General features: G+C 47.7%; 2 protein-coding genes across 8 annotated transcripts; one reads left to right on the top strand and one right to left on the bottom strand.

Annotated features, from left to right (window-relative positions):
- Nucleotides 1-29151: 29151 nt before the first annotated feature.
- On the bottom strand, nt 29152-32601 carry FOXI3 (forkhead box I3). The gene is made up of 2 exons (XM_048304695.1): nt 31817-32601; nt 29152-30667 (listed from the first exon to the last, which is right to left on the bottom strand). The coding sequence occupies exons 1-2, from the start codon at nt 32520-32522 to the stop codon at nt 30078-30080; spliced, it is 1296 nt and encodes a 431-aa protein (XP_048160652.1). The 5' UTR covers nt 32523-32601; the 3' UTR covers nt 29152-30077.
- LOC125326441 lies at nt 32118-58449 on the top strand. 7 transcript variants are annotated; one of them, XM_048304697.1, is made up of 10 exons: nt 32118-32213; nt 35017-35101; nt 49356-49484; nt 50187-50233; nt 51317-51409; nt 53973-54144; nt 55476-55613; nt 56697-56826; nt 57645-57806; nt 58286-58449. In XM_048304697.1, exons 3-9 carry the CDS (start codon nt 49475-49477, stop codon nt 57784-57786), a joined length of 732 nt encoding a protein of 243 aa, XP_048160654.1. In that variant the 5' UTR covers nt 32118-32213; nt 35017-35101; nt 49356-49474; the 3' UTR covers nt 57787-57806; nt 58286-58449. The 7 variants fall into 7 exon arrangements, with proteins under 7 accessions (XP_048160654.1, XP_048160655.1, XP_048160659.1 ...); XM_048304698.1 differs by having other exon boundaries at nt 58254-58449; XM_048304702.1 differs by lacking the exon at nt 49356-49484 and adding an exon at nt 35805-35923.
- Nucleotides 58450-70466: the final 12017 nt, after the last annotated feature.

Raw genomic sequence — 70466 nt, 5'->3', positions numbered from 1 at the left:
GAACCTTTTTTCCCTAAAACATCAGATAAAGTTTGGCTTTCACCCAGCATCAACCCCATGGGTACTGCACTCAGCAGTGAATTTCCCAAGGACAACCTGACCACCCAATGTGTAAATTCTGGGGTCCCTTCTGTTGGTCCAGAAAGTGCAGAAATACCCTGAGATGTCTTCCCAGGGTGCCCCAGACTCTTCCTTATGCCAGTACCTGACACACAGGCACAAATCTTGCAAGCCTGGCTGCTCTTGGGTAGTGATGTGACTTCCCAGAGCAGATATACAACTTACCTGCTTCATGCCAGGAAGGGCACAAATGGGTTTTTGCTTTCTGGGAGTGTTGACTGACGCTTTGAGGCAGCAGCATCCTTCTTCCACACTGACATCTTACCTCAGAGCTCCCCATGCACCTGGGTAACCCAGCAGCCATTCCTTATCCATCCCCTTATTTCCTCCCTTCAGATACCTGGGCTCTCCATGCAAATATGACCATGGACCAAAAAACCAAATTCCTATTTGCTCTGTCCTCCATCTCATGTGTCTCACCCCCCTCCCCCCACCTGGGGATGAATGAGATGCTCATTGTGGCTGCAATATATCATTCTTACTATTTGTTATGAGGTTTTAATGAGTGCGGAAGATTAGGATGTTTGCAACAGCGTAACAATAAAATACATATCTCGCTCATTCCTTGCCAAAAAGTACTTACAAATAATAAAAGTGAGGCTAGCTGAATGCATAAATCTCCTTTCACAAGCCCCCACCCACTGTGCAATAATTAGTACAAAGTGCAGTGCTAATAGATCATCTTACTTGTGTGGGAAACTTGACATTATGCTTTGTTTATATTATCCCTTTGGCAAGAATCTGCATGGCAAATCCTGGCAGCCAGCAAACAAGAGGCTCTCAAGGAAGGTTTCCAGACTGTCGTGCAGAAAAGCAAGCCACAGGATTGCGTGCTGGTCAGGATGCTGAAACCAGCTGGGGAGCTGAAGCGTTAGATCCAGCTTTTATGGAGTTGAGCTACCAAGTTTCCAGCTGACTAGGAGCAACATCCTGCTAGTGATTTGCAAAGGGCTGTTCCCACCCCAGCCACAACAAATCAGTGTGAACCTTGGCTTCAGGATGGTGCCCTTTGCTTAATTATATATTCAGGGCCCAATTTACTGCCTGGGCCTCCTAATGGGAACAGACGGGGTCGCCCAGACTTGAGACAGGCACCGAATATGGCCCCTGCAGTCTCTGGCTCTGTAAGTAGAGGGTTTTCAGCCAGTGCCCAAATAGCTCCAGCTCCCAAGACCTTTCTCCTCCACTCAGCCCCTACAGAGACCTTGGCTGATGTGGGAATTACCTCTGCTGGGACATCTGGCTCTGTCCCATGGTCCTGGGTTGCTGCAGTATGACTTGTCCAGCACATGATGGTGTCTCAAAATGCTGTCAGTAGGCACAAGGGCTGTCTTCAGCTCTCTGCTGACTGAAATGAGCTGTGGGTCAATGTGTTGGGTGGAAAGCCAGTCCTCATCCCCCCATGCCTCTGACTCTTCACCCCACAGCCCTTTTCTCTCTTCCTGGGCTCAAGTCCCTTCCTTTACTTGTTTCTCTATCCCAGGGAACAATGCAAAAACCAGAGTCCAGTTCTTGGATGTAGAGATGCATTCCTGCCTGGTGAATCACAAACCATTAGCACCACAGGTCCTGGTATATTCACAGGAGGGCACGTTCTAGAGAGTTTCTTGCCAGCTGGGAAAATGGGGAGGGGAAGCTTTGCTTTCTTCCCTCGAGAAATCTGGGAGTCACCTGCAAGCTGGCCATTTCAGCAGTTCAGAGGAGTGCCACCACACAGGGTCTTGTCCTAAGGACATACCCCAACAGAAGCAGCTTGTCTTTGCAAAGGCCTTACTGACCTCCGCCTAGCACCTTCGCCTGCTGACAGTCTCCCCAGATTTCTCCCAGGAGAATTTTTCCTGTGTGCTGGGGGTCTGAGCAATAACAAAAAGCCAACAATGCCAAGCTACATGTTTCCATGTAGGATTGTCCTCTGCTGCTTCGTGAAGTGCCCGCAGAGTGTGCTCCACCAGGTCCCTGTGTGCTGCCATGTGTGGTCCCCGAGTTTCTCCCCCTGGCTCAGGCTGGTGTTGGGGTGTGCAGAGCATGGTCCTCAGCACCTTCCCTCCGCTTTCTGCTGAAGGGCTTTGGAAGGACTATCCTGTGGGATGAGCCAATCTGCTGGACAAGCCCCAGCAGCTTCCCAGCAGCAGATGTGGCTCAGACTCCACCTTTGAGCAGGCATCAGCCTTGCATGTCCAGATTCACTCCTGCTCCAGCAAAGTTTCCGCATGTGTTTCATTCCCCTCTTCCCTGGGGGACCCTTCCTCATTGCATCCCACCCACTGGTCTTGCTCAAGGCTGGCCTTTCAAAAGCACTCAGGTTGTCCTGCTTTGTGGCTGGGGAACGAAGACAAGGTGTCTTATCCAGATGGAGAAGTGACTCATCCTTCTGAGAAACACACAGCAGAACTGCCTAGTGCAGGCCCCCCTAAGGTCTTCTCCTCCATCTTTGTGATGAGATCACCAGGAAAGAGAGAAAATTTTCACTCATGGGCCCAGTGGACATACTCACTTGGAAATTTTGACCCTGCTTTTTTTTTTTTTTTTAACTTGGGTGGGTACTCTTCGATGGGATCACAGCAGTGTCCTCTGCAGCTGGAAGAAACCTGGTATCAACTCCCTGACTTTGACTGGTTCTTAAAGCTTTAAAAAAAGAGTTGGCAGCTCTGGCCCCACATGGGCCTGAAAAGGAGCTTGCTTCATAAGGTGTTGTCCAGCTGGGAAGAGGATTTCAAGCACATCTTCTCCTATGCCAGACCCAGCTGCTAAGAACCACTGCAGAGATATTTCTTCCCTTTATACCGTCGGGCTCAGGGAATCCCGGTAACGTGCGAGTAGTTCTGAACAAAGTGTGCAGTGCTGAAGCAGCACTGCCATGCTGATGAGGCTGGTTCAGGCAGGGGGAACTGGGCAGAGCCCTGACATTTCGGTGACTGGTGAGGTTATTTGAGGGGAAAACGCTGGGAGCCCGGCGTCCAGCAGCCAGTGCCGGCAGCAGCTTCTCCCGCTACCCGCGTTGACTCCGCTGGCTCAGGACAATGGCAAATGGGCTGAAACATTGACAGTTTCCTCACAGACTCTTCCCAGAGTTACTAAAATTAACCTTTTTATTCCCCCCCACTGGAGAAATATAAAGCTTTTACTTCCCTTAACCTCTCTTTCCCACCCAGTGGGCAAAGAGTTTGTCAGTTCTACAGTTAAAATAATATGTTAAGGATTTCCAATGGTGCAAGTCAAACTTCACATTTCCTAATGATTCTAGATGCCTTTTTTGTCCTCAGACATTTCAAGTTAAACCTCTATGAAACTGACCTTTTGGCTTGTCATCCTCTGTAAGGACCCCAGAGATGAAACACTTCTTTCAGTCTGTCACTACTGTCCGTAGACCGCCCCCCCCTTTTCCCCTCTCCTCTATTTTATCAGCAAGAACCCATAATTGAGCCCCTTGACAATAGCAGGACTGTGCATTTCTTTGTCAACAACAATGGGCCGTCCAAGTTCATTACTGGAGATTGTTTAAAAATTGATTCATGGGCCAGTAGTAGTAGCTTATTATACAGCATAAGTGACAGTGTGATCTGGATGGAGGCCGAGTCATTCTTGACCAGTCATGTCCAATTAGAAAGAACATTGCACACATTCCTGTTGGAGCCACATTAATGAATTAGTCCTACCACAAACTGAGAGAAGCTTGCAGGACCCTAATACCTTTTGTTCCTAAGGATAATTCAGTAATTTATAAAGAGAACAGCGAGAAGCACATTAGCAAAAGAACAGTAATCGCGAGACTCAGGCAGTCCTTACACTTGTCCTTCATGTCAGGTTTCTGGGAAGCTCCGTTCCCTCCGAGCTCTGTGCTTCCCTGGAGAGCACTGAGAGACCTCTGACAGCCCTCCCAGGGCTGTGGTGGCAGTGCTGGTAGTGACCAGGGCTCCACAGGCCTGTGTGCACCTGAACTTGGGCCAGCATCTGGCGTCCAGGCTCTGCTTCCCAGGATAACAGGACAGCCCAGGTGCATGGAATGTCATCATCCTGCAAAAGTCACATCGAGGGCATTATTTTATCCTGGTGCTTCCTCTTTGCTCTGCAAAAGGCACTGGTGTGTCTGACCCACACCTTGGGAAATAGGAGAGAGGAGCAGTCAAGGCACAGTTTTCAAGTTTAGAAGTCTGGAATTGGTGTTTAGGGTCTTAAATTGCGCAGCCAATTCTGAGGCATTCCAAGATCAATTTAACTTGTACGGAGCAACTCCCAGGGACTGGGAGGCTTCAGGGTATTTAGGACTTCAGACTTGCAGCACTGAGGACTGTCTGTGTGTGCAGAGTCCTTGCAAAGGCTGTGTTAGGGGGAAAGATGAGAAAAAAGTGAGTGTGTCCAGCTTTCCAGGTGCTGACCAAGTCCATGAGAGGAAGCAAGGAATGCTGTCAGCTGACATCTGAAGGATGCTGAGGAATCTGTGGTGTAGGTACGAGTGAATGCAATTCGTGGATTGAATTATTTCAGCAGAAAGCACTTGTACTTTGGCATGGGAATTGCAGGAAGAGGGAACTGGAAATAGTATAAATCCCCAAGCAAGCCAAAGTTAGCAATGTTCTCCATTACAAAGCTGACTCCCAAGAGGAATCCCCCTCCCCAGGAATGTTTACAAGTTAACTGTACAAAGCTCAGTGTAGTGTTACCTACTCAGGGGATATGACCACAAGCAGTTACTGCTGCCACTGTTGTGTAATATATAACAGTTTTTGACGTGGAGCAAATTCTGCCTATTGCTCAGGAAATGTCCTTTATTAAGGACCACAGAAACCCCTTGTTGGATGGCCCACATGTCCTCAGCATTAGTGATAACAAATGTAATAGCAGTACAGCAATGTCAGCTTCCTAATGACATAATAATATTTGGACTTCTAAAATCTACCTGTGCACATGAAAAAGAAGTAACTCACAGACAGCGATACCAAGCTACCACTCTTTTAATAAAAAATTATCATCAAGTGTGTGTTGTGGTTGTAAATGTTCATACACTGTCACTCAGCAGCCTGTGACATTTTAATGTTACAACTTCAAAAGACCTGTGATATTTTTGTAGCTAATGATCATTGATAGCCACGCTTCCTGTCTATGCAGGGTTTTAAAAATAATGCAGTTCACCATATATGCCACATCATACCTGAATAGGTCATGCAATTTTAACTTTGTGTAATCAGAAATGTGGTGAATGTAGACATGTAAATGATTTATTACGTTTGCCAGTATCTCAAAAACCAGAAGAAATAGTGATTTGTCTCTAATCTTAACATGGTCTCAACTGAAGATGTGTATAGTTAAAAATTCAGGGATGAGTTTTGCTACTAAAATGTGTTTACACACCTGTTCTGAATGGAACCTCCATCATCATGAGGATGGCTAAATAAACTTTTGCTTTTGAATGAGAACAAATATTTTTTGGAAAACAGGGATTCCACTCTGTATTCATTATTACACCATTACCATCAGTAAAATAACTCTGAAAATTAGAGTGCAAAAACACACATATATTCATATCTCAGTACATACCAAGTGCACACACATGCTGAAGGCGTGCTGAACTACATGATTGCTTTCTTGCTCACTAGTTTGAGAAGACAAGGACCTAATGGAGGGCTTTGGCTCCTCTTCAGATTCAGTAACTTTTGGGTTTCTGTCATGATTTATGAATTTTGTCTTTTATATCCTGGTGTGGCAAACTGTGATGCACAGGTAACCCTACTGCTGATATATTTTTTTCTCCTCTGATTAAAATTGTCACTCCAGGGGCATGAATTCTGCCATCTTCCATCTAAAAATTATAGGGAAAAATTATGCGGAGATATTAGAAATCCATTTATCTAACCAGTGCCTCAGTTTTTGGCGTCATAACTGGTCTGCAAGGGATTTAAAAAGCTCTATCTCCGCACCTGAACCATGTGTTCCATGAATTGGGTAGACTTTCTGAAGGTGTCCAGTACTGCAGGCATCTCAGTCTGCTCAGCAAAACCACCTCACTGCCTCCTGCCCTTGCTGTTGGAAATGTTTCCTGATGGTTAAAATCAATTCAGACACCATTACGGTTTGTGCTGCTCCATGGACACGGAGAACAGACCATTCCCTTCTTTTCCACTGCAGCTTTTTATATATTCAAGGGCCAATAGCCTATTTCCAGTCTGTCTTCTCCTCCTGATGCAAAGCAATCACATCTTGTTTTATCTTTCCTTGTAGGTTATGATTGATACGGACATTTTTTTATTACTAACTGCTCATTCCTCTGTGCATGAACTCAGACTTGTAATTAGAGCTTCCACCAGCAGACAGGAAAAGCACATAGGTGAGTCTCTTCAGATTCCACCTCTTAGAGCTGAGATTTACTACTCTGTTATTTGTAAAAGCTGAAAAAAAACCCAGCAGAGGACCTGAAGTGGGATTAGCTGAAGAGGGGAATAATCAGTTATTGAATAATGTGGTGTCTGCAAGTCCTTAGACAGTGATCATCATGGCTCTTCATCCACAGCTGATTGTTACCTGCATTTAGATTCTCCTTTGCCCTCCCTGTTCATTTTCATTGTACTCTGCATGCACATTTTGTACCGAATCATTAACAATATCGTGAGGAATAGGATGGGTTGAGTAACTCAACATATGTCAAGTTGCATGTGAGATAGTATCTACAGTGTTTAATAAAATTATAGTCTGAGTCCATTTACTGTCTCAGAGAAGTTCTGAGGAAGGGAAGTTTTTGTTTCTCAAGGTGAGCCGCTGATGGTCTTTTGTGTGTATTGAATATACGTGAGATCCTGTCTTGTACAGAAAAAACCTCCTCTTCCATGTGTAGGGGCTTTCACACTCTAGATCATCACCATGGCTGTCCCCTTGTCCCTTCCTTGTGCCCAGCACTGAATGTGTCTTTTCATTTTTAGCAATCCAATATATTTTAATAATCAACAAATTAAACAGAAGTATGTTTCTGGGCTGGTCAGAAGATCTGTCTCACTGCAGAAGCAGCAAGTGTAGGATGTCACCCCACAAAAATAGAATGCTGATGGGCCTTCAGACTTTGTCTTAGGGAATACTTAATTTTTATCTTCATGTTGTAGAGGATCTCACCTGCTGGGCTGTGAGGGCTGGTGCAGAAGGAGGGAAAAAGCACAGTAGTGGCCACAGGGGCTGACCAAATTCAGAGTCCTCCTCTCAATTACTCTACAACCACAGACCATCCTGACAGAGATCTTCTGGGATAAGCCCAAAAGACAATCAATAGAGTAAGAAAATATGAATATGTTTATCTTCTAGATGGGCAGCTGGCTCATGGGTATGTAGGTATCTATTCCAAAGCCACAACTTAATTTTCTGCTTATTAGCCCAGTGCTCTGACCACAGAACTGCTCTGGGTGTGAAAGTTCCCATAATGGAGAACCATCTGAAAAACAGGGTCAAACCCTCATTTTTCTGATAAAAAGAATTGGTTGCAGGTTGGGAAGGCAGCAGTGGGGCTTGGAGAGCTGCTTTTGCAGTAAAAGATGTCAAACAATCTAGTCACTCACAGTTGACATGCACATTTTTCATCACGTCCTCCCCATTTTTCCTGTAGCCATCCCTCTCAATGCCAGCTTCAGTGACAGCTGTCATTTTGTAGGATCACTCCCCTTAAAAAGACTAAGGGATAATGTGGCAGGGATGATCAGTCTGAATGCAGAAGTCCATACTGATGGCAAGACAAATATCTTGCACATCTAAATGTGAAAAAAGATGTCAGAAATCCTGTTCTCCACCATGATGGATTAGATGATTCTGTGGTTCACCTAAAAAATGTAGGATGCTGCAAGCTATTCAAGTGTGACACCATCACAACCACTTGAGTTAATTTTATAGGGCCAGCTGTGAAAAATGACCATGGGCTTCCCCCGGAAGTGAATGACAGAGCGCTGGAGCTGTGTGAAGATCACCAAACTCCTGAGCAATGTTGGCTGTGGGCTCACATTTACTGGGCACATTTCAGAGTCTCTTCTCTAGTTTGTCATGTTCTGCATACTGAATTATCACTTGGAAGATGATGAGTATGAACAAAAAATATATTAAAGGTATCTAGTCTATTTTTTGCACATTTTTAAATTAAAATTACAGGAAACCACGCAAAAGCAATTACCTTTAAATACATGACTCCCATCTTGCTGTCTGATCAAGAATCTGCTGAAGGCACCCTGCTTCATCTACACACCACAAGGCTTTTGCTGGGCATGTGCTACATCCCATTCTGGGATGGACAGCCAAATGAAATCGTGCTTGGAAAAGGAGGGGAAGAAAACTGAAGTGATCTGGATCTAGGCAATTCTGAACACCCTAATTTCTTCATGAGTAGATTTCCATATTTAATCTACAGAGGAATTTTCCTCCAGCAACAGCCGAACACAGTGGGGGACAGATACCTGTGTGAGAAGAAACTTAGGTGGCTACACACATTCTGAAACACCTTAGGGTTCCACTGTCTGAAACAGCAGAGAATTTGGTGATTGCCATAGGTGTGGAATCCAGCTCAGCTGCTTTTGCACCGGGTGTCAGGACTGCACTTGGTCCATATTGCCTAATTACAAGTACATCATCTGCAAGCTTTCCCAAATAAATTGGATGAAGGAAACATTTTAAAGAGTGGGAATTACAGTGCAATTCCCTGGGCAGGAAGGGACGCAACGCAGAGCTGGAGGCAGGAGGCTCTTTATCCAGACAGGTGAATCCAGGAGAGCTGTTCCCAGCCTCGGAGCAGAGGGTGAATCTCAGGCAAGATCAGGAGCAATGTTATCTAAAGTACTTTGCTGCCAATACCTCCTTTCCCTCTCTGCTCTGAGAATTCCCTCCATTCCCTCTGCACTGGGCACTGTGAGCACTTACACACTCTCAATGCTGAATTTCCCTTGAGCTGACTGAGGCTTTGCCAAATGGGATTTTGTTCCCTTTTGGCGAGTTTTCTGTTAGCTTTACAGCAAGGGTGTCACATCATTTCTTTGGCTGGGTGTGTTACATTTGATTGCATTAAGGTGTATCTGATGGCACTAACACAGAGTAAGATTCAAAGTCTTGCAACATGTTCCGGCACAGACAGCATTACGAATTTACACACAGCACTGTTTAGATCTCATATCGAATATCCTCTGGCATCAGATCTGAAATTAATTCTATGTGGCAACCAAAGAAACGCTCTATCTGTCTGAATAACAAAAAATGAAGAGAGAAAGAGCTTCGTTGTATCACCAGCTCCAATCTGGACAAATGGCAAACGCCCCAGCAGACAGGCAGCCCCATTGCTGCAAGCCCTGTGCTGTTCCCACAGCCCCCTCCCTCTCCCCACAGCTTCTTTTTCTCTCTCCTGCCTGGGCTCCCTTTTTGCCATAAAGAGCTTTCCAGTCATCCTAACACTGGAGCATCTCTCCACCTTCTTGCAGATGAACAATGGTCTTGTCCAACACCTTCCGCTGGTTTGGATGGTGATGGGATGTCTCTGCCTGCCCTTTACTCAACAGGGCTACAGTGAGAGCATTAGCTTAGGCACAGGCAGCAAATTTGGTAAATCCAAAATCATCTGTGCGTCCACAGTGTGTGAAATTATATTGTCCCCCATTAAAAATTTTCCAGCCTTGGAGGAGACCAGGATTATACTTCACTGAACTGCTGTGTGCCTGTATGGACATTTTACATAATGCCATTAAGCCCTCAGAGCCCCCTGAACTCACTCCAGACCTTCCCAATGGGATTCTCTGGTGTGGAAGGTGACGTGTAGATGTAAAACATCATTGTTGGCCTGTCTGTAACGGTACAATGGAGCATTAAAATTTTCTGTTATAGTTTCTGAACACGATTTCAGACAGCGTGTTAAAGGAGCTGGGTCATTGCTTTGATAGCTCTGACTGTGAATTGCTCGGGTCTGCTCAAGCATGCGACCCCTCTGTGAGCCACTCTGTGTCTGACAGTGTCAGAAACCACCAGTCCCACACCACAGCTCCTCCAGCTACACCTCTCACCATGGAGGGCTCCATGAGGCCACCCTTCCCATGGAGGAGACCAAGCTGCCCAACGTTTGCTGAGACCTTGTGTCCCTCTGATTCTCCTGCCAGGGTCCCAGCTGTCTGGGAGGGCTGCTGATCCCCCGTTCAACCCAGGAAACCCTGCAACTTCAGGACCAACTGAAGCCAGCTGAGCATTTGAGTGTTTATTGGCATCCAGCTCCAGCTGAGTGGGGATCATTTCTCCCTCCACCCTCGCACAGAGCTGTGCAGAGGCCAAAAGGGGAGATGAATGCACAGCCAGAACTTTCTGGCAGCCTCTTTTAGTGCAGATAAACTCAGTGCTTACTCCCTTGCTAACTCCAAGCACCTTGGACCTCCATGCTGCCCAAAGAGGCTTCCCCTTTTCCTGGTGCTCTATTTGGAGATGCTCCCCACATCCTCATGGCCCCGCTGAGGGAGGAATTACAGCCTTGGGTCAGGCTGTGCCAGCACCTCGACCAAGCCTGTCCAGGCATCGCTGAGGGCAGTGCTGTGTGTCAGAGAGCTGGATAAACCAGAAAGTTTGGAGAACCCCAAGAGGAGGTAAAAGAAAGCCCTGTTAAATCATTGCTTTTCAAAGAACCTACCCTGGAGCTAGCTAACTGATCCTGTCAGATCTTTCCTAAGTCAGATAAGAAAAATAATCTGGCAGGAGTCATCAAAGGCAGAACGATGCATTCAAAAGTCCATTGTGAGGAATCAAAGGTAGAGGGTTTGCAGGCAAGACTGGTGGGACCCACAAGCACCAGCCCCATGGAAATTTCCACTCCCTTCCTGGCTGTAGGAAGCAGGTTTGCCCTGCCGCCTTTGACTGAGAGTTGCTCTTCCCATTGACAGCAGACACCTCCTGCCTCCCCTGTCTCACATAGTGACTCATTTCCAGGGAAACAGGAATAAAGAAAGGAAAGGCAATTAAGGCAATAGTCAATCCTTTGCTATTATTTCAGATTAGTGGGAAACAAGTGAAGTCTATGTAAAGGTAAAGAAAGGGTCTTGATTTACCCTGATAACCCTCTCCCAAACTCCTGCTCTTGGTCCTGTTGGAGACAGATGACTGGGCCAGGCAGTGGGGTGATCTAAGCCAGACTGGCTCTTATGTTCTGACTTTTCATGACAATAGGAAAAATAACCAACAGCTACCTGGTGCTTTAAACCACTAACTTGCCCTCACACTCTGTTTTGAGGTAGGTAAACGGGATATCACTGCCTTCGTTTACAGTCTGTTAAAATGGAATAAAAACGTTTTCCCTGAGATGCTTTATCCCTTGAAGCTGTGTGGCTCTCACCTGTGCCTGTGTCTAAGCAATGCCTAGGTCAGAACTGGCCAAGGCAGGTTGGGGCCCTGTCACTGAAGGCCTGAATATGAGGTGAAAGAAAAGCCAGGACAGAGCAGCAGAAATGGGAGCCGTGCAAGCACGAGGCATTGCCACAGGATGCACCTCATGTCTTGCCAGAACGCCCATAAGCCAGAGATCTTGTCTCGTGTTGCCATATGTCACACGCTGTACATAAATCAGTTTGGTTTTGGCTGCCTGCTACTCCTCTTATAATCTCTTGTGTATCTTTCCATGTATAATTATGAGTCAAGCCCTTGGAGGAGAGGGAAAGTCATTAAATGTCCTGCTGGCATTTCCTTTGAGAAGAAACTGCATCTGCCACTGGAGATGCTGGAAGAAGACGTGGAAAAAGGAGAAATACAAAGAGGCAGAGAAGTTACACCTCCAGGTTAAAATCCAAAGATAAGAAAGCAGCTTTTGATTCCATTCACTACCTGTTTGGAACTCAGCTCCAAACAAAACAAACCACATGTCACGAAATACCACCACCAGTGAGGAGGAGAGAGGTTACAAATAATTGTCCATTCCCTCCTTCCCTCTGACACGTTGGTGTTATCTTGGCTGCCAAACAATCTAAGATGATCAGAACACTTCATTCCTGCTTTGCAGTTGTGTCAGAATGTCAGAGTTTCCCATTCCCAGACTAAGGACAGGGTTTGTGGACGTCACCTCTGGAGTGATACTGGACCTTCTGGGCCAGGCTGTGAGGGGTCCCTGCTGTTTCACAACAGTGTGATGTGAAAGTGGGGATGAGTAATTCAGGGTACATACATCAAAGCCATGAAAATATTTGTTAGGTGGCCCTATAGAATTTAGCTGGACTTATATACACACTGTACTTCCTACATCTGTGCTATTACAGGGTTTGAGTCCTCACTTCAGTTCCACGCTGAAAGGGAAAAAGGATGAGGAAAGGCAGCTCATGGTGCTGATGTCCTAGATGTGAAAATGTGTAAATATTATGGGCAGTGCCTGAGGAGCTCTCCTGCTCCTGGACTGGTTGTCAGGTGTTCCAGTGGTTTTCCAAGGGAAAGGAAGAGGAATAGCCAAATCAGTTGTGGATAGATAGTCAGGACTCACCTCGCCTAATTGCAGCTGTCTGTATGGAAGATGTCTGCTCCTGAGCTGCCAAGTAGGGCTTGTTTCATCAGTCAGATGCAGATGTTGAATTAAAGAGGCTCTGAGAAATCCAGTTTCTCTCCCCTGATGAGAAGAGGAGCCTGGGGCTGGCTCAGATGGATCAAGGGGCTGGGCAGACACCTGCCTGTGACCAGATGAGCCTCACCTATTTGGCCCCTGAGCAGGATGCACCGTGGTAGGTACTCCAGGAGCAGAAATAATTTTCAGTAAAAAACGAGTCTCCAGGTGTAGCAGGGATGGCTCAAGAAGCCTTGCTGGCAATGTTGCACTGGTGTCCACACCAGCCCACACAGCACCAGCACAATTTCACAGTGCCTGGAGCTGGCAAAGTCCCACCTGCAGGAGAGACTGGAGGGACAGAAGCTGCAGAGGCTGCCAAGGGCCATTGGCATTAGCAACTGCTCTCAGCCAGAGGAGGGGATTGCTTTTAAATGCCAGATCCTGGAAACAGAAACTTTTCTTCAGACAGGGTTCATGTTTACATTTTTCCACAAATATTTAAGTCTCTTGAAAAGTTGGTTTGGTCTTATCTCGCTGTTTTCTCACCACAAAATTGTCGTGAGTAGTTATTAGTTTAAAAAGCATTTTTAATTTTTTCTCTAAGGCGAAAAAATACCACAATCAAACATTTTGGCTTGAAGTACCATTTTGTGCATTAAAACACTGAGATTTTGGAGAAATATATTGAAAATATGCCCGCATGCTGGCACTTTCAATTTATGAACACTTTGCAGGTTGTAATTTCCAGGAAAACTGTGGTATTTTGGCTTTTTATTCAAGGTTTAGGAATAAGTAATTGAAATGAGAGAATATCCTGCAAGTGGGAAATTCTGGTTTCTAAAGAGGTGTATTCATGATTAAACCAACTATTGTGCAGAAAGCCATAGTCTGATTTGTGTAATGACCCTCACAAATACTATTGAGAGATTTAGTGCATATCTACATAATTATAATCAAATAGTGACTACTCTCCATCATTTATAACGTCTTTCATTATGCTCTCAAAAGGGCTTGTAGCATTTGTTAAACTAAAGTGCTCTCACCCTCTGCTCCTTTTAAATATTTGAAGCTATTTTAAACTCCTGAGGGAAGGGATTTAAATTGTCAAAAGAAAAAAAGAATGATTTTCAAATAAAACAATTATTCCAACAGCTGCTGTTCATATTAATCAAGAATAGTTTCTTAGCTGAGTTTTTGTTTACCAAACTCACTTTTCCTTGCTCCATGCTAATTATGAGGATTGCAAGATTACGTATTTGGAGGTTTTGTTTGATTGTTTGTTTCCAAACAAGGTTAAAGTATCTCTGAGAACACTTGATAATGAAAAATTACCTCCTCACCTTCTTACCTGGATCCCTGACACCTCTTTGCAACATGCCTTGCTTTCTTACTCTTTTCCACTTACCATGGCCCAGAGATAAGACTAGAGACCAACCAAAGAGCATTTAGCCAATGCTTTTTATAGCATTTCATCTTTAAAGACTCCAAAACCCAGCCTGAAGATACTAAAACGTGAGAGTTTTAGAGGTTTATTGTGCAATTACTTTTGCTCCGTACTCAGGGTATAGTTATATCAACATTATTTTAAATGAGCACATGTGGAAAATCATTCTGGAAGTGTCTTAATACTTACAAGAGGAACATTTTCTTTGCCATCATGATATGCAATGAATCAGGGAAAACTTCAAACTTGGTAAGAGTCAGGTGGAGATTTGCCTTAATCTGGTTTTATATTATGTGATGCTTAGCAGGGCATTTCTAGATCTCCCCTTAGGAGCATTAATTAGAACAAATTCAATTAGTCTATGGCATCCTTATTAAGGCATAATTCTTACATTAATCAGTAGAAGTTTTGCTGAATTAAAGGATTGTCCCAGGTCTTGCCATAAGACAATCCTGCGTTGGCACAGAAGCCAGAAAGGATTTAGAGGACAGAGCCAGGAAAATCTGCTGAACCACAGGAGGCATGAACAGAAACTTGAAGTTTTAGTACCATCTTTATCCTGGGACGGATCTTGTGTGCCATTGTTGACTTCAGATGGTTTCAAGGGAGTTTGTCATAGAGCTTATCTGCTCGTGGAGGGCTCATCTGTACCAGCCAACAGGATGAGCTGAAAATTCCCACACAGGTGGGATTGTGACCTTCCGGGAGCTCCAAAGAGAAGGATTTCTGGCCAGATATCAGGGCTCTGTGTGCAAAAGTTGAGCATTGTGCTCTTTCCTGCACAATTCCCAGGGTGCTGCAGGAAAATGCCTGGTGAATGCTCCCACTTTGCCTTTTGAGCTTGCCCTGAGACCTGGTCAGGGTTCACTACAGGCTGTCAGGGGGTCACACTCGCTGTAAATCTATTTTCCTTAGCCCTGCCACCCAATCACAGACAGGAGAGCAGGTACTAAGACTGTAGAGAGATATGCTGGCACACTGCTCTGTCCCATCTTCCCCTGCAGAGCAGCAGATCCAAGGTTGCCCGAGTCTCATGTATCTCACAAGAATGCATGAGGACACAGCTCTGCCTATCACAGCATCACCTGGGTTGGTGGGGAACACAGGACAATTCTGGTCCAGCCTCCTGCTCCAGCCAGGCTTAGAATTCAGACAATCTTATCCAGCAGTAGTGTAACCAACAGGGCTGCAAGAAAATGGGGCAAGTACCCTGCAGTTGGGATGCAGTTCAGCTTTCCCTGAGAGCACACCTCTCTCTCTTCCTGCCTTCCAGGCAGATACATTTTTTATTAAGGAGGTGGCCTGACTCCAGCAGTGTGATCCCTGTGATAGGCACTTGCCCTGAGGGTGCCAGGATTGCCCTGAACAAAACTTTTGGGAGTGGAGGCTGAGCTTGCACTGCTTTCCTGCTCTTCCAGCACAGACAGCTCTTCTCTGAAACTTCCCTTGGGACTCAGGAAAGAGCAGGAAGAAATGCATCAAACTGATGGTTCCATCCACCTTAGAAAAGCCAATGCATGGAAAAAGTTAGGTGAGAAAGACTGGTTTTACTCCTGGGGTAATGTTCTTGGGATCCACTTGAGGGAGTAAGAAAAGCAACTTTGTGTGTGTAAATCCTACAGTGAAGCATCTCGTTCCCCAAAAGGGTTAATGCAACCTCTCTTTTTCCCCAATAGCTTCATGGTCCTAACAACTTTCATTGTGAAATGGGTGCAGGTGTGGGCTATGCTTTGTTGATCACAATCCCTTTTGCAGAGGAAGCTTTGAATATGTTTGACATAATCAGCTCACAGCCTTTGCCCGCACTCTTTCATAAACAGGCCATTTTCACATCCTTTTCATGGGATCCGACAAGCGGAAAAATAATTAATGTTACCTCAGCCTAACAGTGACCCAGCTTTGATTCAAAAAGACGGCATGTTGCATAAACTAACCATTTAATTGAGTGATAGAAAAAGCCCACATGTATCAATTCTGCCTCCACGTATTATGATTACTGGGGCTTTGCAAGGATTGTGCTCCCTCGGTCATAAAGCAGAGCTTAAATTCAAGCCCATGAAGTGGTTTCAGAAGGACTGATTGAGCATGAGCTGGGGATTATCTGTGTTTATGGTGGTAGGACATGGGAGCAGGGGAAGATGTGGGTACCCAGCCATCATGGTGCATGTTCAGGTTATGTCCAGGTTATGTCACATGTTCTTGTGGGAATTGACAGTGGCCAGATGTTATTCAGCCACAGGACATTTGGGATGCTGATGGCACCACACTGCCACCTTGCCATGACCTCAGAGCCACAGCTAACTGGGATATTCCAGTTAGGGCTATGCCTGATATGGATAGGACAGAGTCACCCTTGAGGTAACGCACCAAAAAGAAATGTCCAAGATGAATTTCAGTTAAATTGAGATAGGGTCTAGAGGTAGCAGTGACTCCTCTAGTATCTTGTGAAAGGCAGGTCCTGCTTGAATAACCTGATGTCCTTCTCTGACAAGGTGACACATTCAGTGGGTGAGGAAAAGGCTGTGAATGTTGCCTACCTGGACTTTAGGAAAGCCTTTGACACCATTTCCCCAAGTGTTCTCCTGGAGAAATTGGTTGTTTATGGCTTGGATGGGGTTCCCCAGGGGAACAGTTTTGGGGCCAGTTCTGTTTAATCTCTTTATTGATGATCTATATGAGGGGATGAAGGCATCCTCAGTCTGTTTGCAGATGACACCAAATCGGGTGGGAGTGTCGATCTGCTGGAGGGCAGGAAGACTCTGCAGGGGATCTGGACACGCTGGATGGATGGACCAAGGCCAGTGGTCTGAGGTTCATCAAGGCCAAGTGCCAGGTTTGGCACTTTGGCCGCAACAACCCCCTGCAGAACTCCAGGCCATGGGCTGAATGTCTGGACAAGGGCCCAGTGGAAAAGGACCTGGGGGTGCTGGTCAACAGTGGCCAACCTGTCCCAAGAAGGCCAACAGCCCCATGCCTGTATCAGCAATAGTGTGGCTGCAGGACCGGGGCAGGGATTGTCCCTCTGTGCTGGGCACTGGTGAAGCCAAGCTCTGAGTGTCCAGCTCTGGGCCCCTCAATTCAGGAAGGAGATTGAGGTGCTGGAGCAACTCCAGTCGATGAGCACACAGCCCGACATGGTCCCTGCCAGTAATTTCAATGCAGGTCCTTCGTGCTTCCACAAGCATTCACCCCTTTAATGTAGAGGGGAAATATTGTCCTTCCCCATAGTCTGAAGAGCCCTGATAAAACCAGAAAAGCACTTAGTGAGACAAATGGATCAATAATCACGAAGCACATTACTGGGCTTTACCAGTCATCCCAGTTTGCTGGGGTAAGGACTCCTATGCTCAGTGTGGGTGCAGCAGAGGAGAGTGATACAGCCACAGACCCTCAGAAAGCTGCTGGAGACACACGACAGGCTGTTTGTCATTGAGGTGATGTCAGATACCAAATGATTAGGAGAGGTGGGAGCAGGTACAGAAGCCACTCTCCCTCAGAAACCTTCAGTGTTCTCCCAGAAGGCCATTCTGTGTCTCTAGAAAATATTGTCTTCAAAATTATCACTAATAGTGGAGATGGAGGAGCTGGGGAGTAACCATTCTACTTCTGCTGATTGTATTTAGTTTAATAGCTACTAAGACAATCCTCTGTATTTCATCCCTGTCCTTTGACCCTTCACACCTCTAGGTATTGGTCATGTTTCTGGCTTGTCTGCCATGCTATTCACACTGAATCACTCTCTATGTGTCTCACTCCCTGGTCTTTTTTAATGGTTTTCGATGATTTTTTTTCACAGCTGTCTATGTCTTTTCCATGTCCAAGTACCCCAGTCCAACCTGCTGGTGAAGGAGGGCCTGAAGAAGCACTGATCTCTGGGTGTTCACCAATGGTGGTGGTGATACCTGTCATCACAGGAGCCAAGATCTGGTTCCTCCACTGGCCAATGAACAGCCCATGAGACACCACAGAGGAGGCCTCCACTGGGAACCTATTCAAAGGAAAGCTAGAAGGCACTACAGGGACCAGACCTAGGGCTGGTTGCTCCAGCTACCACACATGGTCAGATGGGGCTGGGTGACCTCTTCATGCCTTGGGAACAGACATGACCTTTCCTGCCTTCCCTGCTATGGATACTGCCCATAAAGTCACCCTGCACAGGCAGGAGCTTTTGCTTCTCTTCCGCACAAAATCTGAAATTCTTTACTGTGGGTGTGGTGAGACACACTGGGAATGGGTTGCCCAGAGAAGCTGTGGCTGCCCCATCCCTGGAAGTGTTCCAGGACAGGTTGGATGGGGCTCTGATCAACCAGGTCTAGTGGAAATTGTCCCTGTCTGTGGCAGGGGCTGGACCTGGATGATCTTAAAGGTCCCTTCCAACTCAAACCATTCTGTGATTCCATGACTTGTCCCCAGCATGGACATGCCACGTAAAGAGCATTCCAAGGTTTGCTGCTCCCAGCCTTTCCTCCTTTGAGCTGCTGTCTCCTCCATCATGGGGCAAGTGCCCAGAAGTGCTGTGGGAGACCTGATTGCAAGAGATTTGTGCTTTCCCTGGAGATGTCTGCAACAGGGCAGCTTGCCTGGCTGGGCTGGAGTGTCCCCGTGAGCTCCTGGAGATGAGAACTGAGCTAATAAAATGACCAGGCACAGAGATGGGCAGCAGAAAATCAGTCTGAAGTGCTGTTTCCATGTAGTGACATTCAAAACGTTTTGTGATGAAACTATTCAGTGTTTGTAACACAAAAGCTCTACAGTGACACAGAGGAAGGACTTGCTTAGATCCCCGTGAGTGCATCAGTGACAATCCTGCAGCCTGCCTGCCAGCCCAGGGAGTGCATGCTCCTCTCACCTGAGTCATCTTCATCAGTCCCTAACACACACCGAGTGCCTCTCTGCTTTATTTAATCAGTCACTGCCATTCATTTGCATTTGGGAAGACAAAAGGCTGCAGATTAAGGTGCTCTTTAGTGCCTAATTCTGCCCTCATAGGAATAGAGACAGCACAGGCAGTTCCAAGATACTCCTTAGAGGGAGTATCCTGTGTATTTTTTACACAGGCAAAATCCTGGCTCTGGTGAGGTTTCATCCTCAGCTGGAACCCGAATATGCTTAGAGGCATGAACTGTCTAAAGGCAGTGCCATCACGTTCACCTTTATTTTGGAGGAGGCTACAGATTTCATGCCCTGTGGGGATGGCAGCCTGCTCAAGGACTGATCCTGCCAGCCCTACTCACAACAGGTATTACCTTACCCTGCCTGTTGGTTCCTGCAGAGCACTGACAGAGTAGGATGCTCTTCAAGGTGAAAGTGTGCGTGGGGGGATCAGCCCTCGGTGGAAGAGTTTTAATGTGAAAAAGATCAAACATCACTGCCACACCTCTACCTCCAGCAGTTTCAGCGTGCACAAGAAAGGGGAACATGCAGAGGAGCAGAGTCCAGGTACTGGTGTAACTTCTGTAAGGGATTAGAGAGAAAAGAGATGGAAAGGGAAGGGAAGGGAAGGGAAGGGAAGGGAAGGGAAGGGAAGGGAAGGGAAGGGAAGGGAAGGGAAGGGAAGGGAAGGGAAGGGAAGGAAAGGAATACAAGTAAGAAAGAAGAAAAAGATGAAGAAAAAAGAAAAACTACCGAAAAGTAAAAAAAAAAAAAAAAAAGAAAAGAAGGAAAATAATTAAAATATAAAAACAAAAGAATGAAAAAGAAAAGAAAAAAGAAAAGGAAAAATAAACATAGAAATAAGGAAAATGATATCTGGAGCTGAAAATTAAATTTGGCTCTCCAATAACGCCTTTGGACCTAACTGGATTTATCGCCTGAGTGCAGGAAAACTTGAAAAAGATTATGGAAAAAGAAAAGAATTTGAAATTAACACATACAGTACATTTCAATACAGGTGTCAGGACAACTAGAAATGCAGTTAAGATTTGGAAAAATATTTGAAAACCCAGATAGGATTCAAGTCCAAGCGTGATTTGGTGTGCCCAGTCCTGTTTTTTCTACCCCAGGCAGGTTTTAAGATCATAAAGTGAAAAGATAGTTTGGGAGGGTCTTCCTCCCCTTGATGGAAAACCTTGAGGAGAGCAGAGGAAAACACAGTTCCCCCACTGGACCCTGACAAGGAAGAAGGGAGATTTTGCCTTCACTTCTTTGGTCTGATGTTGATGGACTCCAAGCAGTAATGCTGGTGGAAAACTTGCATTGGGCAGCTTTGCCTGCATCGTTTTAGTCAAAGACAACTGGAGCAACTCACTGGTTAGGAGGGTCCATGTGGGCTGTTCCTCTTCACTGCTTGAGCAGCATTTCACAATCGGAGCCATTGATTTCCATTTCTCGGTGTCAGTGAGTCACCCTGTGCCCAGCGTGGCTCCTGGGCTGCTTTCAGAGAAAATGAAGTTGTCCATACTGTGAATGGCAGGATGCATCCAAGGGAATTTGCATCAGAAGAGGGACTTGGCCTCATTCCTTCAACAATTAGAGAAACACAGTGGCTCCTGTAGGTATTGGAGCAAAAGAAAAAAAAGACCTCTTCCACAGGCAGTGAGATGAATGAATGGCTCCTGATGAGTTTGTCTTATCCTGCTTAATCCCTTCTTCCCTCCACATCTCCCAGCTTGCAGCAGCGTGGTCTGAAGGCCAGGCCTGGTGAAGTACAACTGTTTCCCTGCCCTTCATGTCCTTGGTGACTTTAATCATACTTATTACACTGTGGAGAGGGAACTGGAACAACGAAAGCAAATCTCTCCATTGGCAGCAGAGATCTAGGGACCAAGTAATCCATTCCTGAGAAAAACCTAAAAAAAAAAAATTAAAAAAAAAAAATAAAAGCAGGTGCGTCACCCCAATTTCTCTATCAGTTCAAAGGGTGATTAGCTCAGATGTAGACATCTGACATTCTGTGCTGGAAACACCTGAAGCTGGTGAAACCAATCCCACTGTTAGAAAGAGTTGGGGAGTTTTGGTGAGGATCTGAGAGCCAGGCATGTAGGTGGGCAGGGAGGGCAGGATGCAGCTTGCAGGTAGGACACTGGATCACACGTGTCTGCAGGTGGGTGTCTGTACGTGGGCAAGGTGGCCAGGTCCTGTCAGCAGCAGGGGAAATAGGCTGTGCACAGCCAGAGGAGCTCGGGGCATGAGTCACACCTGCATGTCCGACATGAAGTGAGCTGGGGCAGTTCCTCTGCTGCAAATTGAAATATTCTCCTAGACTTATTGAACCAACACCACCTGGCAGCTGAGGATCCAGTCATGGTGACTTGGCCAGGAAAAGAGATCTGTTCGAAGGCATCCCTCCAACTGCTTCCAGCACTCTCCTTACAGAGACTCTAGGCATCGTTTTACTTCTAGTGGAAACAGATTGCTAGGGGCAAGGAGGAATGCAGCATTCCTACATCCAAAGCATTTCACCAGAGTCCAGGAGCTCATGTGTCCAACAAACACTGGGGGAAAAATATCCCTCCACCCACAGGAACAGGAAGAATGGATGCTCTCAGTGCATTGCAGCAGCTACACAGAGCTGCACGAGTGCAAGCAAGGCTGCTGCTGGGAGAGAGCTCCGACTGGCTGGAATCAGATTCGTATCACTCCTGGATGCAAAGATGTTTGCACTGGGGGTAGAAAAGGGACCTGAACTGCTGTAATTAGATTATCAGATCTCCAGAGCAGGAGTCAGCTCATAAGGCATTTTAACCCTTTCTTCTAATATTGTGGCATGCCAACTAAACATTCCCACTGCAAAACCTGGGCAGATTTGTAATGCATGGAAAGGGACCACAAGTTCCTGGTCACTGCAGCTCTGAGCTGCTGATGTTATTTATGGCAGGTTTAGCACATTTCCAGTTGTCCTGTGGTTAAGAGCAGGCCTTACACACTATGAAAATTCCTTGGGAGAGAACCAGACCGTGGACGTGCAGGTCACTTGTGGGGTTTGGAGGGAGGAAGATTAAATGCAGCAGGATTTCCTAGGCAGGGCCAATGCTCCCCCAGCAGCACCCATGCCTCTCTGTAAAGCCACTACAGATAAGATTTAGGCAAGAAATGTTGGGATTCATTGTGCTTTCCTGTAACAGCACGAAGGAAGGACGAGTTTGGAGCTATGCCAGAGTGTTTCAGGCTGACTCAGCAGGGACAATTTAGTGATGGAGGCACTGCAAAGCATGGATTTGACACCTAACTCTGCCATAGCACTGTGTGACCTTTAACAAATCACTTTCCCATGATGTTCCTTGACCCCTTGCAGTAAAACGGGGCCTGTAACACTTCCTCAGTCATACTTGTCTCTTCAGATTGTCACCTTTTCAGGGCAGGGAATGAGGTTTCACACTGTGACAAGCAGCTGCTGTCTGGAATGAAACAGCATTCAGAGTTATGCTAAATGACCTTAACATTCATGACATGCTCATTGCTGTAGTTTTCCCACTGCTCACATATTCCCTGCCTGGGACAGTGAAAATAAATACCATCCGTTGTTTCATTATAATAAATGCATTCCCTGATTCCTTGAAGGGTCTCCTTGGTTTCTTGTCAGGTCTGCTTCCCTGCCATGCTACCAAGGATAAGTGGCAAATGTTGGAGAGGAGGAAGACACTGATTTTTTTCTCCACCAAAGTATGACAACTCTTATTATCTTTTGACAACCTATATCCACATTTAGTCACACACTGCCTCAGCTATAGAGCCCAGCTGCTCCCCATCAGCTCACATGGGTTTATGTGCAAGAAGGGACGAATTCCCCCTTACCTTTCCCATGAGCTGAGAGCTCATGGTTTATTTTCACTTTGCTTGTGAAAGCCACAAACTCATGTTGCCTTAACCAGCATGTAAATCTGTTTCCCTGAACTTGAAGATGAGCTCTGGTCCAAGGAAGGGCCCTAATGAAGCTTCAGCAGTGCAAGGCCAGGGCATCTCACCACAGCTCTCTCAGGAGTGTTGCTCTCCTGCTGCCCAGCAAAGGTTGTCCAGCCTTCTGCTACTGAGACATCTGATGGTTTTGATGCTACAGACCAAATAATGATTGAGCTCAGTTTCAAAACTGCTGCTCCGGGTGCTGGGGACAATGGAGCTGCAAATCTCAGTGCACCACAACTCTCACCTCCTGCCATCTGCAGCCAGGCTGCCCCTCACTAACAACTTGTTCTAGGAGAACAGGAGACTAGGCTGGATAAATAAGAAACAGTATTTCCCTGAAAACAATCACAGAATCAATTCGGTTGGAAAAGACCTCTGAGATCATCAAGTCCATCCTATGACTGAACACCACCATGGCAATCCAGACCATGGCACTCAGTGCCACATCTGATCTTTCCTTAAACACCTCCAGGAACCACCACCTCCCTGGGTACCTGTCCAATCCATGGGCTGACAGCTTTTCCAGGAATGTGCTGTGGAGACTGTTCAAAGGCATTGCTCAAGTCCAGGTAGACACATCCACAGCCTTCCCCTCATCCACCAGGCAGATCTCCTGGTCATTAACAGAGATCAGGTTGGTCAGGCAGGACCTGCCTTTCCTAAGCCTGTGCTGGCTGGGTCTGATCCCTTGCTTGTCCTGTATTTGCTGTGTGATCACACTCAAGATGATCTGTTCCATAACCTTGCTGGGCACTGAGGTCAGGCTGACAGGCCTGTACTTCCCTGGATCCTCCTTCCAGCCCTTCTTGTGGATTGCTGTCACATTGGCACCTCCAGCTGGGACCTTCCCAGTTAGCCAGGACTGATGATAAATGATGGAGAGGGGCTCAGTGAGCTCTTCTGCCAGCTCCCTCAGTACCCTTGGATGAATGCTGTTCCATCCCATCAACTTGTGAGCATCTAAGTGGTTCAGCAGGTCACTAAACCCAAAAGCTTTACACTTCATGAGCAGTTCTTGCAGCAGGCAAGAGAGAATACACTGATCATGTTGCATTGCTGGAAGGTGCTTCCACAGATTACAGCAGTGAATGAACAGGAATAAAATGAGTAAAAAAGCTCATCAAAATTTCCTATACCACCTCAGAGAAATTCCCTGGCAGGAGCTTTCTTCTCCCATGACAAAGGATGCTCACCTATGGACTGGGGCTGTGTCCTGCTTTGAAACCCCCATCTCTGATGGTCATGGTACTATTTGTAACCCAAATGACAGATGTGCCATATCTGCAGATATCCATGAATTCCTGCCCTGGGGGAGTCTAAAAGCTTGGCCTAAATTAGCTCTTCAGGCACCTGCAGAGAGCAACTTGGCTGCTCTAACTTAGCCAGCTTTTTTTTTTAGGGTGAGACCCAGTCTCCTGAAACAAAGAGATCCCCAGGGTATCTCCATCCCCAGTGAGGCACCTCCTCCTCTGGTCTGCTTTGAACCTGTTGTTTGACAGCTTCATTAGATGTCCATTGTCTAGACTAGAAGGAACTTACATGAGTGTAAATGTCATTTCCACACAGAGGGAATGTAATTTATCCCCATTTGAGCATCATTCACCCTGCTGAAGGATGCCCAAGCTTGGCTCTGCTCCGTGTTCCCTTTGACTCCCTCCACTGTTTTGGAGTTGAGGCGCTAGCCCTGTGTCCTCCAGGATAACTCTTTGTGGTGACCCTCAGGTGGTGGGGTGAGGTGTGGGTTCTGCCACCCTCTGAACCAGCCTGGGAGGGAAATGGCCCAGCTCAGCTCAGCTATTTACTTTAATTAGAGATAAAATCAGCACCCCTTGAAGGGTCCGAGGGCAGGTTAAGCATCAGTCCTGACCTGATTTGTCACTGTTATTGCAAACGTGGATCAACCACACAGTGAGACCTTTGCTTTGTCAATAAATCCCAGACACAATGGACTACAGGAAAGGGGAAATGATGCAAGGAGCCAGGCCAGACAGGGAAACAGCTTCTGCCAATTGCCTGGATCAGGCCTACAGCTTTTATTTCACAAATGTGCGATCTTTAGCTCCTTTTACGTGTCCGCGGGCAGTCTCGTAGACACCACCTGAAGTATACGAGAGCCTGGCTGATTATGGGTCTGCTCCAAAGCCCTCTGAAGTCAGTGGGAGTCTTTCCCCTGACTTCACTGTGTTTGGGGCAGGCCCTGGATGACTATCCCTCAGGTTAGACAGTTTAATCATCCATTCAGCAGTACACAAAGCAGATCACATACACTTTTAGCCTGCATTGTATGGTGTTATGAAACGAGAAGATTATTTGATATGATTCAGAGATAGCTCAGGTATAAGGTAAAAAAAAAAAAAATAACACCTTTGATGTTTTGCATTGCACTTCAGTTATTCCTTGAGGGGCGAATTCTCGTCACCTTACCCAGGTGAATATTGTGCTCAGTAATTTGGTCAAAAACATTCCATCAACCTTCTTTTTAATAGAAAATGTTGAGGGAGGGGAGCAGGGGCAGAAATTCTGCTTGATGGAGATTTCTGCCAAACAGGACAAAAAAGGAAAGGTAAATCCATGTTTTCCTTCTTTTAACAATCAGGGAAAAAAAAAAAAAAAAAAAAGAATTTGGACCAAAAATTAGTTTTGAAGGGATTCTCTAACAGGGCAATGAAACTAGTCTTTTTTCTCCTCAAAAGCAATGGAGAAATAAAAATTTCCCAACAATTGCAATCTCCATCTATTTCTAACTGGGGTGTTAGACATCCATGGACTACCAGCCAGGCCTGATCCTCATCTTGACTCTCTTTGGTCAAGCTACAAAATGAGTCTTTGTCCCTCTTATTTTGTGTGCTGTCAGAACAAGACAGACAGGACCAGCTTCCATTTTTGAGCTCGGCAGTGTTTAGGTACCTCACATTCAAGGTCAGGTGAGATCTGCAGGGCTTCTAGGTCCTTATCTCAAGACGTTTGACAAAGATTTTTTTATCTCTAGAAATACAGACAGGGCAAGGGCAGGATGCGCGTATTTTCTTAGAACACTGCTGTATCATTTAAACTATTCCTAAAAATTTCTGGGGAAAATCACTCTTAATCAGCACTAAAAAACCAAAATATATATATATATATATATGCAGTAAAGCCTTCTCTACAGGCACAACACACTGTGGCCAAATTCCATGGACTTGGTGAATGACAGGGCAAATCAAAGCTTCCTCCTTCAGAGGAGAAGCAAACCACAATCCATGGCCAGTGGCAGTAATTGAAGCCCCACTTCTAAAGGAGTTGGCGGGCGATGAAACCCAGCGCGGATGGCTGTGTTCTGCCTCTGGAATCCCCTCCCACCGCCCCACAACGCTGGTGCTGCTGGGGGCGGGGGGTTTAACTTTACTGGCACAAGAGTTCCCTTTGTTGATGGGAGCTGGGTCTCCTCTAGGGGACTGGGCTGATCCAGCTGTACTGGCAGAGCCTTTGTACTGCCGAGCAGCTCAAGTGCAGACCTGCAGTGGGTGCTTGCCCGAACCTTTGCTGGCAGGTCGATAAGGCCAGCACTGAGCAGAGTTAAACGACCCCGTGCTGGAGAAGTGCCACACGTAGGAGCCAGCAAGCATCTCTGTTACTGATCCAACCCATCTCTTGAAATGCCTCTGGACTGCGCTTCTTTTCAAGCAGGGAATGCCTTTTTTAGGAGTTGCGTGTGCTGGGAGTGTTGCAGAGGTACCAGCCAGCTGTGCTTGTGGTCATCAGCACAACCATGGTTTCACACTGAGTACCACAACTGGGGTGGAACTTCTCCGGATGCCTAAAAAGAGTGGAGAAAATAAGCAAAGATGAGACTTTTTGCAGTGCTTAACTGTAGTGACCAGCAGCCGGGATCTGTGGGCTACCAGCTAACCCGCATGAAATCACTGCTCCCCTAGAGCCAGAAGTTCTGTGAAGGACACATTTTACCCAGTGATCCCCGTGGCTGCCAGGGCAGAGAGGATGGACGCCTGAAGTTTGGGCCTTTCTCCGAAGGAATGACAATTCTTGGCTGACTTCCTTGGGAGTGGGCTATGCCCCGGGCTTCTGGGCCATCACCTGACCCGGGCTGGGAAGAAGCTCATTGTCATGGAGAACTGCCCAACTCAGGCATGGTCTTGGCATTTATAGGGGAGTGGGGACTCTCAGGGTGGGACAGCAGGCTAATTGCCTTTGTCTTCCCCCACCTTCAATCGGGGAATCTCAGTAAATCCCTAAACCCATGACAAAAGCCCTGCTGCTTTTAAGTGCCTCTCATTAAACACAATCCTCTTGCCCTCTCTGTCCCAAGATTTGCTAAAAAGAAGTCTCTTTTAATGGCAAAAGGAAACCTAAAAGGCTGCCATTAGCTCATTCACTCGTCTCCTCTGCCAATGGGTGTCTATTTGCTGAAATCTCCTCTCAAGTGTCTCTTTACCTTGAGCACATCGGGGGTGGCTCCTCTGCAGGAGGGGCCACAGCTAAGGATGTGCTTTCCCTGGAAGAAGCACAGTTTGGTGCTAATGGCTGGACAGGTGCACTGGGGACAGTCAGACCTGCCAAAGCCTCCCTCGAGCCCACCACCATCACTCCGGACAGGGGCTGGAGCACTGGAGTGGGTGAATCCTTCTCTGACTCTGCTCTGGCAGGTTCTGGCTATGCCCCTGCCAACCGATGTGGCACAAGGTCTGTTGAGCCATGGGATATGGCTGAGGACATACTGCCAGGTGCAGGCCACCCAACAACACGAATCTGCCAGATTTGGGATCCTCAGGAGAAAATGTTTACGGGTACTGTGCAGAAACATACGGCTGATGGAGGTGGCAACATGAATTTGCCATTGATTCTGGATCCTCAGACATTTAGGTGTAATGCCTGCAGAAACACAGCTGATGGAAGTGACTGAGGGTAAATGCTGAAATAAATCTAGGCGGAAGAACATGAGCTGAACACACACAAGCATCCTGCATTGGCCCAATGCTTGCTAAGGTCTGAGAGCAGGCTGGCAGAGTGGAGAAGGGGTGCACTGGTCGCTTAGATACACAAGTATGCAGTTCCTGGATTACTTAGGGACAGGATCTTTATCTTTCAAAGGTGTTGGGAATCCCTCCATTGCTCTTAGATCAAACTGGTGGGACTGAACTCAAGCAGGACAAGGCTGACCACCCTGTCCTTTTCCTAATGGTAGTCTGCCCTTTCCCTCCCATTATCACTGCCACTGCATCACCTGAGATGGAATTAAAATCAGGACGAATTACCCCTAAAGCCAGGAAGATGGTATCTATGCTGGGAAGGGGTGAGGGGCAGAGGGGTGAGGCAGGACTTGCCAGCCACCCACTGGTCTCAGCGATTGCACAAAGGGCGGTTGGCCAGTGCTGGGGCAAGTACTTGGTCCCGATCCCAAGCACATGGAAGTCATCTGATGTTTCGTCATGGCTTCATTATATTTTGGATCAGGCCAGCGGTTTGTCTTGCATCACTGCCCTGTATGTTCTGCAGGTAGCCAGTGCGGAGGCGCTGCCAACTATTTTGTGTTCTGAATAGCCTGCAGGGATGGCCTTAAATCACGGCAGATGCCTGTATGTTAAACAGCTGCAATTTCGTGCTTAACTTCATTATTGATGCTACATTCCTCATGAAGACACTTACATTTATGCTCTAACCGCACACGGCCCCGGACAAACAGCTCGTGAACACGGCAGGAATGAGGGGTTGATTGTTTAGCATAATGGCTACTGGAGGACGGATTCTCCTTTCCCAGCAGCAGGAAATCAGGAAGGGTTCTCAGAAGCGCTGCCTGGCCCTCTAGCTGACTGGTCCCACCTCTTCACTGGCCCACAGTGTAAGCAGGTGCAATCCCATTAGACAAACTGATTTGCAAAACGGACTGAGCCTCCTGCTAGCTGGCACCGTGCTGAAACCAGTCCCGCCTCTTTTACTGTTGCAAGTTTTTATTTTTTTTACCAAATCAGGCTGAAAAAGGACAGTTGTAATTCAGACCGTTGAGAAAAACAAACAAACAAAAACGCAAGAGCGCCCACACTGCACAGTGAGACTCCAAGAAACTGCAAACCAGCTCAGATGAGTCTCCTTTTGGTGCAGAGCAGGGTTTTTTTTCCATCCTACTGCGCAGATAAAATTGTTCGTAAATTTTTACACCTTTTACCCCAAACGATGTGAAAGAAAAACCTGTCTCCCACAGAGTTTTAAAATACCTCAAACATACTGATGAACAACCAGGCCAATATCTAACAATTGTTAATATTTTATTCCCAACAGCTGTTCAGCCTGAAAAGTTTCAGTAATACACTAAAAACAAAAACAAAACCAACAAAAAATTCAAAACAAATAAAACAACAAAAAGGGGGGAAACAAAGTAAAATAAACTTTAACAAAGTTTAAAACACATTATAAATAAGTACAGCTCCAGAGCATAATTTACAAATACAAAACCACATAGAAACGTATGTACAGAAGAGATACATTACGTACAAATATGTATAAAAATACCCCAGTGTTTATTCTTGTGCTAAAGCTGCATGGCTAGAGTTATCTTTGGTACTAAGCTCAGGGAAAGAAGATGGTTTTACAAGACACGGCCCTGCTGTACAATATGCCAGACACAGGAAGACCCTCTGCGAGTTTGAGGAGGTTTTGGGTGGGTGTTTATACAGGGTATCCCCCTGTGCGTTGCATATTGCAGGATCAGGGCACAAGCAAGGGCTTACAGACGCAATTGCTGGCAGAAGAGTTTTTTAATACATTGTACAAGGCACTTCATAAGAAATCTCTTCATTTTTGTTTTCCTGTTCTCTTCTAAGACTCACTGGATGTCTACGCTTGGCTCTTGCCAATACCACTTTATGGCTATGGTTTTGAAACTTCTTGTTCTACATTCAGGATTAGAAACCTCTGAAAACATTAATTCAGTTCACGCCTGCAGAATTTAGATGGCAAAACATCTACACCACCTAATGTTTTCCACGATGGGGAAAAAAACTTTGCATCTGCCTTCTGCTGGTGCTTAAGGGGTGTTCTTATTTTGAAAGGTGAGAAGATCCATTTTCCTGGAAGAACTCCTGGGAAGACTCCACGTTGAAATGCTGTTTGCAAAAGCGCATGGTCCAACTCCCATTCCCTTTGCAGCACTGGCCGGCTGGCTGCCCCAGCATCCTACACCTCTGTCCCATCCCGTGTGTAGATGAGGCTGTTGACAGTGAAGTTGTAGTAGTGGTTGTACTGGGCTCCCTGGCTGCCGCTGCTGGGGTGGAAGGAGCTGTAGTAGGCAGGGGAAGGTCCTGCGACCCGCTGCAGCTGGTCTGGGGAAGGCACCTCCTGAGAAGAGCTGCTGGAAGGGGTGAAAGTGCCACTGCTCAGCTGTCCAGCAGAGAAGTTCCTGTGATGCAGGTCACTGCTGAGACCCCCTGTCAGCCGGCTGCCTCCGCCGCTCAGGGAGCTCATGCCGCTGAAGAAGGTGCTGAGGCAGCTAGGGGTGGATGAAATGATACTGGAGGGAGAGGAGCTTTTGGGATGGTCCCTGGCAGAAGGTGAGGGGTCCAGCTCTGGGGGTGGGCTGTTTCCACATGGTTTGCCTGTGGCTGGGATGGGTCGCTCTTCCTCAGCCTTCAGGCCCCCCAGAGAGGAGGCTGCTGAGGCGGTCGCGGGCGCGTTGGGCTCAGAGCGCCGCTTGCGTTTGCGACGGAAGTTCCCGTTGTCAAACATCTTCTCACAGTTGGGATCTAAGGTCCAGTAGTTTCCCTTCCCTGGTGGAAAACAGGAGACACAAGAGAGAAAGTCAGCGTCTGGACAACCCCACTGCTGACAGATAAGCAGCATCCGTGTCTTTGTCCAGCTGGCACAGAACCCACATCTCTCCTGCACCTGTTCTTCCTCCCTCTGTTATCCAGTACATGGATCCAAAACCTGTTTCCAGGATATTTCCTCCTCCATCCCTCCGATGCCCAAGTGAACCTTGAGGCCACAGAGAAGAGGAGAACTTCCCTATCTCAAAGCATAAACAGATCTGCACCTCTACGTCAGACCTGGCTAAAGAGAATGTGAAGAGGGGCTCCCCTGGCTCTGGCTGCCTCACAGCCAGCTCAGCAGTGGGTGACAAGGCAGTGCCCGGGCCATGGCTCTCAGAAGAGCTGATGGAGAGGTGGGCTGGCACACTCAGGCACACCGAGGGGACAGCAGACCTGCAGCATTGAACTGCGGGGGCTGCAGACAAGCTGCCCCTCGCACAAGACTTGGTGCGAGGTGCTGTGGAGGCATCAGCTGTCCCCACTCGCCTCCTGCCCACGGCCGAGACGGGCGCAGTGACCCCGCAATGTCCCGAGCGGGCTCCAGCCCGGCACGTCCCGGCCCCGCCGGGCCGGACCAGCGCTGCCCGGGCGCGCCTCCGCCCACTCCCGGGCACCGGCTGTGCCCTGGGGCCGGGCCGGACAGCGGCGGCCAGGGAGGGGAGCCGTGAATCACGGCCGAAGGAGCCGGGCCTTGCACAACCGGCGCTCCCGGGCTGCTCGGGGAGGGGGCGAGGGCTGGGGCCGGCCGGACCCCGCCTACACCTCCCGCGGGACAGCGCCGGGCCGGGCTGGGGCGAAAGGGGATGGTCACATCACAGAGCGCGGGGGACGGGGAAGCGCGGTCTCCTCACAGCGCTGGCCCCGAGGGAACGGGGAGCGTGGTCTTATGACAGCATCCGACTAGAAGGGATGGAGAAGCGCGGTCTCATCATAGCGCTGGCCCCGAGGGGACGGGGAGCGCGGTGTCAGGACAGCGCCCGACTAGAAAGGGATAAGGGACCCGCCGGCCACGGGGACGCTGCCGCCCCTCTGTCACGGTGGTGCCGGTGTCCGCGCCCGCCGGTCCCCGCTGCCCCGCCATCCCTCCCGCCCGGCGCGGCACCTCACCGGGGTCGTCCTCGTCGCGGGGCACCTTGCGGAAGCAGTCGTTCAGGCTGAGGTTGTGGCGGATGCTGTTCTGCCACCCGGCCTTGCTGCGCTTGTAGAAGGGGAAGTTCTCGGCCACGTACTGGTAGATGTGGCTGAGGGTGAGCTTCCTCTCGGGCGCGCTCTGGATGGCCATGGCGATCAGCGCCGAGTACGAGTAGGGCGGCCGCACCAGCTTCAGCAGCTCCTCCTGGCTGGCCAGGCTGAGCCAGCTCAGCTCCGCGCCGCCCGCCGACGGCGAGCCGGGCGCCGGGGGCGAGCCCACGAGCTGCCCGCCCCGCGAGCAGCCGTACGAGGCGGGCGGCAGGAAGGGCGCGGCGGCGGCGGCGGCGGCGGCGGCGCCGGGCGGGCCCTGCAGGTAGGGCGCGGGGCTGTTCATGCCCCACAGGTACCCGGCGTTGGCGGGAGCCCCGTAGTCCCCCAGCGCGTACCCGCCCGCCCGCTGCCCGGAGGAGGCGGCGGCGGCGGCGGCGGCAGCGGCGGCCGCGGCGGCGGCGGCGGCGGCGCCGGGCGGGTGGAGGCTGGGCTGGGGGTAGACGCTGAAGTTCTCGCTGCAGTACACGGCCATGTCGGGGGCTTCCTGGGCGCTGCGGGGCTGCGGGGGCGCGGGGGCGGCCGCCGGCGCCGAGGCTCTGGGCTGCGCCTGCTGCAACTCACCGGCGCTCATAATCCCTGGCCATGCAGGGCGGCCGGCGCTCCCCCCCGCTCCCGTCCTCTCCCGGCGACACCCCCCGCCCCGCGGCCCCGGTGGCCCCAGACCAAAAACTCCCGGGGGGCTGCGGCGCGGCGCCCTTATAGGCGCTGCCGTGCGCCCGGACTCCCCGCCCGCGGCCGGGGCCGGGGCTGGGCGGGCGGCGGCGGCGCGCAGGGAGCAGCCAGTAGCGCGGCTCGGCGGCGGGCAGGGAGGCGGAGGGGGGCAAGGCCGGGCCCCGAGAGCGGCGATGGGGGAGGTACAGGCGGGGGAGCTGCGGGAGGCGCCAGGGATTTGGCTCCCGGCAGCGCGGGGGCAGAATCCCCGCGCCGGACCCACCCCTCGGGCCGTGCCCATCCCCCCCCTCCCCGTCCTGGGGGTCTCTCCCGGCGCTGCCCGGTCGCCTCCGCACCGGCCGCCCCCTCCCCGGAGCTGTCCGCGCTGCCTCAAGGCTCAGGGATGCGATCCCGCTTTCCCACGGATGCGATCGCCCCCGATCCCTTCGGCCCCGACGCAGAGGTCGGAGAGGGATGAGCATCGCTGCGGTTCCCCCGACGGGAACGCGAAGGGTGGAATTCGCTTAAACTCTCTTCCTGAAGTGTAGTTTTGCCGCCCGTCGCTCAGCAGCCAGGGCTGAGGCCGCAGTTCATTAGCTTTGGATAAGGAATTGCCCGAAATTAAAGAAACGAACACCACCGGCGTGTTCGCTCGTACCGCGGGCGGAGCGGGCTGGCGGGCGCGGGGCGAGATTTAGTGAATAAAAGTTATTTTCGCCTTAGTACTCTGGGGCAGCCTCAGGAAAAGCGCATCCTTGTGCAGAGAAAAAGCTCTCGGTGTTCGTAACGATCCCGACAGCCGGGATGTACACAGGGACCAGCTCCGGCAAATCTTCTGGTCCGGGGCAAAGCACACGTGTAACAACAAAAATACGGTCAGTGGTGCGGGAGGATTTAGAGAGTCTTTTTCGGTCGCTTACCAGATACATAGGTCGTACATTTCATCCCCCGTTCTTAAATGGGGTTGTTATTCAGTTTTCTGCTGGTAAAAATGCCCAAAAATGCCCTTTCCTGGTGTATACACGAAGCGCTCTCTGCAAGCGCCGGGTGTCTTGGTCTGACAACAGGATTTGGGGCAGAGGAGTGTCTGGGAGAAGCCTTTGCGTTTTATGCCTTTCATAAAATAGTTATAAAAACACATGTAAACCAGTGAAGCTTTCCCGAATTGTCTCCAATCCCAAATTTTCATCCCGTGTGATCTAAGCAGGGATATAATAGCCGAAGGATTTTCGACTTTGTATTTCGTTTTAAAACAAGTGAACAAACATTTTTTGAGACAGAGAATAACTTAAAGATGACTGTCTTAAAGAACTAGCATTTGGGGTTTTCTCCTTTAATCATAAGGAGAGGTGTTTGGGGGGTTTGTTGTTTTTTTGTTTTGTTTTGTTGGGTTTTTGTGTGTGCACGTGTTTTTTCATTCTTCTGTTGTTACTTTGTTTCCGTCACTGTTGCTGATTTTATTTTGGATCCCATGGGGAAAGACCTTCCAGTGTGTATTTGGATACCCAGAACAGCAGGAGAAAAGTTTACATTACGTTTCGCAAGGTGCCTTTTCCCTTCTCAGCTTCCTTGCCCTTAAGATTTATAACAGCTCCTCATCTTTTTTAGAGCAGGGTCGCGCTGGAAAATGCCGGTTTGAAGTCTGACGGGACAACAGGCATCCAAACCAAGCACTTTATGGGGAAATCACAGCTAGAAAGGACATTTAAAGGACAACAAACAGGCAGAGTTTTAAAAAGCAATTTTCCTCTGAGTTTGAAGAGCTAAGCCGAAAATATTATCCTCTGAAATTACAACAAATCTGTGTTTATCAAAACCCCCTCGATCGTTGCAGGAGGGAGAGGAGCAGTCAGTGGGATCGCCGTATCTCTCGAAATTGAGGTTTTTGCTCCAGGGATTTGATGTTTTTGGGCAAAGGCAGAGCCATCTAGAGGAACAGCCCGGCTATGGCGAGGCGGGGAAGGCAGTTTCCCTCACAGGCAGGGGTGCTGCCTTCGAGCTTCCTTTAGCTGATTTCTCTGCCTCCAACAAAGGAAACGGCTTAGAAAATAATGCTGAATTAGCTCTAATAAAAATACGTGTCCTCAGAAAACTCCAGCTTGCTTTACTGAATAGTAAGGAATGTGAAACAAAAATAGCTTTAGAGAGGTTATTACACAGCTGGGATGGCATGGATATGCAAACCAACACTTAATTTAAAGAGTGGAGAGAATAAAGCTTTGATGGTGTGACGGCTGTAAAAACATTTAATTTTCTTAATGCATTTATCCTGCAAGTAGCGTGCAGTGTTGCCTTGAAACATCATCAGCTCTCAGTACAGACCTGTTGCTGTTCCCTTCTGCCAAGGCATGAGGAGAGCATGAAGAGATCCAGCACTCTGCCTCTCTGCTTTCTAAGTGCTGCTTTTTTTCCAGAGAGCTCTGGGAGACGTTTGCCTTGCAGAAAGCACCGGGGAGCTGGCAAGAGATGATGAAACACAAAACTGAAATCAGTTTCAAGGTAAGAGTCTGAGGCTACTGTCCATCACTGGGAGCAGATTTAGGGGTGGGTTTCAGCAGCTTTGTTGTCTCTGTGAGTGGGCAGTGAGGTGTGCTCAGTAGAGGAGCCCGTGGCACCTCGAGCTGGGCTGAGCTGTATCCCCAGCCAGCTGTGATTAAGTGCAAACTTCTCCAGCCAGCTGCCTTAGAAGGTGTTTCAAGGCTTCCCAAGTGCTGAGGGAGAGCAAGGTCCTCCCCATCTTTGCCTGGTGCTGTCCCCACTGTTGGCTTGGGTGCTGTGCCTGTCCTTGTTGTGCATGCAGCAGCACTTTCCCCCTGTAGGAAGACACTGGCTTTGCCTCTGAGGCCCTGCTCCTCTGAACATGTAGGTACAGGCTTCACTTTCCTGCTGTGGATCTCAGATGTGTGCAGCTGAACACGGAAACCTGGAAATGCCTCAGACCTGAGCGCCCAGCCCAGCAGTGGGGACAGATACCTGCACCCAGCTGGATCTCTCTCCATTTCCCAAGGATGCTGGGCTTTAGGCACAGGGTATGTGGTGGTGGAGCGGAACATAAGAGCCCATATTGGCTGCTCTTGGCTTTACCAGGAAGATAGAGAAACCAGGATCCCTTCAATGGCTCCAAATTTCTGCAGTGAAGGAGGAACCACAGGTTTGGTTTGTTTTGGCTGCATTTGCAATCTAAGTCTCACTTTTTCCCCAGGGCTGGCAAGAGCAAGGTGGTAAATCTATGGTCCACATACAATCTGCTCATTAAGAACTCTTCTACAAATTTCTCCAGAGTGATAGGTGAAATTGGGAATGAGTTCGTCATCCTCAGAGGCAAGATGGAAAAACTATCTTTTCTCTTGAAGTACTCCAGTGTCTCCACCCTCAAGAACAATAAGGAATTGACTAAGAGCAGCTCAAATTAAATTTAAAATCTAGTATCACTCCCTTCCTTAGAGCCAAGCATATTCCTCCCTATTTTGGGTACTTTACACCTATTAATATGCTTTAAGAACATCTCTTTTTTTCACTCAACCCCCGATTTTTCCTGCAAATGGCTAACAGAAAATATATGATGGTGTGCAATAGATGTTTCACTGCTGTGAATTTGAGAAGGGTGTTCTGTGTATGTGTACACAGGTTAAAGTAATTTTTATCCCCTACCTAAGGAGAGTGATGTATATTCCTCCCTCTCTGTATCTAGTCATCTACTGGACTGAAGTTCTGGGCATCTAATTTTGCCAACTTACCTTATGATAACATCAAAGGTTTTCAAACCTTTTCTTGATTTTTCAGGCTCTACAACATTTCCTAGGGAGGTGTTCTCATCTCATGATGTTCAGACTACCAACAATAGGCTTGGTTTGGTTTTGTTTCAAGTTCACGGCCTCTGCTGAACTTTGCAGGCTGCAGACTGAGGGCTAACGTTTTGGAATATTTATATTAATATTTTCTGAGTGCATTTCCATGCTGCTGAGTGTCATGGAGCCCCTGGACATGGCCACAAAGCAAGGAATAAACCATAGCTCGTCTCAAGCTGTAGTTGCTGCAGCACTTTAGGCTGCTGGGAGAAAACACCGTGGCTGAAAGGAGCAGTTCTGCTCTGTGTCCACTTCTCGCTGTTTTTTGTGGCTGCTGTGCTCGCACAAGTGTTTCTGTGGCTGACTGGGGCACTAATCCAGTTTGAGAAGAACGCCCTCTTCCCAATCCTTTTTTCCCCCCTTTTTCTTATCCCCTCAGGTTAGTTTTAGCCTGGGCCTGCCTAGCCCCTTCCTGAGTGAGAGCTTGTTAGTGACTGATTAGCTGAAGTTTTGATAAAAGCTTCATTGTTTGTAACCCCTGTAAACTACCCGGAGCTGTGCTCCTAATAAAAGTGGGATTAAATAGACACCTTGGGAGTGAGACAGTTGCAAGTGGGAATTTCAGAGTTTTGAGGGACTGAGGGATGTGGCCAGGCTTTAGTAACTCTGTGTATCAGAAGTGATTTTACCAAAACTGGGAAAGAAGCCTGACTTTTGTGTTTTGGGGGGGAAAGGAACCTGGTGGGAGACAGAAGGAAGTCACTTGTTTGTGGCTGGATTAGGCACATGCTCCAGGGGTTTGGGGACACGTTTGCAGAAGTTCTCATCCCCCTGCATTCCCCCAGCCTCTCCTTGGGCTTAAGATTCATAAAAAGTATTTCAAAATCCTCACTTTGGTGCCATGAGTTTAATCCTTTCTCGTTTTATTTTTGCAGCAGTAAAAAAGTCCACTTGGCAATGATGTGTGCCTGACTTGGTACTATTGGGTTGTGTCATTTCTGGGAGGAGTGTCAAGCAAGGGGCTTCTTGCTTAAAGCAAGAAGTTGGCCTGGGCTGAAGTAAAGCATCTCCATGCTTTTAAAATGTTTTTTATGTGTAATGGAATATTTGAAATAGAGCTTGGTGCTCTGGGCTGGTTACTCTATAGTGATCACTCCTATAGGACAAGGTAAAGGCCAATCTCTTTTGGTCCTAATTCATCTGAATAAGCTACCTCCACCCTGGAACGAGTAATAGGAACAGAAAAACATAAATTTATGGTCAGCTAAGGTAAAAATAATCAAAACTATTAGTAAATAAAGACAGTGGCTACCATCACTATCACCACAAGGAAACAGAAGAGTATTAAATTAGTATTTCTTTTCCATGTTTGTCTGGGGCAGAAAAAATCAGATAGTATGTTAGTTTCAGGTGCTGGTGAAAGAGCGTTTTGGGCTCCATTAATAACTAGGGATTATGTTAAATAGCAACCACATAAATGAAATATTTTATGATGAGCCAGTCCCAGTAATTCACAGCCAAGGGTTTCTGAACTCCCTGAACCAGGAACATACTGTGTGGGCCATTAATACTGGCTTTTCATTTTGGGACACTGGGAGGATTTCAGAGCACTAAGAAAGCTGATACTGGCTCCTTATTGAAAAGGATTAGGGCAAATGATTTGGGTGATGCTATAACTGGCAGCCTATCACTGTAAAAGGAAGAAATGGGTAGGTGAATGTCTTAATTAATTATTAATTTCCTTCTTAAAGGAAGACAATGACCCAATGCCAATGAGTGTGTGTAGATAGAAAATAGACCTTGTTAAATTAATTTGCTGTTGGAACAACTCTTGTGTGACTGATTTCTGAAAGTACGTGATTAGTTCCGTCTTGGAGGCGGACTTTACAAACTGGTATGAAATCACCATGGTTCAAATTAAGTGGATCCAACTGGTTGAACCAAGATCTCAGAATGTCACGGTGAAAAATGAATCCTTGAATCTCAGGGAAGTTTTGTGGAAATTGGTTCATTATTCCATTTCTGTCATCAATTTAGGGGGAAAATAAAGAATCGTTGTCTACTGAATGTGAAGGAGTCTAAAACTGAGGCTATGGAGTGTTAAATAAGGAAGAGAACAGTTCACTGACACAGAGCTACCTCTACCTGGAAATGGGGGGCAAGTGGGCAGGGTGTCTTTGATATGGAAAAGCAAAAGGACATATTTAGGAAAAAAAGCTGATACTGAAGAGGTGATGGAGTCTCCCTCAAAAATGAATAATTTTTTAAAAGGTTATTGTAGTTCTTCAGAATAATCACCTATTCCTTGTTGTGGCTTTTGGAGTGAATGAGGCACAGGAATAAGAAATTATAACTCCATATTGATGCTGTATGAAATTGTGATGGCACCTATAAAATCATGAGTAGCAGGGTAAAATAAGAGGGATGAAGTTGTTTATTATCCAGTTAAATACAATACAAATACCCTATGGGATTTAAACGAAAACTGGGACCACGTTTGTGAGCAGATACAACCACACAATGTGCAGCTATGCCTTGAAGCTTCTCAAGGAACTCTCTTTAATTACTTACAGGAAGGGCATATTATGGGTGACTTGTTTGTAGTCTATAAATATCTATGCAAGAGCTGGAGCGTGAGGATAAAGACAAAGTCAGAGCAGGAATCAGGGGCCAGAACTGAAGCAGGACAGAGGGAAGGGGCTCAATTCAGCTGATCACACAGAGGTAGCTGACCACAGTGACACTTTAAGGCTACTGTAAAGAAACATTTTGAAATCTGTTCACTCTTCTTGGCCACGTAGATGCTATCTGGTATCTCCAACTCGGTCAGTGTCTGGTGAGGGGAAGTGGTCCAGCAAAAGGATTGCTGCTAATGTAAGCTTTGGCCAGCAGAAACAGGAATCTGAGATCACTTTGGGTAAAATCCCACTGTTTATGAGGCAGTTAGAGATGTACCAGCACAATACTGTGTGCTTTTGAAAATCAGGTAGACAGACAAGGGAGCAATGTCATATGGGAAAACCTTGTTTTAAGGCAGTAATGCAAAATGCAAGAGAGGCATCAGCAGGAATCACACTCATAAAAAGAAAACCCCTGTAAACTCAAGATTTGTCACCTTACAGAAATCAGCCTTTCTGTTCAGGGCTGTGGAACAGGTTCCCTGATGCTCACAGCTCTGTGGGCTCCTAGAACAGATGCCAAGGAAGAACTTCCTTGATTTCTTTGAAGAATTTCAGGTGATCTTGCTCCCAGTCAAGGCATGCCTAAGCCTGACCTTGGGAGTGAACCACTCGTGCCCAGTGACTGATGTTTGTGACTGACTGGCACATGTCAAAGACTGGCAAAGGCAATGCCAACCAGGACAGATATGGTGAGTGCCTGCAGGCTTTCATGAAGCTCTACAGACTCTACATAAGCAAAAAGAAGTGCAAGTGCAAACTAAGCAGTCAACAGAGCTGAGAAGCTCTGATTGGCATTTAGGAAGACCAAAATTAGCAAGGAGGGGAAGAACAAGACTTGTGTTTCCCCTGGGGTCTTCTGCGGCCATAGTCTCATCACCTGTCTCAACAACATTTATTTAACACTGCTTGGTGAGAAAGAAAGCAGGCAGCCACTGAGCCTGAGTGTTGGAAGACATTCTCCACCTGGTCAGTGCTCAGCAGGATGCATTGGTGAAAAGATTTATCCTGAGCAGGCAGACGTGGAGCAAAAGTGAAAATATCAAGGGTAGTCAAGGAGAATTGGTTTAAAAACAAGGCAGTGTTAAAACATTCCTGTGAAAGTTCAAGTCAGGATGGATTTTTATATTCGACATTATGGAAGAAGAACTAGTGTATCCTCCACAGCATTAATGTTGAAGAAAGCTCTTGACTTTCAGAGAAGGACAGGCTGAAGAGATGGGGGAAATATTTCCACAGTTTTTTAAAGATGACCCATAAAGAGATTTAAATATTTGCAGTGTTTGTGAAATTATAATGCTTCAGAAGCAGGTTGGAAAGAAGATCTTGCTAGCAGAGGTGCAAAGAATGCTGAGAGAATTGGAATTGTTCATCCTGGAGAGAAGAAGGCTCTGAGGTGACCTTATTGCAGCCTTTCAGTACCTGAAGGGAGCCTACAAGAAAGCTGGAGAGGGACTTTTTACAAGGGTGTGTCATGACAAGGCAAGGGGCTTTCAAGTGACAGAGGGCAGGTTTAGATTGCATATTAGGAAGAAATCCCTTGCTGTGAGGGTTGTAAGGCACTGACACAGGCTGCCCAGGAAAGCTGTGGCTGCCTCATCCCTGGAAGTGTTCAAGGCCAGGTTGGATGGGGCTCTGAGCAACCTGGTCTAGTGGAAGGTGTCCCTGCCCATGGTAGGGGGGTTGATATTGGATGATCTTAAAGGTCCCTTCCAACCCAAACCATTCTATAATTCTGTGAAAGGTGAGGAGACTGAGAATTCTGAGGGGCTGAGGATGGATCCATGTGGTTGTGGCATGGGTCACTGGCCCAACAAGGCACCTGCATGTTATCAGGAAAGAAAAGATCCCTTAAACAAGGAAAAGTGTTCCTATTAGATGAGTTCCCACAAGGGACCTTCCAAATTTTGTATGTTTCCTGATACCCAAGCAAATTCCTCACTGTGTTCCTTGCTGGAGGATTGAGAAGGTAGATTCATTTCCACAAAGCAAGAGGGAGAGTACAGCAAAACCAGTGCAAGAGGCTGATCCCTGGCAAGTTCAGAGATATCAAGAAGCACTTCGGCTCTTCAGTTGCACAACTTCAAAAAGTCATTTGACCCGGTATGTTGCAATAGGTGTGTGGAGTGTCCTAGGGCTATATGATATGTCTAAGAAGCTGCTGAAAAACATTATGAAGAGGTGAGGTCAGCAGTCCTGGTCAAGAACAAGCTGAACAACTGGTTCAACACAATGACTGGTAGCAGACAGGGTGACTTGATAATTCACAGTAACTTCTGGAGCTGCCTGTAGAAAGTGAAGGATGGAGTTGGAGTCACCAAAGACTTGGGGCAAAGACAGAAGATCAAAAACCTGAAGATGATCTCATCTCCAGTGGTGGTGCCGGCTCATCAGATGTGCAGAGTCAGGTTGCTGTGTCCCATGATGAGTGATGCAGATCAAACATTGGCATGAGCCAGGCAAAGGCCAGGAGGAAAGGGAGAAAGGATGAGAACTACATAGACAGGCAGCAGCCGGGTGGACAAGATGGACAGCCCTGTTTATCTGAGACATTTTACCACACAGGTCAGCAGCAGATCCCTCACAGAGATCTGAAGGAGGATGTAGCTGGCACATGTGGGCGTAGATCAACTGAAACAGCCATGAAAAGACACAGTGAAAGGATGGAAGCAAAAATCAGGCTACTCAGTTGGTCCCTGTCCTTGCTTTGTGTGCAAAGAAAAGAATGGTCGGGAAGGTGAAACAAAAAAAGACAGCTGGGGTTTGCAATGAAGTGTCACTGACTGTGGGACCGTGCCAGGACTGGGACAGTCAGCAGGAGGATGTGCAAAAAGTCATTTCTGTGAGGAAGGTCTGACTGTTGCCTGGATGGCTAATCTCTTCCAAGACACCCTGTTCTTTATTCTGGTAAAGGGAAGAGGATTAAGATCCAGATGTTAACAGAAATGAGTTTATTGCTTTTCGTTTGGATTTTTTTGTTGTTGGTGTGCAATTTTCTCAATAGAGGTGTGGACCCTTCCATTGCACCTGCCTCTGTAAGCAGCTACTTCTTAATACTCCCCCACGGACCCTTTGGGTCCACAGTCCATGGATCAAAGGGGTGGAGGACATAAAAAAAAGGAACCTGTATTTGCTGAGCACACAGAAGCACTTGAGAATGACTTGTAACTGCCCTTAGTGGTCATTAGTCTGCGGGGCAAAAAATAAAGGGCAAACCTCTCTGAAAATGGGAGATGGCAAAGACAAGGGAACTCGGAAGGAAAAGGGACAAAGAGCAGATTTTTGCATGCAGCAGTTCCAGTTCATCCATGAGCAATGAAGCCACTTTGAGTTTCCAATTGTGGGACCTGTGTCACCAGGTCACTCTAATGGGCCAGGCAGACAGAGCCCTGACAGACAGCAACCAGCACCAAGTGTGTGGAAGAGGCAAAACCCAACTCAAATTTCCACACTCTCCTCTTGACAAGGAGAGTGTAACCTGGCTCTTTATGAGTCAGGAGATTCCTGCAGAGTGGTGAATTCACATTGCATAGTCCCAAAGGTTTGGATGGGGTCCCTTAGAAATAAAAAAATAAAATGTTCAGGATGGAGAGAACCAGATGATTTAATCTGGGTTGTAGGAAGGGTGAGTGAGATAGAGGTGATTGAGCAGCATCAAAGGGTGACAATCAATTTGAATTTCCCCAGAAGTGATGTTGATGCCTGTGTTGCTTCTCCCCGTGCTTTTTCTTTAATTAAATACCGAATGTTCCATTAGTAGTTGGAATAACATGCTGTTCTTGGGGAAAAGAAAACCCAAGTAATCCCTTTATCTGCTAAAATAGATGATTTCTAGTAGATTAAACAATGGCCTTTCAGCTACCAGAGCATAGTTCAGGCCATAATTGAAGTCCTCTCCTTGGCCTCTCCTCAGTCCCTCGCAGCCAGCAGCCCGTGGAGCCCCATCATCAGAGATAACCTCAGTGACTCTTGTCTGCAGTGAGTGTTTCTCCAGATGAGGAGATTAGTCGGAGATAAAGCATATTACCTGAAAATAATAAGTGATTACGGTCCCGGACTGTCTCTCCACATTCATTTCATGCTGGTTAACCCTTGCAAAACTGGCTGCTGGTTGGGTTTAGGTCTTTAAAGAGGAGGGAGGGTGAAGGAAGGTTTCCAGTGCCTGAGTGGAAAAGGAGGAATTTTGCTCTTTGTTGTCTGTTTCATTGTCTGGGTGGGGATTTCTGGGAATGGCAGGAGGCCTGGCTGCATCCCACAGTCCGTGGAGGAGCTGGAACTGAGCCTTGTGGGGTTCCTGTGGGATGCCATCACACACTCCTCCCCGTGCTGGTCAGCTGGAAGCTGTGAGGACTTAAAACTCCCCTGCAAGTCATCTTCCATTCACCTGATAGCAACCCAGGAGAACACTGGATGCCCAGAACATACACAGTGGTTCTATTTCCACTGCTGCATTGAGCAGCACCATGCCATGGGCCCAGCCAGTGACCTGCAACTGTCCGTGCTGTCCAGTTATTAGCATGTACCAGGCATGTTTTGGGATTTACAGTACTCTCCCATCCCTAGGCATGGCTCAGAGGCTATAAACTTCTCCAGTGGGCAGTTTCCATGGAACCAGTCTGTCACTGGGAGTGCTGGCTGGGCCGTGTGGATGTGAGCTCAGAACACAGAACAGTCCATGGTATTTTTTCATACATGGATGTAGCTACTCTGACTTGACAACACAAAACCATTTATAGCTTCTGTATTCATTCATCAGCAAGAGATCCAGAGAAATACAAAAACCTTGCAAGGTTTTTATAGCAAATTTTCAATGTGTCTAGAAGGAAAAAATGATCATATAGTGGCTTGCTAGAAATTCAGGTTGGTTGCCTAGGGAGGATGGAGAGAAGAAAAGTAAAAGGAAAAAGTTGAAGAAATGCCTTGAAATCTGCTTACAGGGCTGTGTGTTGTTACCACTGGTGGGAGTGAGTTCCTATGCTGCAGAAAGTGTCCTGGTGGGAAGATAATTTCCTTGGGCTCCCTGCAAATATTACAGTGAAGTCCTGGCCCTGTTCAAGTCACTGGGAGTTTTGTGAGGGACTTCATTAGCACCACAGCCATTTCATTCATAAAAGGCTCCTTCCCAGCTCCTGTGCCATTACAACATCCTCTGTCTGTCATCAGGCTGGTCTCCCTGAGTGAGGGGCGAGCAGGTTCATCCTTCTTCCTCTAAATGCTTCATCAGCCGCTCCCTTGAAAACTGTAAATAAAGGCCGCTGGGGATAGCTTTTCTGCTTGACCCCTCACCTGAAATGAAAATAAAGGTGACTGAATTTCATCCTGACGTGGAGCTCCTTCCCAGGCCGGCTCTTTCCCGTGGCTGTTGACAGTTACCTGCCAAGCCCCATGGTTACCTTTGATTTTGCCGTAATGACATCTCCGTGCTTAGGATGGCTCTGGCACTGTAATCCCCTCTGCAGCCTTAACCAATTTATGGGGTAACCTGAGACCAGGCTCTCTCTTCCCCCTGATTTTTCCACTTGTTAACACTCACTGAAGGCATCAACAAACTAAATGCAGAGGGTTTATTTTGCTGCATGCCCAGGGTTGGTCAATATCTGCATGCATGGCTGCTGTGAATCTCGGCCTCTAGAAAGCTGCTGCATGTTCTTGCCACATGAAAATGGCACAGTGTTTTATTCCCCCAAAGTGTGCTGCTAAAATGAATGCTTTGTTAGCAAAACCCAGGCAGTGCTCCAAGGAGCTGTTAAGAGGAGAAGTGAGGATTCAGCAAAGTGGGATTTATCCATGGTTTTGACACAGATTTTCTGTGTGATCTGTAGCTTGCTTTGTCTCAAAGAGCTTTGTCTTTAAAATACTTCCAGTCAAAGTCTTGATGAGTCTCATGTTTAGACTGTAAGCTTTTCAGGGCCAGGGCTTTTTTGTTTGCATAGCAGCTTTTATAATAAGTCCCTGATCTCTAGGAGATCTACCTGTGCATGTACAATACAGTGCAGTGAACAATCCTGGTGTTAGGGGAGGACATGAGTCCTGGTCCCTGCTCCCTAATCTGGATTATTTGGCTTTTCTAAAGGAAATCTAAGGGCAGATGATTTACACAGCAGCAGAAGTAGAAGGAGGATCCCTGGGGAAAGCAAACACTTGAGACTTCAAGGTGGGATGGCTTCGGTGGCACACTTCTCCAATGGCCATCTGATCCAGGAGGTGCCCACTTCCTAAGCACAGATCAAAGACAAAAGGTGACTTCTGAAATGACATGCAGCCACCTCTTGCATTGCTTAAATTCTCTCCTCCTGCTTGTGTTTGATCTCACTTTACTTTTCCTGTCACTGGAAGCAGGTGGTTGCTTTATTCTCCCCGACAAGTTTAGATGAGCTGAACAGCTCTAATGACTGCAGTGAGGGAATCTCTCACTGGCATAGCCAGCCCAAACCTCGGAGCAATCAATGGAAAAGCTCCTCTTCACTGTGGTCAGGTGTGGATGAGGTCTGGATGAGCTGATTCGGAGTGGTGGTTGTCCTGCCAGACTTGCCTTTAAGAAGCAGATGTGGTTGTAATGTGAGGTGATGCTCAAGGAAAGCCCAGGTGCTCCTCCAGGCCTGTGGGCATACAGCTGGAGAGTTTTCATGATGTGCTAAAAATGCACATTTCCTCTTTATGTATTGTTAGCAAAGGCTGTGCTTGTTGTTCCGGGCTCTCAGCTCTTTAGGGTGTCTTTGCTGACTGCTGGTGAAAATGTCCAGCACAGACCAAGAGATCTGCCATGAATGTGATCACAAGTGACAGGCATAAATCAAGCCAATGTCATATTGTAGCCAGAGCTACTTTAGATCAAGAGACTCTCTGAGACTTGGGTCACTTGTGTGAGCTGCTCTGAATTTTGTCTGTTTTTCCGATTTCTCTGTAAAGCTGCTCTGCTTTACTCCTGTGAGCCTGTCTCTAATTTTAACCTGTTTCTTCCAAGGAGAAAGAGGAGCAGAATTTACCTAACAGGCAAGCTCTTAACAAAGCCTTGGATACCTGATACACATAATGGTCCCAGAGGCATGTTTACTTTGGACTGAGTGAGTGAGTGAAAACCATTTTGGAAGGACTTTTTCACCTCCAGCAACTTAACCTAACGAGGAGAAAAGTGATGTGGTTAAAGGGCTGTTTAAACAATGGCATTAGGGAGCAGATTTAGGCTCTCCAACAAAACCTATATGTATTTGCCTTACACAGGTGCATAAATATGCCATGATTTATATCACAGGACGCATCACATAGGCAGTGATGAGATTTCAGCCATCCTCTGCTGATGGATGATTTTTGGGGGATAATCAGGGACAAACAGTTGATTGTTTTAGCAGGTTACAGTGGAACTGCCCAAAGATTTGGAACACCACCACTGAGTTCACCAGCTGCCCTTGTCCTCTGCACAGAGGAGTGTCTGTGTAACAAGGGGTTTGGCTTTGAGGGCTCAATCCTGTAAGTGCTTTAGGTGGATGGAAGAGAGCAGCAGGACTGGATTTAGGCTGAAGGATGCTGCTTGTTTCTGCTCACAAGACACCACAAATGCCGCCACCCATCTGCCAAGAAAACAGGAGAGAAGGATGAAACAACTCCATGGGAAACGTGCCCATGCTGGACTGCTGCAGTGCCATGAAAGTTCATGTTTTTAGACCCAAATGGGTGCTGACCTCCTGCTGACAGAATGGGCTGTCAACACCTGTCCCTTGAAGAAGAGTCCCCTCTTTGCACTTTGTCTCCTGGTGGTGATAACCTGAATGGAGATTCCCAGATTACACCCTGCCTCTTCCTCGTGCTGGGGGTCCTGCTTACCCCTCACTTCCCTCTTTCAACATCCTCATGGGGGCAATGAATCTTATTCCTGGCCCAAGGAGCACTTGTCAGGGGCTGGGATGACAGGGAGGTATGTCTTCTTTGGCCGTGTTTTTGTGCCTGGAATTGTTAATAGCTGAGCTGGTTCCCCCAAACCCTGCCAGTGCCCAGAGCAGCGCCTTGCACAAGGGCAGTACAGGCTTAGAGAGAACTCTTGCATTTCACAGGTGGAAAAAGACAGCAAAAATGGTAAATTAGGGCCAAACTGAGGTGAAATTTATCTCTGCATCATGTCGTCTATGCAACTGCAGTCTTACTGAGGCTATGAGATTGACTTTCCAGAGGGAAATTCACCCCTCCGTGCACAGGGGGAATGACCAGCAAGATTCCAGGAAGGACCTGCACAGCTCAGGTACATAAATCTCATTGTTTTACACTATAATTAAGATCATTGACTCAAACTCTTCCTATCTGATTTTGAAGGACCTGAGCTCAGCTATCACACATTTAGGCCCACGGGCAAATTCTCCCAAGGTGCTACTAAAACACATAATTGTCTGCCTTCGACTTTCTGGTCCTGGCTGACTTGTACTTTGCTTCTGTGCATGTGTGTACCATGATGTGGAGAGGCCAAAAGCACCAACACCCTCAGGAAACCTCCCTGGATGTTTGGAGTTGTCGTTGCCTTGAGAAACAGGGGTGCTGCCATTCACGTGACTGGTTTAAGCTCCTGAGTCTGGGAATCTGAGCCATCATCTCCCTGGACTATTGTGAAAATAAACCAATTATTTCAGACCAATTTCCTCCTGCAGGTGTTTATTCTGTCTTCAGCACTGTCTTCTGTCTCAGGGGTGTGCAGACAGCTAAAGAGAGCAGCAATGCAGGGAACAGCTTTCTCCAGTTCTGCATTAGCAATGAGGAGGCAAATAAGTTCTCTTGGAGGCAGAGGAAGGCGAGAGCTGGGAGTTTGGTTCCTACCCACTTCTAATTGAGATTGTGCTGGCAACTATCAGCCCCATCCGTTGGTATTTGGGAAGAAGGAATGGGAAACTGAACAGCAACAGTGGGCTGTTCCTGCATAAACTATTCTGGCAAAATGCCTTTTAATTTCATGTGAGCTGTGCCTGCGAGAAGACGGAAGGATCAAGCTATCTTCAAGAAAGATTAGGATTTGGAGCCAGGTTTTGGAAATTGTCTCCTATCTCAGTAATGAATCAGACACCTTAGGTGAAATTCGGATCCTACTGAATAAGCATTTTATTTTTTTATGTTTACCAGGGCCAGGATTTCACCCCTAACTTCAAATATTCCCAAACACTGCTGTGCCTGCAGCTTGGAGCTGGTTGCCAGTGTTACATCCTAAAATTGTAGCTCATTTATATTATCCTTGTAGGACCTGATCTGGCTCCCCATGATGGGAGTTCCAGTGCTGAGTTCAAGATGATGGGACTATCCTTCTTTCACTCTGCTGTGTTACAGAATTGTGATATTTTAAAAGTGATTCTTCTGAATTTATATTATTCGTGGTAATCCTAGAGTGCAGGCTTGGTTTCATTTACACCAGAAATAGGATCCATTTTCTCTGCCCGGGAAGGAAGACACTCTCAAGGGCTTACTGATATTTGTGTGTTTGACTTTAAGGCAGAAGTTTGTTCCTAATTAATTGAATAAGTGCTTTAATCCCTGGCCTGAGGGCTTCCCATAGAGCATTAGCTGTATTAAGAAGGAAATGGAGTGTAATCCCTTTAATATAAGCACAGGAGAACATGAGAGTTTCACATTTCTGGAAATAGTTTCTTTCCTTGTTGCATTATTTATTCTAATATTAATTTGCATCAGATGCAGTGAGGATGAAGGGCTTCTCCTCTTTCCTGACACCAGTGCAGAGCTGTCAGCAGCTCACAACCCTTGCCAGAGCATCCTTGGGCTCCAGTTGCACACTGGTGCCCAACAGTGTGCAGAGAGAAATAACTTGGAATTCAGCTCATTCCGACGGTGCCTGCGAACACAGGTCTGTGACTGGCTCTCCTCCTGGAGCTGAGATCTCATCTTCCTGGCTCATAAGCAGCATCTACCACTATTTGCATCACTGTAGTGGCAGAGAACCTCATTTCTGAACCAATGGCTGCACTAGGCTCACATGCAGCTAATTGGGCTCTTGGATTCAGCTCACCAAACCTGGGCTTTCTGGGTTTATTTCAGCCCCAGCTACATACCTGGATTGGTTACATGAACTGGGCTGAATGAGCCAGGAAGTCAGGATGGATCAGCTCAGAGGGAGATATCCTCCTTGTGTGCATCCAAAATTAGGCAAGATTAGTCTTTTTGGTGAAATGCATCCAAACCTGGTCAAGGCTTGATGTTTTTTAAAGACTAAATACTGCTCTGTGGACCTGGTGTGGTGCTGCTCTCTATTCATGGGACAGAGGACTCCATCTGAGCATCCCCTGCTGCCTCATGTTGCAGCTCATCAGAGGAAGAGAATGGCGGCATCTGAAGGGGACAGTTCAGGTGTGCTCAGCCACCCTCTGAGTCCAAGAGGAGATCCCTGCCTGCCTTAATTCTGAAATGTTCCCCATCTTTCCATGCAGGGAGGTAAGGATGCTGTTTCCTTCTGCTCAGCACACCCACAAAGTATGTCCTTTTCTCCTCAGTTTCCCCATCTTTTGCTCACCTCTTTAGCAGGAGCTGGGCTGGGCTTCAAGGGCTCACAAAGGGCAGGCTTTGTCCCTCTCCTGACCAGGTGTCCCCAGCATGGCTGGCTGCAGCTGTAGAAGTGGGCAACAGCCCCCCAGCATGATTGTTGGGTGCCTTCACCTCCAAGAAAAAACCCCAACCCCCTTGGGCTCCCCTTCCTCCACCAAGGCCTCCAGGGTTCTGAAGTTCAGCGGTGTCACAATGGAGTTTTCCTTTGACCCTGGAGACACCATGACCTCACAAGCATTGTTGGATCCCATCACTGACGTTCCCTGCCCCAGGAGGGGTCACACCTGCTCACCCTCTGGGTGGCTTTGGGGTTGGTGGTGCTGGGATGCCTCCATCTCATCCCTTCTGGGTTCCAACAGACTGCATCCCCTGAAGTGTCCATCTCCATACGTCCTGCTTGGGTATATTTTGCTTTGCTGAAGTTGGATGAAATCAGTCATACTCTGCCAATTTGAGTATTTCAGCCCCAGCTGAATCCCCTTCCTCCCACCAGTAGCCAGCTTCAGATCTCCAGTTCCCTTATCCCTGGAGGTGGGATGGCGGAGAAGATCTGGTCTGGTGGTTTTTAACTGAGTTAATTTTCTGGTGCAGGTTCCTGGTTCACCATGGAGATGATGAGGGATGCAAAGGCCTGGAAGGTGAAGTACACACAGGACTCTCATCCTCACTGGTGTTTCAGTATTGGGTTTGGTTGGGTCTGCTGGGAAGATAATAGGCAAACACTGGTTTGGGAAGCCCAGAGGGGGAAAAGAGTGAAATGTGAAAAAAAGGACAGAGAATATAAAATATATTCTTGCCCATGGTGGGTGACTGTTGGCGAGGCACACAAAGCCCTCCCTAAGGTGCTGCTGCAGTGTCCCTAATCACAGGGACGTGGCAGTGCAGCCCCTGCCTGGGCTGGCCAAGCCACGCCTGGGTGGTGGATGTGTTTGTGCAGCAGTGGAGATCACAGTAACACCTGCAATCAGAGCTCATCTCCCCCAGCCCTTGCCATGCATTGATGAGTTATCATGTTTAATGCTTCAGCATAGAAACAGCTCTGGAGCCAGCCTGAAGGCTTGTCTCAGCAGCTTTCCTGGCTCCAGCAGTGCTCATGGTGCATGCTGAGGGAGAAGACACACAGATAGTGCTCTCTCCCTAAAATCCTCTCCGTCTCCAAAAATTTGCACCGCAAGGATTTCTGGAGTTAGGGCAGGTGTCACAGGCTTTATATCCCCTGGCAGAGTTTTCTTCCATGGTTTCTCCAACGGCTTTGCAGAATGAGTATTGACATTAGCCAGCTCTTTAAATACGTGATAAGCACATAGCAAATGTTACTGAAATAGGAGATGGGAGCATGTGCTGATTTAACCTGAGTGACACTGGACCTCAGCAGCTGATCAAAGTATTTCGGCAGCTCTGTATTAGTCCTCTGCCTGGGGCCATTTGGGCAGTCAGAGGAGGTTTGAGGAAGGCAGGAGGAAGGTCTTTGTTGCATGGGGAAATCCTGGGACAAGAAGAGCCCCAGAAACCATTGCCAAAAGAGTGCAGGACCTTCCCTGCCATCCTGCCCGGGGCTTAACTGAGCAAGGGGTCACCCCACTGGACTGGCCCCAGGTGGTCCAGAAGAGCAGCTCATCCTCTCCTGAGCTATGAGGGAGCATTTTGGGTTTGTATCGCCACTTTTGAAGGCTTTCCCTGAATCTTAGTGTTTCCTTGTGTCTGCCTTCTCTCTCTTCCAGCTGCCACCCGCACTGGACAAGTACAAGAGCATTTACCGGAAGGACTTCTGCTGGCAGGACGACTACCACTCACCCACCCAGGCACACGTACCGGTACCCGCGCCCTTTTCCTGCCTTGGATCCCCGGCCCAGGCTGCCAGCTCCCCTCTCAGGACAGCTGGGGACTGGGATGGTGCCAAGCGGGCAGCAGGAGTGGGTGCTGTCTGCACTGCCGTGGTCTCCACGGCTGTGACCCACCAGCAGGTCCCATCACGCCCAAGTGCCCTCGGCTTGTGCCCCCATCCCTTGTGCGGGAAATCCCCCTTGCACCCTCCGGTAAAGCTGTTGGTGGGGAGTGATGCTAATTACACTCATTAAGTCAGGGCACTAACGACTGCTTGCTGAACCGGTGCCGAACCTTGGACTCCGCTTGCTCCCCGTGGGGCTGGTGGGTGCGTCAGGATCAGACCCATCCCGGTACCCGCCTTGAGGAGGGGGATTGCGTTTGGGATGGAGATGGCTCCTTGCCCTGACACGGGCCTGAGAAGACTTCTGTGGGGAACTGGGGTTGTTTTTTTTCTAATCTCCTCGCAGTGCGAGCGACCCCCTGAGCTATTTAATCTGATTTGCCTCGCTCCGCCTGCCCTGGCTTAATTGTTTGTGGCAGCCCAGTGGGGACAGCTGCGGCTTGCACTGGGCCACTGCGGAGAAGTGGTGGGGGGCATGTTCGGCTGCTGGAGTGCTTTGGGCTCATACACTCACGAGAGAGGGAAAAAAAGTTGAGGCTGGGGAGGAAAAGGGAGGGGGCAACAACAGAGAAATCATTGTGTGAAGGTGCCCGCGGGGCAGAGGGGCTGTGTGGGGACACCGCTGCCATCCCCGCCCGGGCAGCAGCCTGGGGAGCCCTGTCCTGTGCTGTCCTGTGATCTCTCCTCTCCTCTCCTCTCCTCTCCTCTCCTCTCCTCTCCTCTCCTCTCCTCTCCCTTCTCCTCTCCCTTCTCCTCTCCCTTCTCCTCTCCCTTCTCCTCTCCCTTCTCCTCTCCCTTCTCCTCTCCCTTCTCCTCTCCCTTCTCCTCCTCCTCTCCTCTCCTCTCCTCTCCTCTCCTCTCCTCTCCTCTCCTCTCCTCTCCTCTCCTCTCCTCTCCTCTCCTCTCCCTTCTCCTCTCCCTTCTCCTCTCCCTTCTCCTCTCCCTTCTCCTCTCCCTTCTCCTCTCCCTTCTCCTCTCCCTTCTCCTCTCCCTTCTCCTCTCCCTTCTCCTCTCCCTTCTCCTCTCCCTTCTCCTCTCCCTTCTCCTCCTCCTCTCCTCTCCTCTCCTCTCCTCTCCTCTCCTCTCCTCTCCTCTCCTCTCCTCTCCTCTCCTCTCCTCTCCTCTCCTCTCCTCTCCTCTCCTCTCCTCTCCTCTCCTCTCCTCTCCTCTCCCGCTGCCAGCCGCCTTCATTAGCGCTCCTGCTCGGGGCTCCCGCTGCTCTCCGGGCTGGCCAGCGCTTCCCGGGCAGCCCCAGCCTTAGGTGGCTGCTCCGCTTCCAGGATCCCGGCTGCGGCGGCAAGGTTTAACCCCTGCCTGCTGGAGTGTGGTTTCCGAGCCGTGCATATCAGTTTCTTTTTCTTTTCTCCTTTTCCTTTATTTATTTCATTTAAACTTTAAAATTTTATTTTTGGAAGGCTGCACGCTTCCTGTGGAGGTGCTGGTGTAGTTTGGGAGATGGGAAAGAAGGAAGCTATGTCTGATTCGCTTGGGTTGCAGCTCCCTTTGGCTCCTTATTAATTCCCAAGGCCTGCCAAAGAAAGCTGTCCCACTGGGTAGTGTGATGATGAGGTATGTGGGAGGCCCAGGTTTCCCTCTTGGCCCTGATAGGATTTGTACTTTTTTAGGAGGATAAAACAACTGTGATGTTTTTATCTGTGACATTTTGGGCAGTAACCTACTCCCAAGGGGAAGGTGGGGAACTCCTTGTGTTAAGAAGAAAGCACTGGCTGATGAGCCATCCCTACTGTGGTCTCCTAGAGGCTCCTGTCCCTCTGGAGATGCCTCAGGAGGAGCTCTGGCCATCCTCAGTGGGGGAAGCCCCCAGATACAGCTAGTTCCTGTAGCTCTGCAGCCTCCACCTGCCCTACTGTCAGTCTTGAAAAGGAGAAACACTGGGGGATTGCTCTGAGGACCCTGGAGTTTGAGGGACAAACAGAAACCCACAGAGACCCAAAACAACAATAGACAAACCCTGTGAGGATGGTCCTTGCTGGTCCCAGCAGCCTGGTGGAGCTCACAGCAGGAGAATCCCTTTCTGAGCCCCTAAAAACCATCTGGAGCTGCAGTGTGCAGCTGGAGAGGCTGGAGCCTCTCCAGATCAGCCACAGCAGCAGCCTCTTCAGCCTTTCCCTGACATGAACCCTGGAGCCATTCCCTCTCCCACCACCAAACCGCAGCTTTTGCCCAGGCTCCCTCCCTCCCTCCCTCTGCCCACCCAGGGCCCAAGCTGTAAGATGGGCTGACAGAGGAAGCTGTGATGGTTCCTGTGCTTCAATGAGAGCCACAGAGCTGCTCTGTGGCCACTGTGCCCCCAGAGATGCTGACCCCACCAAGGCCCAGGCTTTGCTGCGGGCAGCTGCTCGACGCTGCTTTAGCAGCTGCCCTCCCCAGTTGCTGCCTCTCCACTCACACGGGACTTTTTTCTGCAGACACCTTCATTCCTTCCTGTTCCAGACGTGCCCAAGTGCTACCTACCAGAGTGCCAGCCCTCTGACCTGACAACAAGACGGGCAGGGAAACTGGAGATTCTTGCTGACCCGATGCACGACCTGTCTTGCTGCCCACCCCTTCCAGCTCCTGCTCTGACAGATGGAACAGAGGGTAACCCCTGATGCTGGCACTGCTGGTGAACAGCTGACTGGCCATGTCCAGCTGCCTGAGGGGCTGTCTGCCTGGGCCTTTGCCAGCCCCCAGCCCCTGGTCCATGCTGGCTGGATGCACAGGGCAGCATCCTGATGATGCTTCGGTGCTGGGCTGAGCCTGGCAAGGATGCACACATGGGCACAGCACCTGTCACCAGGAATATGCAGCTCCTAGGCCAGCTCAAAGCACGGGTGTAGGGAGCTGGGGTTTTAGAAACATCTCAGTGCATGAAGAGCCACTGCTAGCAAGGGTCTCTAAGGGTTTTATCTTCACAGCTCTGTTGGGATACAGGGAGATGCTGTCAACCCCGCTTTGCAGAAGTGCAGGGAGGGAAAAGGATTCTGGTTGGATGTGAGGGGTTTGGTTGGTTTTTGAATGTCTTCTGCTATGGGTACCTGTCTGACAGCAAATGCAGCAAAGGGGGTGGTAGCCAGCTCTCAGCCACACCATTTAACAGCTTGCTTGCACGGATTAAAATGCTGATGGAAGTCAGAAAAGCAAAAGGAGTGGTCAGCAAACATCACTCTGCCATGCTCAACCATCCCAGAGCAGTAGGGATTTTCCCCTGAGCTCCTGCTTGAGAGTGAAGAGGGTGCCATTGCTCAGCAGTGCTCCAGAAGCCAACAGGAGACCAGGATGTCCTCTCTGTTCCCTGAGCTGATTCTCCCAGTGTGGGATGCCTGTGTCTGGATTCTTCCATGATCAGAGGGAAGCAAAGACACAGCCATCTCCTGTAGCTTCAATGCCACCCTGACAATGAGGGGAAGTAAGCCCTGGCAGGTTTTCTCTCTCCACTAAATAGAAGGAGAGTCTGGACAAGCAGCTCAGATGGACATGTCTCCATATGGACTGCACTTGACATCTGAGGGCTGCAAACATCTCCTTGCCAAGCCCATCTGAAGCTGTCTTGTGCTAGTGACAAAACTCCTGTGGGCTTTTCCCTTCCTGCTCTGCCCCTGTGTAAGCCAGCAGTGCAGTTTTTCTCCCTTTCACACAGACCTGCTGCAGAGTGTCTCAGCTCCTTTTAGCACTCCAGGGCAATGTGGAGACAGCACGGCTCCTTCCACTTGCTTTGCACCAACATAAATCCTTCTCCTACTTGTGCCACGAGCCAGATCAATGCAAAATTAGTGCACTTCAGCAAAGCTCTGCTGGAGTGACTGGGTCTCCCCTGATTTACGCCAGTTGAGACTTCAACTTACCCTATCCGAAGGATAGAGTGAGGATTTGCATGAGTAATTGATGGTGATTTCCTGACTAATGCACCTTCTTCTTCTCCCCTGTCTCAGGGGCATTGGTGCAGAGGGAACTGCCATCCTCAAACGTGGCCACCTACCAGCAATTCACTCGGGATTTGTACCAGGAAAGGCTGTACAATGCTGATAAATACAAATACCATAACCTTGGCTCATCTATTTTAATGAAAGGTCAGTGGATGGGGGCTGTGGCAGCTGCCCCATGAGAATGACTGGTGGCCTTCAGCCTGGCTTTGGGTTTTTAACTTAATTCCAGAAGAGGCTGAGGAGGGTGAAGGGAAAGTGAGTGACACAGGAAGGGTTCACGGATCCCCTGAAACCATCTGCCCATCAGTGGGGAGAAGCAGGGCAGAGAAAAAGAGTTATCTTCTAGAAGAGTTTGGAATGTTGTGAATGGTGTTTCTTTCACCCCAATTTCCAGACAGGCCACCCCGTGGAGCACAATGCTGCTCGATGTGGTCTCCCTGGAAATAATGTCATAACATAGGAGCTGCTGCTGGGCTGCATTAACAGCCTGACATGGTCATGCACCTGTGAGACACCTGTAACCTCAGCCACAGTGAACACAACAAAAATACTCTACCAATGACTCATTATAGGAATGTGTCATTTTAAAAATACCCAGAGAAGGTGAAACGTCTACAATGGGTGGCTCTTCTCTGTGTGTCCTCCCTGCATGTTCATACCCAGGCAGATCTGCTCGATCAGAACAGACAGGAGGACACACACCAAGCTGTTAACACACAGATAAGACATCTCTGGAGAGTCAGATGGGAGATGGTACCTTTTCAAACCAGGTCCCACAGGGATTTTGGGGAAGATATCACAGCAGATGTGATGGTGTTCAGTTAGGGGTTAAGTGAACCATGGATCTCTTCCCTGGTTTAGTCCCTGATTAATGGCACGAAGGAAAGAAAATCTAGACAGTAGGGGAAAATATATACCAGGTGACAAGCCAATATCCAGACAGGAAGATCACAAGATATCATTTCCAGGTCTGCCTTGTGTGGCTTTCCTCACACAGGCTATGGGAAATAAGGGCTGAATAATCTCATCTAAATGACTTTATCTACACCAGGGAAGAAATTCCTGTGTTTTCCTTTGGCTAATCCCTTCATCATGGGAGCTCCAACAGGAGCACTGGAAGCACAAACTGCCAGTGGAGCTCAGGGGAAGGGGGAACACTCAGGCTGTGCAATACAGGAGACAGAGACCAAAAAAAATCTTTTAATTATTTGGATTCTCTTTCACTAGACTGCTCTAACCTTGAGTGGAAAAGTATCTACAATCAAGATTACCAGCACCAGACGGGAGTCCATGGTGGATTCTATACAGAGGAGATAAGGCCTTCTCCCGTTTTCCCTGAAGAGAGCCACTTCAATTAGTAAGGGAGAGGTGGGATGGGGAGGAGAGGGTGGCTGCTGGGAGTGGGGGACAGGGTAAGAGTAGGGCAGGGAGGTTTTGGAGCTGCTTGGAATTGGAAGGTGTTTCTCAAGCATAAATCTCCCTGTCCGTGCTATGCAATGACCCCAAAGAAATTCCCTTGGGGACAAATCCACTCTCAAAGCCCAATCAGCCTTTTCTTGAAAAGTTTTGCAGCGGGGTTGATTGGAGTGGGGAGACAATTTCTGGGACAGCCTAATCCCTGTGGAAAGAAGATCCCTGTGGGGCTAGGGCAAGAGGCATGTCTCATCATTTCCATGCCCAGGCTTCCCCTGGGAAAGGGCTCTCTCAAATCAACCAGGGCAGGAGCTGTTTGCAACGTGACTCATCTGCACACTATGAACCAAACAGGCATAAACTGCTCCTGAGCTCTCATTTCTCACTGGAAAGACAATTCCTCCCTGCTGCCTCATGCCCCCCACCTTCCCCTAGCACACAGATATTTCAGCTCTGCATTGCAGATTTTAATCTGTGATCCTGGAGTTGTATGTGGGCTGGAGACTGAGCCTATGTAATGGTTGGTCCACGCGGGAGATTGATCCCGATGACAACCGTGTGTGTGGCAGCATCTGCCCCGTTCCTGATGGAGACAGGCTGTTCCCCCTGTCCCCCATCCCATCTGAATGTGCTTGGTTTGCTCTACACAGATTCCTGGCTGGGTGGTCAAACACTGCAGAAGGGGAGGCAGGTCCCTTGTCCTGGGGCACGAACCACAGGGTGGAGGTCCTCTCCTTACCCCCTTCCCCATGTTCTCTGCAGCAGCCGCTGGGTTTCTGAGTATGCAGACAGCTACAGCATCTTCCTGAAGAGGCTGGACTGGTCATCTCCCATCTCTGCTCAATGGCTGCCCTTTGGGAAGGATGCGCGATGGACACCGCGATGGAAAGAGTCCACTCACTGAGTGGCGCTAAGGGGGCCGTGGTAAGCACCAGGATCATCCATTTTGGCCCTGAGAGCTGGGATTTCAGGGACTGAGGCAGTGGGAAAAAATTGTGAACAGTTGTGGGAGCTGGTACAAACTACCATGAGAGTAGTTTGGCTGCTGGAATGTTCTTCTGAGTAGCAGCATCAGTCCCAGCTCAGTGCAGGAGGGTTGGACTAGATGACCTTCAAAGGTCCCTTCCAACCCAAACCATTCTATGATTCTATGATTTCTGGGCTCCTAGAAAGAGATTTTCCAACCAGATCTAATTAGGAGAGTATTTTTCACCGTGAGGGTGGTCAGACACCATCTGGAGACTGGAGAGGTGGGGGAATGGCATGGAGGTGTTCAGTGGGTGACAGTGCTGGGTCTGAGTGGCCTCATCTAGGCTGGCCTTGTTGGGCCAGGACACCTACATTATTCCGTGTTTTTCTGGTTTCTTTTAGGATGTGTTACCTATGTTGTTCTGTGATTACAGCTCTTTGGCCCTCCAAGCTGCCTGTGTGATACTGCTCATCAGAGACCCTGAAAGCCTGGGATACCTCGTCTCTTCCAAACCCACCACCGTGTCTGTCAGATGTGAAATGTTTGGCAGAGTGTAGATGAAGTGCAGATTATGATTAAAATCTCCCAAGAGCCTCAGCTTTTATCACAGTCAGAAAAAGGTTTTTTTGGGGGGGGGGGGCAATGGAGGCTGCAGAGATAAAATCACTTGGGCACATTCAATTTATGTGCTTTAAAGAAAACTTGATGATAAACTTTGTCAGCAAGAAGCAGTGTGTGTTAAACAGCATTGTTGATGTTAATTTACTCCCTAAAGCCTTGTGCCCTCACAGGGAGGGAAATATCTGTGTTACTCAGGGCAGCTGGGTACCAGCCTTGCAGAGCTCCTTCCCCTCCTTTACATTTAACACCTTATTCCAGGTTTTGGCCGTCAATTTCAGCTAATGCTGGGTGAACCGGAATTGAGTTTGCCGCGTCCGGGATTTTTAAGTTTCTGGAAGGATCAAGGCTGCTCCCAGCCTGAAGATGGCAATGGAGAGCCGCCGAACCCAGACCTGGGAAGGGCTGTCAGCCCTTCTGCTGTGGCTTTAGTGACCTGACTGGGTCTTCTAAATTGATGCCAAAATTATCCCGGAGTAGGTGGTGTAGAGAAACCTCTCCCTGACTCCTTAAAGGTATTCCTTTTAATGGACATCCTTGCAGTATTGAGGGATAAGCAAGACATTTTTAACAGATACAGCTAAAATATCAAAAATAATGAGAACAAATAACTTATTTTACAGTTATATCAAATATGCCCAGACCTGTTGGTGACAGGGACTGTGTAGACACAGCAGCACACTGGTCCCTGCCCCAAGGAGTTCATCTAAGCTCTGGGGGATTTAGCAAAATGATGTCTGGCAGGGCCAAGTTCCAAACAGATGATGCAGGGAAGCAGAAGAGGTTAGTGTTTCTGCAAAGCTGCTCTGCTGTGGGGCATTGCTGACCCAATGCAGCATTTGGGTGACACAGGGTATTCCCACTGTATCTAAGCATAGTGGCAATTTTGGAGGACAGAAACAATGAAACTACCTTTAACCTTAAAAGTAGGGGAAAATACTTGCTTACATCAGAGAGGAGACAGAGTTTGACTTTGAGGAAAATGAGACCATGAGAACTGAGATGTTCTTAGCGGAAAGATGTACTTTTACACCACTTAAAATTAACCCCATGGCCTTACAGACAGTTTGTTCTTATGAAAAAAGCATCATTTTCCTGCCTGCCCATACTGTACTTGGGGTCCTCAAGGTGATTTCCACACTGCTCTGGTGTGTTTTGTTGCACTGACAGGGGCTGTGTCTAGATGAGCTCTCAGAGCAGACATACAAGGTAGCATCACTAGGAAAAAGCGTGTTGCTAAATGCTAATCACAACCACGGTGAAAACAAATGCCTGGATCAGAAGATACCATTGTGCTACACCCCATCAGGAGCAGTAATGAGGATATTCAATCAGGTAGATGGATGCTGGGTTTGCTAAAGTGGTCCTTAACTTTGTGTTGAGGAGAAGGAAGGAAGCTGCTGATGTTGGACATAAATATCCTTCCTGGATTTCCTGACATCATCCTTGCTCAGGCACTTCTCAGATTTGTAGACCAGGCTTAGAGATGCAGCTTTTGAAAGCTGTGCTCCATGTTTCAGCCCCCACTCAGGATCCAGCCTGTTGCATCCCCATCTCCTGCTATTTCTCTTCCCAGAGTTTTCTTTCAAACGTTGGTTTCTCCAGCCATCATTGCCCCTTCCCAATATGGGTCTGTGTGTCATGGCAGTGATGCTGTTAGTGCTTTACCCCCCCCAGCTCCCTGCTAATGGAAATGGTGATGGTCCCAAGGCAGTTCAAACACACCAAAGGGCTCTCAGGGCCCCAGGGAGTCACTGCTGCATGCAGGGAACATTCAGGCTGCATGCAAATATATCCAGATGGCAGAAGGGAGCAGACACAGAATCAGTTTTTCAATTTTCCTTTTCAATTTGCCTTCAGCAGTGCTCTGGCTTTTCAGTGGATGGATCCTGTTCGTGTGAGTGACACAGGGTTAACACTGAAGAGCACTGGGGTCAAAAAGAGTTGAGAAGCTCTAGAAATACTGGCTTTACCTCAACACATCTAGTTTCAGTCCTTTTTCTGCAGTACCAAGATGACACCAGCCATGAGCTTAACAGGGTTCAAAAAGGGATGCAACCAGGTTTTACAGTAGTAACAAGGCTCACGAGAAAACCCCTGAAACAACGCAGAGAAACAAGCTGGCTATGAGTCAGAATATGGCTGGTGGAGATGAGGAGATGTTTTCCAGGGTCCTGTTGCCTCATTACTGCTATGGCTGAGCCACAGGCATATTTCTTCAGAGTATTTGGTGCTTCCCTGTGTCCAAAACAGAGGAACATCCCTGGATGGAGGCTGCTCTGATCTGGTGAGAGCTCACTGGAGCTGTGAGAAGGACAATCCACTCAAAATCCGAGTGATAGCATCCACAGAGCCACACAAACATGTTCGCTCTCAGGACACCCGGTCCCATCACAAGAAGCACAACCCAGTGAATGTAAAATTTGCAGGTTTTGCCCCCAGCATACAGCTTCAGGGAAAACAGGTTTGTGGTAAGGCTGAAGTGATGTCTGAGTGCCTTAGTGCCATCTCCTGGGTAGAAGGGGAAATTCTCATTTTGGAGGTGGAACTCCCTCGGCTGTTCAGTCATTAGAATCCCGATTGGCATCAGGATCCCACGCTCTGCCTGGTCCTGCTAAGCTGCTAAAGAATTGTCTCCCTTAGGATTCATAATAGAGATATCTGTTTAGGGAAAAGGACACTCTGAGTTCATCCCTCATCATCACTGTGAATTTTGAAGTAGCATCTTCCATCTTTAATTTTGTCTTTTCTATTTCCCAGCATGGCAGCACCGACTGAACTTTAAACTTACTTCATGCATCCTTTATGGAAAAATTAATTCAAGATTATCATGGGTTAACCTATTGATGACTTTCTCTACTTTGAGTGTCTCTAGAACTCTCCACAGATTATCTCATTGTACATCAGAGGTGCAAAACCTCCTTGTTGAATGGCTAAATGAATTTCACAGTGCTGAAAGATAGCCTAAAATACATCTGTGGTCATCCTGGCCACCACTACTGAGCAGCTACTTCACCAAGGAATGACTGAACCCTCAAATGTGTTTGATGCTGCCTGCACCTTCCATGGGACCAGGCAGAAATCCCACAGCAGCTTCCTTGGAAGAGCATGGTTGGGAAGAGCTGGTGATTTGTGACAGAACAGGCACAAATTCTCAGAGGTGTTTTTACAAATGTAATTACAAGATTAATTTGGCCCAGCAGAGCAAAACATTGGTGGTTGGGGTTTCAGTGGTGTGACGTGACATTCACAAAAGAGAAGCACCTGCAGTAACTGCTTGGGCACCTTCCCTGCTCTGCAAACAGCACTGCCCATGACTGCCACCACTTCTTTGAAGGCTGCAAGGACATTCAAGGGCTGATCCTCACCCATCACTGAGCAATCAACTTTTCCTCCTGTTTTGGACAAAACTCTTCCTATGGCTGCCACCCAACTCACAATTGTGCAATGAATCATTCAGCATATGCTCAGTGTTATCAGAGCAAGAGTTAATGATGCAAATCCTCCATCTGCCAGCCTTGCCCTTGGCTCAGCCACCAACCTGGGCAGAAAGTATAAGCTAAGGGAAAGAACTTGCCAATTAACACATTTTGCCCAACTATGATTTTTGTCAAGGGATGGTGGTCAAACAACCCTTTTCGAGTGGTATAGTTTTAATGGCACCTTCTTGGGTGAATGACGGAGTTCAAAAGAAATGGAGAGAAACAGAGAGAAGTGTGAAAGGTTTATTGTGATGGCTTGGCAGTCCAGAACAAAAGCAACTGCCAGCCATTCCTCCCAATTTCCCTAAAATCTGGTCTTTTTCTTTCCAACCAGTCTCAGCTGGCCTCATGCCTGTTTCCATGCGGTTTCTGGGGCAGCTCAGGTGCTGTTAGTGTTTGGGAACACGTCTGCTGGGCTTGAATGTGGGACATGACCTTCATAGAAGTTCATAAACACTTAAAAATCCTTCACTGCCTTTATTTGAGCTTGCTTAGATGAAGACGGTTTCTTTGGTTCAGTTAAAAGCGACATGAATCATCCAATAGAAAATGAAAGGGGATGTGTTCCTGAGATGTGATGACTCCATTTATGGTGTACAGATCCCTCTGATGCTGCTGCAAGATAAAAGTGAGTTTACAGCTGTAAATGACTGCAGCTATAAATGACTGCAGCTATAAATGACTACATGATGTTGACAAGTCCTCTGCATGCAGCTGTCCTGGCCTGTGCTCAGCTCAGAGGTGGCTTCCAAGTGCTTTACCTCAGATCTCCTTCTTCTGGGAGGAAACACACAGCCTGCTGTCAGGACCTGAGGGAATGGCCTGAGGTTGTGTCAGGGGAGGTTTAGGTTGGATATTAGAAGAAGGTTCTTCCCCAGAGGGTGGCTGGGCACTGAAACAGGCTCCCCAGGGCAGTGGTCACAGCACCAGCCTGAGAGAGTTCAAGGGGTGTTTGGACAATGCTCTCAGGCACAGGGTGTGACTCTTGGGGATGGTGCTGCGCAGAGCCAGGAGTTGGACTCAATGATCCTTGCAGGTCCCCTCCAACCCAGGTTATTCTCTGATTCTGTGGTCAGTTTGCATGCTGCTTGATGGATTTGTCTCCATCAGATATAAACCATACCGGTAAAGCTGTTAGAATTTTCCACTGATACTATTTTATTTTTAAATTACAAGCAACATAATCTGTATTAAGTTTTGATTTTGCCCATATTTTTCAGTTCTCCTTCCATGAGTTCAAAACAAAATGTTTCAACCCAGGGTTATGCTGACCCACCTGTTTTACTTTCCTCTTTAGGTCCTTTGTCACTGGACATTGAGAAAATTGTCTCTTGGGTAGCCTGAGCATTTCCTTTACCTGGCAGGTTATTCTTGGTGCAGTGGACACATCTCAGGTATTCTGGGATCATGTGGCCTTTGTAGACCTGAGCATTGCTGCTCTCCCAGTGAACAGTGAAGATATCCAGCCAGGCCTATCCCCCTCAGGAGGAGCCAATCTTACATGGAACTAAGCCTATATAAAACATTTCCCTGTTTTAAAAAAACAGCTGTTAAATGGAAACATGCTGTAATATTTGCAAATTCAGTTCTCATCCTTCCATGGCCAGCTGGAGACATCCAGCTGTATGTGTTCCTCCTCAGGGAAATTATATACCAGAGAAATATGAAAAATTAAGTAGATTTTCATTCTCTATGGGCTGGATATCAAGGGAAAATATTCTCATGGACTCTGTTAGATGGCTCCTGAGTGGGTTGCTGATAATGAGTCAATTAATTAATCAGGTCAGCAGGGCAAACACTCCCATCAGGAAGCTCCTGCTCTAATCAACACGTGTGACTCTTCCAGGCTGGGAGCTGCTCCTTCCTCTGCCAGGTGCTCCTGCTTTCCCTCACGGTTCACACTATGAGATTCCACTGCATTTATCCAAGGAACGTGCATATGAAAGACATAAATAATGACAAAAAGTGAAAACAAGAACTTCAGTGTTTTATTTCCATCAAACTGCCTCAAAAGCAGATACAGGCTGTGATTGATATGCCACCTTTACAATCACCCACACCCTCTTCAGTTCAGCTGTGACAAAAAACTACTTTACCTGGAGAGCCAGATCAGCTGCATTGCACCACAGGTGACAGAGGGGCTTTGCATTTCTCACTGTGGTGGTGGTTCACACACCCTGAAAACCACATCCAAAGGCTATTGGGTTCCCTGGAAAATTTACTACTTATTTCAAGAGGCTCAGATTCTGTAGAAAATGAATAAGAAAAAAAAATTAAGTAAATTTAATAAAAATGAGAGCGAGGAGACCCTTGGTGTGACTCTTTGCAGTCCCACAGCTGAAAGTGCTCACTTTCCTCATTGCCTCCCCTGCACTCTTTCCTGCAGTGGTCACAGCTCCCTGCAATAAAATCATTAAACCCAACTTTGCTGCTACAACTACCAGCCTGCAGGCTTTAACTCTGCCTTATCCTGGCTTTGCAAGGTGCTGGTGCTGAGTTAGGCTTGTTCACATGGTGCTGCTGCACAGACTGGTGCTGAGTTCCTGGTGTGACAAGGCAGTAAAGATGTTGCAGTAACAGAACCCTCAAAAATTGGGCCACTGGCTCAAAACTGAGCCCCAAACCTTTGGAAACCCCACTGAGGCTGTTGGAGAAGTGGGAACCTTGAGAGCTGGGAGAAATTGCATCAAGACTGGCAAAGAAATCAAGAAGTGGCACGAACCAGAAGGAAAAGAGTGGGGCAGCAGCTGATGTGCTTGGGGAATTTGGTGCCCTCTGAGCCTATGCCTGTCCACTGCTGCCTTGAAACCCAGCCAGTGCAAATACCAGGAGTGGTGGGTATCCAGGAGATACATTGCTTGTTCCAGTTTCCTGTTTGCCTAACACAGAATAAATGGGGTTTTTTATTCCAAATGGAGCTGTGCAGCCAGCTGGAGAAATGCCAGCTCTGATGTTTTGGTTTTTCGTACAATTCTTTCTGATCCCAATACTGTGTTCACAGGAAAAACATCCAAGAAATATTTCTGCAATCCTTGGAAATCATCTAACTCCAGTCCTCTCTGGAGGTCACCCTGGTGAGACAGGAAGGAGGAAAAGACTATAAAACCATTGGTGGTGTGGCTCTGTGGGAGGGAGGACAACTTGGAGATGCTCAGGCAGAAGGGAAGGACGGCAGGGTGTGGGAACCAGCCCATCCTGGCTGGGAGTGGGGTGTGGGGTGTCAGATGAGTGCAAGGTTGGGGTGTTTTGTGGTTTGAGGAGCAGGTTGTTCTAGGTTAAAGGAAGTGTGGGAATAGTCTTTGAACAGGAATCAGGCCTTTTGTTTTCACTGGCACATTTCTAGCTTTTAAAGAAGATTGAAAAACAGAGGAACAGGAGAAAAGACAATACTTGGGCTTTTAGAAAATTGTAACACTCTTTTTCCATTCATTTTTTACCTTATTTGATTATACACTTTTCCAGAGCAGAGTCAGCTGTCCCTATCAACATCATCCTAACCATGCTAGCACAGGGTGTTTTCAAAACCAATTTTCAAATGGTTTTGTGGCCAAACCAGTTTTTCATCCTGAATGAACACTGCACTGAAAGGGATCCTCTCTTCCCTCAGAATTTCACCTCTGGAAAGGAAGGGAAATGTTCTTGAGTGTGAGCCCCAAACTCCCAGGCCTGCAGCTGGTAGGAAAAGACAGACTGGGTGGATTTGGGATGCTCCTGGGGATGGGACTTGCATGACAGGACAGAAATCTGCGAGGCTGGAGATTAAACTCTCCGCTGAGTCACGCCAGCTCTGCAATGCAGGTGCTTTCCTGTCACTCTACTCCTCACTGTTTTGACCACTCTTCTGGGGATGACCAATGTCTGAGTCACTCCTCATAAACCTGCTCCTGGATTCACATTTTCCACAGTTACTGCACATTCTGTGATAGATGTTTTCCTATTCAAACACTGTTTGTTGGAGTGGTTTTCCCCTCAGAGAAGGCAGCAAATCAGTCCTTTATCACTTGATCACTCAAAACCTTGACCAATATGAATAAACAATAATCTTGTCTGGTGAAAGCTGTTTTTTTGGGGGGTTGATTTGTTTTGTGTTGTTTTTTGCTTGTTGGTTTTTTAAAATTATCTTTATTTATTTATTTAATTGTTTCCACATTTAACCAGACTGTGGAGAATGTGTTTAAAAGGAATCCTGAAGGCACTTCCGTGATGCTGAACGAGAGGGCCAGGGAAATCAGCTGAAGTACTGGAGCAGGGTGGTCCATGTAGCTCAATTCATGGCTTAGCCCATGACTCACTAAGACAAAGCTGCTGTAGAGGATTAGTGACAATTCGTGTGGATGAGAGCCAGATCTGGTTCCCAGCCTTGTGGCCAGCATTTGGCTTTGAGCATTTTTTAATGTAGCACTCTGTGGATGTACCTCTGTGTGTGTGTGTACACACCTGTGTGTCTCAGCCTGAGTACAGGCACAACTCTGTGCTTGCAGGAAAAACACCCTGTGCATCCCACATTCCAGAAACCCAGCATCCCAAGTGTCCAAGTGACAGCTCCTCCTAATCAATCCCTTCTGCATCATACCAGACCTCCTGCACCCAGTCACCATCTGCCATTCTTCTATGACAAATCATTCATCAATACAAGTTTTTTATCCCCTTGCTTAACAGCCAGCTCCTGGAAGCGTTCTGCTTTGTGAGTTCAAGTTTTAATAGTTGGGACCTTCTGGCTGCACACCTTGCTCTGTACAGCACCTCTTAGTGTGAGCCAAGCTCTGCTCATCTTGTGATGTTCTCCAGACATTTATTCAGAGATACTCAACAACGATGAATGTTCATCTCTTCCAGCCTGCGTCAGGTGCTGTCATCGTGGAGTTTTTCTGACAGCAGAGACTGCAGAGAGCTGAAAAAGGATGATCACATGCATGACACAGCATGGGATGGAGCATATTTAACTGCTGGATTCCCAAATGAGGAGTGGTCATATCCATTAATGCCAGAAGCATCCTGGCAGTTCCTGCATGCCCTTCACCTCCAGGTCAGCAGGAGTTGCTTTGCCAGGCTTGGCCATGCAGCACAGTACACTGTGGCAACGAGCACCACTTTTCTTGTGAGGAAAGCTCAGAAGTTTAACCAGCTGAACAGAAATCTCCACTGGCAACTCATGAAATCTGCATTTTCCCTTCCATTCTGTGCCCAGGGACAGAGCACTCAGGTGCTGTGGAAGCCCCTTATGGGTCACTGGGCACTCTGCAGCTTTAAAGCACTTTCTTCAGCCAGTCCATTTATTGTGCCTAGGGCAAGGTGAAGCTTCAGCTTTCAAAGTTGTGAATAAAATATTAAACTCAACGGGTTTTGGGTTGTTTTGTGAGGTTGCCATATGTTGGTGGTTTCATCTAACACTGAGCTGGGAACTTCAGTTCAGCTCAGACAACTTTATTCTCATGCTTTTTCTGACCTTCAGGCCAATTTTTTATTGCAGAAGCACTTGCTCCCAGGTGTGGACCACTGATGGCCACAGGTGTGTTTCACTGCTGGAAGGGTTTTGCCTTCTCAGGATTGTGTTGTACAATTGATAGAATTTGGCACAGCAGCAGCAGGTGACCAGCTGGAGTCTCACAGGGCAGGATGTAAGAACCAGCAGGGCCAGAGATCTCACTGGGGACTTTGGCTCCTGTCAGGAGTTTCAAGAATACTGTCAGGACAGGTGAGAGATACGTAGGAAGGTTTGAATCCTTGATGCATCCCTACTCAGACTCATGGCTTGTTTCCTCTGGGTATTTCTAAGCTGCAGTGTGTGTCTCAACCATTGCCTCTATAGCTGGAAAAAAAATTAAAATACGTATATAAAATATATATATATATTAAAAATATATTTATATAAGGATGTGCCAATTACACAGGCAGACCCTAAATGCCACAGAAGAGTGGGGTCAGAGAGCTGCAGGTCAGTCCTGCTGTGCTGTTACCTGTTGTTTTTATGAACAGCTCTCCCAGTGCCCACAGGAGCCCTGCAGGCTCCAGCAGTTTCCTTCCCCGCGTTTGTTCATCCCTGGCTGACCACGCTTGGCAAGCACTGTCAGAGGCATTTGCTAAAGGATTCATGCAGGCAAAAAAATCCAAACAAACCAAAACTTAATATCTTTTTTTTTTTTTTTTAAATTGTCATGGAAAATGTGTTTTTTGGATTAAGGTCTCTTCCCAAAGTGTCCCAGTGACTTAGAAGATGATGGCTATGCCATAAAGGGATTTAAGTACACAAGTCCAAATTATGGCTTGGAAGTCCAGGCGTTCCCTGTGGTTTTGGTAGGAGAGGTTTTTAGGCAGCTGATCATCTGACAAAGAGGATTCTGGTTGTTCTTCAGGGCTGAATTAATTCCATCTATAATTCACATTTGGGACTGATGACCTTCCAAATAGGACCTGGCCTTGAACACCTGCTGAGGAGGCAGAGGCTGGGAGCCAGGCTGGGTTGGGGGATGCTCTCCAAACCTTCTGCTCCTCTTCACACTGAGTTCCCACCACAATCCAGGGCTGGTGGGGTCTGGTGGGGCCAGGAGCTTGCAAAGCATTGAAAAACTGCTGAGTGTGGCAGCAAGGTGCTCTTTGGGAAACGTGGCCAGAAATGCCAGGAGCATCCATTTTCTAACACCTCTCTCAGGCACTCATCTGCCTGGACCTGGTGCCCTCAGCCCCACCATAAAGCAAAGGGAGAACTGGGCAGGTTGGAAATGTGATTTAGAAACAGTGGGAAGAGGAAACAACTGAACATCTCCATGGGATGACGCTGAGCCCAGCTCTTCTCAAGGAAATCAGGCAGCTCCCCCCATTTTCATAGGCATGAAGAAATTTCTCTTCTGTTTATGACCTTTCCATGTAGCTCAGCCAGGACTGACACCTGATGCTGGGATCTGGTGGTGAGGGCCATGTCTGGGAGGACATGACACTTAGAGAGCTGTGGAAGAGCATCTAAAATGTTAACTCAGTTTGTTTGTTCACCCAAACCAAGTTTCTACCTGTTATCAGATTTTAAAAAAATTAAAACATTAGTTTCTCAGTTTAGAAACAAAAATTTCTTTGGGTTTTCTGTTTCCCAGTGTTCTTGGCAACTGGAAAAAGGTACCAATGGGCCCCCATTTAAAGGGATAAGGGATGGTGAACAACAGGAAATGAAACATTTTAAAAGCAAATAGGCTTTTTTTGCTTAAACACAGAGCTGGAAGGGCAAATTTAAAACCCCAGCACTAAGCTGAAACAGGCCATTTTTCATGTGTCAAAGTTTGAGATGAAAAATAGAGATTGCCTCTCGTCACAGATTTTTTATTCCACATTTATCCCTGGTAGGGATGAGGGTGAATCACGGGAGAAGGATGTCACTTCAGAAGGAACAGCCAAGTGTGACACTGTCACTGGTAACCTACAAATTATACACGGAGAACTGCTGCTTGTTCAATCCTAGACTCAAAGCCAATCAATACATTTTCTGTTTGATGGAAGTTCACAGGCTTTCCTGGGCCCCTTGGGGTCATGTTTTGGGTGGGCATTGGCTCTGCTGATAATTCCCCACCTCTGAGGACCCACTTCTGCCTCTGCAGTAACGTATTTTCAGTATTTTGTGTTACACCATGAGCCAGTGAAGAGGTGCTGCCAGGTGCATTCATCTGAGGAGTCTGGAAAATGTTCAAATACAGACATTTTCCTCCTTTGAAAATATATGAGCCCTGAATTTTCCCTTTATTGTTATCCTTTTAGTTTTGGCCTTACAGAAAAGCAATTTCACCTGAGATTAATGGATCTTTATAAAATATTCCTGTCTTTACTTTGGAGAGGGTTGTTTATCTCTGTACACAATTTGTTTTCCAACCAAACTAAAAGTATTTTTGTGTTTTAGTGGGATTTTTAATTTTCTATCAAAATACATCAGCAGCCCTACATGAAATCAAGTTTATGAAGACTACAAATAAGTTTTTCTATCCCTGATAACAAGCATGATAAACTGGATTTCAGACTCATCCTGCTAACGGCAATATTTTCTGTATCCTGCTGTCCCAATGGTATGGGACTGTGTGTGTTTTGGGCAAGCACAAAGCAAAAAGAACACTGAAGATTTGGCTTTTTTAAAATGAACATCATCAGTCACCTCTTCTAGACACCCCATACCTAAGTCCCCTACCAAGGCATTGCAGAGAGGAGGCTCTGTAACAGTTTGTTTTATCATATCTTTCTTTACTGGCTCTCTCCAGGCATTTTTTGCTGGGCTCACTGTAGTTTTTCAGACTGGTTTGTTTAAAACATGGATTTATCATTCAGGTGGCGGCGGGTGCTGGCGCAGATCAATTACTGCAGCTGCTCCTGCATTAACAGAACTGCAGATACTGGCCTTGCAACCCACAGAAGCACGATGCCCACAGATGAAACGCTGCTTATTTTTAAAATGACAGCATTTCTGTCAGAGGAACCTGGGGAATATGGTCAATACATAAATCAGCACGTTGGGGAAAAAGAAATGGAGTTGCAAGGTTCTGC

The sequence above is a fragment of the Corvus hawaiiensis genome, chromosome 5 (assembly GCF_020740725.1).
Source record: "Corvus hawaiiensis isolate bCorHaw1 chromosome 5, bCorHaw1.pri.cur, whole genome shotgun sequence".
NCBI classification, from domain to species: Eukaryota; Metazoa; Chordata; class Aves; order Passeriformes; family Corvidae; genus Corvus; species Corvus hawaiiensis.
This window is presented reverse-complemented; position numbering and strand designations above follow the sequence as displayed.

What these genes read in the sequence shown, in the direction of transcription:
- LOC125326441 (XM_048304697.1), top strand. An exon ending in GGGATGCAAAGGCCTGGAAG is followed by an intron (nt 50,234 to 51,316) that starts GTGAAGTACACA and finishes TCTCTCTTCCAG; the next exon opens with CTGCCACCCGCACTGGACAA. An exon ending in CTCATCTATTTTAATGAAAG is followed by an intron (nt 55,614 to 56,696) that starts GTCAGTGGATGG and finishes CTCTTTCACTAG; the next exon opens with ACTGCTCTAACCTTGAGTGG.
- FOXI3 (XM_048304695.1), bottom strand. Translation starts at nt 32,522, where the DNA reads ATGAGCGCCGGTGAGTTGCAGCAGGCGCAGCCCAGAGCCTCGGCGCCG. An exon ending in CCGCGACGAGGACGACCCCG is followed by an intron (nt 30,668 to 31,816) that starts GTGAGGTGCCGC and finishes GTTTTCCACCAG; the next exon opens with GGAAGGGAAACTACTGGACC.